Here is a 71129-nt window from a genome sequence, read left to right as displayed (position 1 = left end):
TGCTCAATAGAGGGCTTATGATCATCCTCCATAAGGATTTTGTGCATGCAAATAGAAGGACTAATCTCCTCAATATCCACTCTGGAGCATCCCTATGCTTTCTTGTATTCTCACAACACCCTTAATAACTTGTCTTCCTGTTCAGTCTCAAGAGATGCGGAAATAATAACTGGCAAAGTGGGCGATTCACCAAGAAAATCATATCTCAAATGATTAGGAAGATACTAGAGTTCTAGTAATAGCAGTTCTTAAATTCAAGGCTTCAAATGAGAACCTAACAATGACACTTCTAACAACTCAAACTCTAGCTTAGAATGAGTGAATTTTGGCATAGCATCAAAGTAGTTCACCAACTCTAAACACTCCAAATCTTCCTCATTGTATGCATTAAGGATTGCCAATTCCAGTTGGTCAGATGAGAGAGTTTCTTCATAGTCATATCTAACATATGTGTCCACTACATTAATTTTATAGCAGTCTTCAAGCTCTTCGGTGAGGAACTTCATAGCTTTAAACACATTAAACTTTACTTCTTGATCTTGAACTCTCATAGTAAGCTCTTCATTTTGCATATGAATAAGAGCTCTGCTTGTGGCTAAGAATGATCTACCAATGATGAGTTGAATATCCCAATCCTCTTCCATATCAAGAACAAATAAAAACTGCAAGGAATATGAATTTGTCAACCTTAACAAGCACAACTTCAATTACCCTCCTTGGATACTTCAATGATTTATCCACTAACTAGAGTGTCACGGTAGTAGGCCTCACTTCTCCCAATCCCAATTTTTGAAATATAGACAGTGGCATTAGATTAATACTAGCCCCCAAATCACACAAAGCTTTACCAAAGAATTGATTACTCATGGTGCATGGTATAGTGAAGCTCCCTGGATCCTTAAGCTTTGTTGGAAGTTTCCTTTGGATGATAGCATTGTATTTTTCAGTCAAGCCCACTATTTTGAATTCACTCAATCGCCTATTTTTAGTCAAGATATATTTCATAAACTTGACCTAATTTGGCATTTGCTCTAAAGCTTTAGCAAATGGGATATTAATATGCAACTTTTTGAAGACATTCAGAAACTTTGCAAACTGCTCGTCATATTTTTCGCTTCTTGAAACGTAGAGGAAATGGCAGTGGTGGGTTATAAAGAGTAATATTTCCCAACTTTTTGTGCTCCTGCATTGTAGCTTCTTTTTCTTGTTTACCCTACTTTTCAAAAACTGTATCTTCTGCCACTGAAACATCTGGTTCTTTTGTTTCTTTGATAACATCATTAAGTTCTTTTCCACTCTTCAATGTGATAGCCTTGTAGTGCTCTCCATCTTTCTTCGGATTAGTTTTTGTATTGTTAGGCAAGGTTCATTGAGGACGGTTGTTAATTGTTGAAGCAAGCTGACCCAATTGAATTTCTATATTCCAAATAGAAGCTACTTGACTCTAGAGTTGAGTTCTAGTCTTTATCATGAACTAATTAGTGTTGGTTCCCATCTGATGCACTAGATCTTTCAAAAAAGGCTTCTTTTTTTTTTGAAGAGGATGATAGCTCAGTAAAAACATGGGGTTTGCAAATGAAGAGGCTACAGCTTGATTGTTGTTACTAAGAGAAGTTCAGATGATTTTTCCAGCCCGATTTGTAATGGTTAGAGTATGAATTATTTTGCCTGCTACTAACAAAATTGAGAGACTCTGGATTATTAAGGCACATATCTCCTGAATGATTGTCTCCACAAATCTCGCATGTAACGATAGGAGTTTGAATGGCATGAACTCCAAATGAATCAAATTTCTCAGATAAGGATTACACTTAAGCAGTCAAAGTAGTAAGAACATCAATTTCATACACTCCTGTTGTTCTTCTTGGATTCATCCTCTCTATATGGTATTGAAAGTTGTTAGAGGCCATATTTTTCAATAAATTGTACCCACCTGCTGTAACATCAACACTCGTTCTAATAGATCCAACCAACCCATTGTAAAAAGTTTGGATGATCAACCAGTTCGGTAGAGCATGATGAGGACATCTCCGAAGTAGATCTTTATACCTTTCCCAAACTTCATAGAGAGACTTACTGTTTAACTGCATAAAAGTAGTGATATCATTCCTCAACTTTACAGTCTTTGATAGCGAAAAGTATTTAACAAGAAACTTTTTTACCAAGTCATCCCAAGTGATGATAGACTCCCTTGGCAATGAGTTTAGCCAATTCTTCACTATGTCCCTCAATGAGAATGGAAATTGCCGCACAACCGGATGGCATCATCATCAACACCGTTGTACTTAAAAATGGCATATATCTCTAGAAAATTAGCTAAATGTGCATTGGGGTCTTCGACATGTGAACCCCCAAACTAAGATGTTTATACCATCTGTATAGTCGTCGACTTGAGCTCAAAATTGTTAGCCTGTACAGCTAGACAATGAATACTAGTGTGAATCCCATCCACCAATAGAACAACATAGTCCCGCATAGACTTAGGACCCTAATTACCATTGTTTTGATCGGCCATTGTACGATGTTGAGAAACTTCTTGCTTATTTTTTCTATTTCTTCGACAAGTTTTCTCGATCTCAAGATCAAAAGGAACAAGCTCCGAATTTCCCGTACTACACATACATTAGCCAAACACCTACAAAACAAAGAAAAGTTTAGTCTAAAATTAAAAATGATTGAATTAATATTAACAAAAAGATTAATAAATTAGTCCCCAACAACGTCGCCAAAAACTTGTTGTTTAATTTATGTATGCAAGTATATGTATCGAAACAAGTAATAAAATGATGAGAAAATATCGTTCCTACGGAGACTAAATACCAATCTATTGCTCATTACCTATCTATCTCACTATAATTTTATCCAAATAAGATAATAAACAAGGAAAATAATGCAGATAATAAATTTGCAGATTTAAAATCAATGAGTGATAAAACCTAAGTTTATAATTTTTCCCAAACAATCCACTTGATTAAATTATTTTTCCTTCTATAATAAATGAATCTAATATGATTGTCACCTAAAGCATTAAATTCTTTACAAGCTTCTGTCAATTGTCATGTAAACATACCCTTCTAGGCTAACTCCCTACATGTCTATGAGAATTAAATCAAGAATAATTCATTACAAAAAAGCTCTCATAAAAAATGCACACGCAACGTGAGTATATGTCTATCTCAAATTAGCATATGTTATTCTATCTAGGTCATGAACACAAAATAACTCTATCGATATTATTAAGGTTCACCAATTCAACTCAATTAATGGCCAATTAATTAAATCGCATTAAACAAAGGAAAAAATAAATAATTACATGTAGAAATAATCATAGAAGAAAAAATAGAAAATTAATCAAACATCATAAATGGGTTCCATTATAACCCTATAATGAAAATTAGTTCATCATTGAAATTAAAACACAATCACAAAAGTATTCAGCCATTCTTAGAGATTACAAAAATCAAGAGAAAAGATAAAGTTTAAGAAAATAAAATTCAAAAGTCAATCTCTAGTTCTCGTCCTCCTTCTCAACCTTGTGCCTAAAAAAAACTCAAAAATTGCAAACCCTTTAAAAAGCTTAATCTTTCTTATTTATAGGTATGGAGTCATTAGGATTTAAGAGTCCCAAAATTCGTCTCTAATTCAATTCCAAAAATTAACGAATAATGTTGAAAATGCAAGCGGGCCATGGCCTCAAAACATGTCATGCCACGGCCTATATTTCATCTCCAGGCTATGCAATTCTTGAACTCGCGTTGTGGCCTCGTTTTCTATCAAGCTACAGTTTAAAGACTTTTTAGCTTGTAAGCATATCTTTCTTTTTCGAGAGTGAGCCAATTTGGAGCCAGAATTTCTTCTAAATGTTGACAATTATCCCAAGGTTCCATAATACTCTTGAGTTACAAAATAAGTATAAAAATCAAATAAAAACACATAATCACCCAAAAGTATAAAACAAACTAAACTTAAATATAACCAACTAAAAGACTTTAAAATTAACAAAATATTATACCTAAAAGTGATTAATTCGCAGGTATAAAACCCACTCATCACATAACTCTAAATAAAAATTCAAAGGATTAAAGGATGTTTAATGGAAGCTTAAAACACAAGAGTATTACCACACCAAAGTAGTGAATGAATTGCATCTTCTCTGACTCCATAGAGAAATAATTTCAGAATAGTATGAATTATATAATACATTTGAGAAAAATATAAATTATACATATAAATGTAAAAATGTAATTTATTAGATGGTTTATGATCCATTTATTGGGTCAATTATTGATCCAAGATATTAATCAATGAATGTCAGATCAACCTATGTAAATAATATATGCTAACCATCAAGAATTACTAGAAGGATCCATGAAACTATGCACATACATTGTCAGTTTGTAATGCATAACATAAGGTTTTGTTTTGCACACACTTATACAAAGATCTCAAAAATATTTAAAAAAAAACAATTGTATTCGCCTTAATGCCAAAATTAAACCTAATGGGGATCACAACTGCATATCTTTCGTATTGGTTTGAAGGTTACAATACTTCTTCTCTGATGTTGTGTTTAGGTTTTGAACTCGGGTATGGATTTGGGTATTGTGCAAATTTTGAGATGTCTACAAGTTCAATTTGAAGGTTTTGGGTGTTTGGGATGGTCAGAAAAAGACAATATTTTTGCCTTAGTTTTTCATGTTGAATTTTTTTATCACGAAAAGTTGACTGACTTTTTGACTTGGATTGATAGATAATAGCTATGGGGGGACAAGTCATATGTACACATCCTACACCTACATGTCCTCATCTAGGCTTTTATTTCTTACCCACAAGTCTTTAGGAATACTTTGTTATATATCATGGGCAGTAGGAGGCTTTTTTCTTTGATGTTGTGTTTGTGGTCATCTCATCAATAACGACAAAGCCCACTACCGCCTTAGTCTTTCATAAAGCAATTCTTCATCTTAAAAAGGTCTCAATGGGTAAGGTGTATAGCAATGATTTTTCACACACCTCTATAAACATTAGATGAAATTAGAAGCGTGTGCATATGCACACACACACACACGCAGATAATGTTTTTGTATTACAACGCATCAACGTACAAATTAGTTAGACATAAGTAAAAAAAACTATTGATACATCCCTAGTCCACCTACTAAATAATCTAGGATTAAGGTAAGACTTCACCAATTTAGTTACCATGAATTTTGATTTTGACATGCCCAAAAGCCTCGCAAGAGCTTTCTCTAAGATTAGATGACATGTATTGAAGGCTTAATAATGAATCCAAAAGCTCGAATTAATATCTATTATCCCATAGAAATCCTTCTGTTTTGGACATACAATTGCCAATCCAAAGTTGAATACATGGTGATTAGTATCCCAAAACCTCATCATAGCCCGTAGAAGAGTTCAATCAACATTGATACTAAAGAAAACGTGTTTTTCAGACTGTACATCCCAAAATTCCAATTTTTTACCTTGAATTTCCATCTGATTAGTGAAACCAAGATGTTCCATCTTATTACATTAAGCTGGTCCTTTTAATTGGCATACAAGATGTTTCTTTTATCTAAAGCCTTTGGCGACCAACCTCGCTTTAAACCTATCTATTGATCCATTTGATCTTTATTTCTTTTTAAATAACTATTTGCATCTAATAGGTTTGGTGTCTTTGGACGACTCTTCTAATTCTCAAGTATGGTTTAACATGATTAACTCTAATTCACTGTTAATGGCTTCTTTCTAAAAAATATTATCAGGAGATGTCACCATTTCTTGATAAGATAACAGATCATTATCCACTAAATAAGTATAGAAATCATCTCCTAGATTAGTTTATTTTCTAACTTTTTTACTCATTCTAGATTCTATTTCTTCTACTACCTCACTAAGATCCATTTCTTTAAGAAAATATTTGGCATTTCTTCTTCTTTCACCATTTGTTCTTTGTCATTAGAACTTATAAATCTTTAACATTCATTGGAAAATATCCTCAAAAAATTCAGCATCCCTAACTTCAATGATAACATTACTATCAACATTATCTTCATTAGATCTTAAGATTAAGAATCTATATGAAGTACTATTTTCAGAGTATCCTAAAAATGCATAATCAACTATTTTAGATCCTATCTTACATAAGCACCCCATACTTTTAGGTAACCTAAGTTGGATGCATAGACTTTCTAAAGCTCATAAGGAGTTTTGCCTAATTTCTTATAGGAAATCTTATTAGTAATGTGTCAGCAATCAAAATAGCATCTCCCCACATGTTGCTAGGCATTCCAAAGTTTATAAGTAATGTATTTAACATTTTTTTGAGAAATCTATTCTTCCTTTCTATTATTCCATTTGACTTAGGTGAGTATGGAGGCGTGACTTCATATATAATTCCATTTTGTTCTCAAAACTGACTAAGGAGGCTAGAATCATATTCTCCTCCTCTATCATATGTTAGTCTCTTAATCTTCTTATCTAATTGATTATTTACTTCATTTTTATATTTCAAAAGCATCTCTTACTTCATTTTTACTTCTAAGAAGATAGACTCTTGTAAATTTAGAATAATCATCTATAAAAGTAATGTAATACCTTACTTCCTCTAGACTCAAGATTTCTAGAATCTCCAAGATTATTATGAATAAGACTAAGAAGTTCTTGATATGCTATAGTGTCGCTTATGTGTAAATTTTGATTTTACACAAATCTCGCATTTATCTAATTTCGTAATTTCTAGATTGGGTAAAATACCTAAGCTTGTCGATTTCTTTAATTTTCCTATACTAGTATGGGCTAGTTTAGCATGTCATAAAGAAATTGACTCAACAAAATAAGTAAAAGACAATGCAATTTCATTCATAAAATTAAGTACAAACATTCCCCCATTACAATATCCTTTTCCCAAAAATACCTTATTTTTTGTCAATACTAGTTTGTTTGATTCAAATACAAGTTTTATTCTACCTTTGTTCAAAAGAGATCTAGATACAAGATTTATTCTAATGATAGGAATGTGTACAACATTTGCGAGTACTAACATTTTTCCAGAAGTCAACTTAATGATCACTCTGCATTTTCTAGCAACTTGAGATGTTCTTTAGTCTCCTAAATTGACCATTTCATCTCCCACAAGATTGTAGGAGGCAAACATCTTCCTATTTCCACATACATGCTTCATATCACCCATGTCAACAACTCACTTCTTAAGATTTTTCATAAAACTGACTTCGAAGAGAACTACAACAATCGTGTCATCATCTATTTCAGTTAGATTCATATGGTTCCATTTCGATTTTTCCTTGGTCTTCCTGAATTTGTACCCAGCTGCATAATGACCAGGTTTATCGCATACGAAACAACTACTATTTGGCTTCTTAAAGCCAACAATGTTCTTTGTCTTTGGTTCCTCTTTTTTTAATACCTTCTTAAGCTTGAACCTAGATGGTTGAGAGTATCCTTCTATGAAATTGACTTTGTTGACAAATTATTTAACCTTACCATTTTTCTCTTTTTGTCTACTAGTGTCTTTTATGTTGATGTGGACAATGAGGTATACAAGAGATTTATTTTTCTTTTCTACCTCAAATTAGTCTTGTATTGATTCTAGTTTTTGGGAAGTTTCTCCTTTAAAGATAACACTATGAACTATTCTGGAAATTTAATTCCTTCATAGGTCAATTCGTAAACGATGTTATGAAACTCCTTCACTTGGTCCATAATCGACTTCTCATCGTCAATTAAAAATTCTAGCAATGTTTTGATTATACAAGGTTTTCTGATGAGTTGGGCCCAAACACAATGGACTATAGTTCCATGGTGCATTGGGCCCCCATGTGCATGCGAGGCCTTGTTTTTTTGTCTCTCACACTCAAGCTATAGAGAGAGTAATCATTTATAAGTTGAAAACTATTATTGTATTTACCTGATATGGGACTAAAGATTTGAAGAGTTGTCTTTACAACTCTCATAACTAAGAAAGAAAAGATAATCTTTGACTTTCAACTTATACAAAAAAGGAAAAAAAAGAAAAAATTCTTTTAGTTTATGTTCCACCAAATAAATAAATCTTTACTCTTTACAAGTAACACTCAAGAGGTCTTGAGTTCAAATCTTATCCTCAAAATATATGAATAAACCTTATCCTCGAAATATATAAATAAAACTATAAATTTTACAATAAAAGAAAGATTGTTTATAAATCCTATATCTTAAATGGAAACAAATTGATTTAGACTTCAGAGATTATATATTGAATCATATTTCGTAGAACAACTAATTCCCACTCAAATTACAAAATCCTTTTGTAGAGGATAATAATGGTACGTTATCCAAACTGTACACTTGTCCATGCCGATTAAGTGGTACTTTGTGTAAGTCAATACATCCGGCCTTGCCTAATAGTAGGGTAGACCAAGGGAATGGTGTCTATCCTATTTGGTAGGGCAAAACAACATTAGTAGAGACCAGGCTTAATTTTGGTTTACGCATATCAAGTCCAGAGATTTCTGAAAATATCTCCCAAGAATCAAGTACTCAATCCCAAGGATCCCAATTCCGTTTAGAATCCTTCTAATTCGGTAATTCATCATGATCACATCTTAATTAAAAGACAAACCCTGATTCAAAGGGAGGATCTATAAGTAGAGACATCAACAGAGGCAAGAGGATCCTTTTGGCTAATCTGAGAGACAAAGAGATTTTCTTATTATTGCTTTTCTACAATTCTAACTTGAGTGTTAGAGGATGAAGGAGCAACATGGAGGATGAAGGAGGAATAATTGCAATTCTTTTGCAACTATTGTTACCACACCAATGCTAACAGAGAGGATGAAGGACCAACATTGGTTCAGTAGGACAGTGTCTATCGAGGTATCACTAGATTTCTCCCCTACACCTTTTATATTTTTTTCTTATTTCAATAGTTTAGGTGAGTTTTAAAACTCATCGACTCAACTTGAAAATTGGTTGTGCTGACTCGATTGGTGATGAAAAAACTCACTGAGTTAGGTTGCAAAATTTCATAGTCCCATCGGATGACTCATCATGGAGTGCACAAAGTCAAGTAAAAAATAAGTAGTTAACCTGAAATATTTTGTGGAGATAAAAAAAATGTAGATATATATATATATATATATATATATATTTAAATTTCTTTTGGATTTTTAAATTAAGTAAAATTTTATCTAACTTGAATGACACTCATGAGTGTTCAACTTGATTGGATTAACAGTCCGAGTTAAGTTTTTTATTCTATAGATATTAGTGAATGAAACAACAGAGCTAATAATATAAGATGCGGCGTACCTCTCAAAGATTTCAAATTTTGGATTTGCAACGCGTGGTCATGTTGGATACCAATCGCATATAATTGAAGTGATGCGAAACTATGACATCTACAGGTTTGGGGTAGTCCTATTGGAGTTGATTACTATCTATAGAAAAAATTGGTTCATGAGCAAGGAAAAATGGTTAATCCACCCTTTCAATCAATTTATTTTCCAAAACAAAGATTTGCTATGAAAAAAAAAAATTCATCTTTTAGGGACAATTTTTTAGAAAGTTTCTATTGGCACCCCAACTTTTACTATTGATACCCCAATTAAAAATAAAGAAACTAAGAGAATGGTTAATTATATTTTTTGGGTTTAGGATTTTATATGAGCCTAGTCATACTTGTAAACAACTACTGAAATTATTTGATCGAGAATTATAATATTGAGATAATAATTCAAGCCAAACCTTTGTAATGTTTAAATTGTGTGTTTTAATCTTTAATTGGAATGTGTGAAATAATTTAAGAAACTGGGGTGTGATAAGTAAAAGTTGGGGTGCCAATAACAACTATTTTTTTTGTTTATTTATTTTTATTTTTTTTATGAATTTTGGAATTTTTTAATTACACATAAAAATATTGTGTAATGATTTTGGAACTCTACTTGACAGGGTAACTCAAAAACTCAAGAGACATGTACCCTGGAAGAACCATAGATTTTCTCCTCGAGATACATAACTATACATCTTCATAAAACATGTGCAGTTGTGTATCCCGAGGGAAAAATCTACGATTCTTACACCTGCCATGTTTATGAGTTTTTGAGTTACCCTATTAGGTTGAGTTACAAAATCAATACTCTAAAATATTTTGGAGGTGACAAAGTTTCATTACAAAGTACATGACCGTTAATTTTTAAATGCTTAGATCAAACATAAAAATATTTTTTTTGTCCTTATATATATTCAAATCTGATCCAAATCATGATTAGTGCATGACTGATATGTTAGGTTTTATTTTTTTTACCATCACTTCTCCACTTTTAAAATGTTACTGTAGGAAAAGAACACCCCAAAGGATCCACAGTCTATCAACCGACCTCAAACTTTTTTTATGGGCACGGCATCATAATTGCTTTGCAAGGTGTCAAACCAACCGAACTATGGGTCAAAACCCTTTGTTCCCAAGTACACTTAACTGCGGAGTTCTAATGGGAACAGACATCAAACTTTTAGATTAAAGCTTTATTGATGATTAAGATGATGATGATTCAAATATGTTTTTTAGTATCATTACGAACTTCGTATATTATATGTGCCTCTTTAGATTTTTTTTAAACAAAAACCCTTGTAGTTGCTATCGAAAAGCTTTAAACATGAAATCTAAATATCTTGAGGGTAATGATGCACAATTTATTAATACAGGGAGGCATGTATAATATACAATACTATGAGGGATGCAAATCAGAAAACCTAAGAGTTAAGATGATAGAAATACAAATTATAGGTTAGCCCAGGAATCTTTTTAACTTTTTTGAAGGGAAAACGGAGGAAGACGGCCTTACTTATTGGCGTTGGAGGCTTTTTGTGTTCAATGCTGTCCGACACAATAACATCCAACTGACAGCGAAAGGGCAAAACTCGGAAGGACGTATCCGCTTGCGTCTTGAATCTTATATATATTGAAGAAGAAGAGCCTTATTGCGTACTAGAAATCATGCAAACTTAACCAATTCTGTCATCTTTGTTTCTAAATCATCACTCAAGGATTCAATCTTTGTTCTATATATATCTTGTTCGTCTTCAAGTACACATTGAATAAAAGAGTCGAAAACTCTTTGATAGAGAAAATGGAGTCGGGTCCAAGAAGAGAGATAAATGAGAGAGAGGAGGAACCCACTATGAATTCTACTAGTTCTTCTTCGGGTGATTTTTGTTTTTGTTTTTTTTAAATATTTTTATCATTATTATTATTTCTTGATTTCTTGATCTAATCAAGAAAGAGTATTTGTTTGTAATTCTGATTGATTGATTCGATAAGAGAGTTGATGTCCAAACTTTGTTGAATTTTCAATCTAAAATTTACTTAAAAATATCAAATATGTTGTCAAGAACCACTTTCTTTATTGTCTTGAATGAGATTTCCATGTGACACTAGAGGGAACATATTGTTTTGATCTTGAATGATGGAAATTAAGAATCTTTACTTGTCAAATAAAACAAATTTTTTGAATTATCACTAAATTAATTATATATCGTTTGTTTATCTTTGTGTAGTGGAACATGTAGAAGCTCAATCAAAAGGTACCACTAGTGAATCTTCGGTGCATAATTCCCCTAAGAAATTTACATTACGAGAGCTCACAGATGCAACAGATAATAGATTGCCTGAATCTTTCACGGATAGGCTCGATGCTTATATTTCCACTCAATTATTCTCCTTCAACGAGCTTTCCGATGCTACAAGTAGCTTCCACAAAGATTTCATCTTGGGGGTAGGTGGATTTGCTATTGTTTACAAAGGAAGACTCAAGAAAACGGATCAGGTAAAGTTTCTATTCTTTTGTTTGGTAACCCAAACATGGTGCATTAATCAAATGTTTTAAAATATATTCCTTCTTTAAAATATAATTAATGTTTTTTTTTTTTTTTTTTTTTTTTTTTTTTGGGATTTTTGCAAGTTGTGCAAAAAAAATTTTTGTAATCATATCTATGTACAAATTATTATAAGTTATAATACTTTATAGAATCTAAAGGGTATTTTAGTCATTAAATAAAGAAAATGGGAAACAGTATCTTTAAAGAACTTTATTTTGTTTTTAAAGAAAAACGAAGATTTTCAATAAATTCCCAAGTTTTTTTACCTAATGATGATTTGTGTACGTAAATTCTAATTTATCTCAGCTATATATATTTCTAAGAAATGTTTGATAATCTTCTAAATAGGTTGTGGCTGTTAAACGGATGGATAAAGGACAGGAAAACCATTTTATGACAGAACTTCTAATGCTCAACCTCCTTGGTCACCATAATGTTATTAATCTGATCGGTTATTGTGCTGAGGGCGAGGAACGTCTTCTTGTCTATGAACATATGCATTTCGGTTCATTGAAAGATTATCTCCGTGGTAAGGATGTTTAAATTTAAAAGCATTAGCTCCTCTTGCATTTTAATTTAATTTAATTTAATAGAGAAATTTATCAACTCATGGTCACGGACAAGAGAGATCACAAAATTATATTATTGTGAAAATACACGTCCCAAAATAGTTATCACGTCACATTTTTTTTTTTTTTTGGCTGTTTTGATAATTATTTTTAGAGTCGTGATTTTTTGAGACCCCCTCTGACACATGCCCCCTGACATGGCATGGGTCAGAATCATAGATTTTTCCCTATGGATACACAACTGTAAATCCCCATAAAATTGCATAATTGTGTATCCCGAGAAAAGGATCTATGATTATAGCACATGCCACATAAGGGGTGTGTGTTAGAGGGGGCGTCAAAAAATGATTATTCTTATTTTTAAATACTAAGATAATAGGGGGAAAATCATTATTTCACCAAAAGATATTTAGGAAATCGGAGCTTCTTTTTTCTCAAATTCTAATGGTCACTTTGATGGAGAGTTTTAATCATAGAAACATCCGTAACCCAAACCATTTAACATTTAATTAGAACCTATTAGTCTAAAATGATCCCGGTATTGGATTATTTAAGAGAAAATTGAATTTGATATTTAATATAATATTTCAATCTTTATAGTAAAAATTTTGACACTCATCATCAACCTTACAATTCTATCTGCTTGAGCCTACAAACTTCAAGGATGGATTTCAATGGTTTAATATAATGTTGAATTGAATCGAATGGGATAAGGCCTATGAATTTTAACGACTCCTTGATCCATCTTATATGGGCTTTTTTCACATGTTTGAAGAAGGGATGGAACATAAAATTGGTCAGGTAAATGATAATAATCATATATTGCTCATAACTTTGTGATTTATTTTGGATAGATAATAGAAAGCAATTGGACTGGACTACAAGGTTAAAGATAGCGGCAGGTGTAGCGAGAGGGGTGGAATACCTGCACAATACAGCGAATCCGCCAGTTTTTCATAGGGACCTAAAACTAGACAACATATTGTTAGACAATGAGTACCTCGCAAAAGTGTCAGATTTCGGATATGCAAAGCTTTGTGGAGTTGGATCTGAATCAAATATAACTATGGATTCTGATTACAGTTCTTCTGATGATTGGTTCTCAAGCGAAGAAACAATGCTAAAATCTGACATCCATGGATTTGGGTTAATCTTGTTGGAGCTGATTATAGGACCTGAGACAAGCATTCAATTTAATAGCCCAGAAGAACTGGTACAGTCCACACCCTTAATTAGTCGAAAAATATTGCGAATTTAAAAATTTAGAATAATTTTGCAGGAAATTAACATTATAACAAATTTTACATAATTTTGCAGGCACGCCACATGTTGAAAGTTGATAGGAAATTTCGTGTTGGGTTGGTGGACCAGCAGCTGAACCATGATTATTCAATTCAAGAACTATTAACGGCTCTTGATGTAGCATGCATGTGTATCCGCCAAGAAGATATTGTTATTAGTAATGTCGTGAATATGCTGACCAAGGGTTCAAGCTGATATCTTAATTACACTGCACTCAGTTTTTCAATATTGCTTAATTCATTTCATTGTAATCTTTGAATTATCATTTGATAAAGTTTCGATTTTTAACAAGATATCCAAAAGTTGCTTTTTTGAATAATTGACTTCTTAAAATATACAAGTGTGTACATAGACAATTTATTTGGTGGGATAAGGTTATCTTTACTATTATAATGACACTACAAAATTTTAGATTTTTAATGGGGGTCAAAAATTGTCGCAAATACCAAAATACTATTGCTATTATCAATAACGACGGCCAGGGGAAACACCACTATTCATCGTCTAGCTAAAAGTAATGTAGACCTCTATAGTGGCAGTCAAACATGATGCTAATTGATTTCTATTACTATAACTATAAATACAATTTGAGGTTGATAGTGACGATTATGGCCGCTGTTAATAAGAATTTTTTTTTTTTAATTTCTTCTATTTTAAATTATTTGTAATTAAATACCTACTTTTATACAACCTGTTGATTAAACACAATTACTTAATAAACGACGAATGATAATAACAAAATATGAGCAACATACCTATTCCATGTCTCACATAACAAAATAGTTAGTCAAATTAGTTAATAAACAAGTATAACAAAATAATAAGTCAATTGAGTTAAGAGTCAAGTCTTATAAATCCTTGTATGTTACTCAAAAAATAAAAACTATCTATCATGGCTATTGTTGTGAGCACTGATCACTGACGGGATGATTGTGATGTTTATCAACCTACAATTTGCATACATTAATCATATTGATCACTATTTATTTATTAACAAAATATTTTAAATATAACATATTCAATTATCAGTGAGAATTTACCTTTCTCATTAGGGAAATGACCAATTCCTTGAGTCCTTTCCCCTCAGCATCCCTCCCAATCTATTGTTGCTCCAGAGACTCCAGTTTCTCCTTCAACTTGTGTACTTTAGTAGAATCGTTAGAGAAATTTTTAGAAGATACAAACAATTTGTTAGGAATTGGGTCCAGGCAGGCACCACAAACACGACCATGTCTATTAAGACCAAAAAGCTAAGAGAATACATCATTTCGACATGTAATATCTTGAGTGTCTTTCGGTACCTTACTCAAAAGTTCATTTATCTTGTCCTGCAAAATATTTAAAAAATTCTTAATACCTTCAAATTTAGATATTACCATAAAATAAAATAAAAACATTTTGTTAGGGTACAAACAAACACAAATACAAATTTCTAAGTGATCCAAATTACAATAACAAAATCATGATTATGTGTCCACCAAATGATATGGTACATTAGGTAAATCTTCCTATACATGAAGCAGTAGAAATAAACAACAGGTTAGCTCTTATTTTTAATCATATCTATGACCTTATAAATTAATGTTCACGTAAAATGCTTGTATGACACATTTCATGAACCGTTCAAGTGTATTGTTTCTAGCCAACTTATTGATATTGCCGAAAAACCTTTGGAGGACAATGCTGAAGTTTGTTCAAAGGATGACGAAAAGCAAGTTGAGACCAAACAAAAGAAGGAACCCACCAGCTCTACTGTTAAATCAGTGTTAATTGATGCTTTTTTCGTGCATTCAGATAAAGTTCGTAAAAAGAAAAAAAATGTTGAGAAAGGTGAAGAAATTAATGTTGCCTCTTCAAAAGCAAAAGATGAAAATAGATAGGCGAGTGATCAGATGAAGAGTATGATCCAGAGGTGAATCTGAAAATAGTTGCACACAAAATCTTGTATACTTCCGTACTCCATCCATCCATAGAGCCATTGAGTTATTTTATGCAAGCATCATTTTGGAAGAAATGTTTCTAGAGGGATTTTTTCAAAGCATGAAAAAAATTGTGAGATGATATTTTATGATCCTTTTTAAATCATTGTAGGGGTTTCATAACGTTTCAGTTGTGGCCATAATCATTGTTGTTCCCTTGGCCAATCTAACCCATCTTAGTTGTCTTATATATAGTGTGGGGTTCCGTAGACAAATAAAGCTACTCATAAAGCTACAACATTTTTGTCTTATATGGTTAAAAAGATTCAGAATGCGCAGATTTTTTGTGAGGATGATCTCTGTGGTGAGGGGATTATCCTTGCAAAAGATCATTCCATTCCAAAACATCTAACCCCATCAAAAGTGATTTACAAAAATTGGACGGTCTAAAATTTTTCGACTTGTAAATATGTAGCTAGAAGTTTTATAATGGGCTGATTTTTGGCAAGGATGATCCACTACGTCATATTGCGGATTTGGCGACGCCCCATTTGCGCTAAAAACGACTGCTAAAGGCAGTCGTTAATTGCGACAGTTGTTAACCGTCGTTTAAGTGTCGTTTCAATGAAATAAGTAAAATTTGGGGTGCCAATAGCCACTCTAATAAACGTTTTTGTTTTTTTTTTTGTTTTCAGATCGTCTCTCCCGCTCGGTTCTCTCTCTCTTTGCTCTTATCTCACTCTCACTCTCACTCTCGCTCTCTCTGTCGATTCCGTCGCTCTTCTCACTCACTCTCTCTCTCTCTCTGTTATTCTGTCTCTCTCTGTCTCTCTCTCTCTCGAATCTATCTCTTTCTTACTCGACGCTATACCGATTTCAATAAGTTTGAAGTCGTCTTCTTCTAAGTTTCGATCTAGAAGGTAAATCGATCGGAGTTTGATCGAAAGACCTGCGCTCGATCTCTCACTACAGAATCTGTGATTTTGATCGAAGGTTTTAGTGATTTAGGGCAGAATCGATCGGAGTTTGATCGAAGGTTTTAGTGATTTGTTCGATCTCCCTCCATTTGCTTGGTTTGTGATCGAATCTTCAGGTATGTTAAAGTTTTTTATTGAATCTCTGATTTTCCTTAATTAATTTAGGGTTTCAAATGTTTTCTTCAATGTTAAAGCATGTTTTAGGGTTTGATTATGGAGTTTTATATCATGATCTAGCTGTTATATCTCTTTAATTTTAGTTTTGAACATGAGTTCTTGCCTTTCTTACCCTTCTTTAAGCTCAATTTTAGATCTGATTATCTTTCATATTCATCAATTTGAGTTCTGTTTGGGAATCGAAACTTTATTTTAGATCAATTTGTGGTGTTTGTGTGTTGGAGACATGTCATCTTTAATTTCTTATTGTGTGTTATTGAGTATAAGTACTAGTACTTGTACTGTGTTCTTTCTTGATGTTTCAGTCGATAAATCGAGTACTTTCAATTGGACATATTTCTGTTTATGCTTCTCTTTTAGTGTGTTTTGGGAATTTGTCAAAAAAAATTAAATTCACTAGACAATAGGATGTCTGGAAGAGATCAGGTATGTTGGATTAGAGTTTTGAATCAGCTTTAGTGCTTCAGATATCCTCTCGATTCAAGCTCCTCAAAGTCCCTCTAATATGATGGGCTCACAATGAAGTGAAAATGCTGAAATATGCAAGAAAATGATTCTGGATTAAGTGTGTTTTTAGGAAATTGAGGATTTTTTTCTTCTTCCCAGTTTAATGACAATGGGCTTTTGAGAAATGCTTGGGTGGGAAAATATTTTCACCTAGTTTGGAAAATCACTTTGGTTGAGAAAATAAATTCCAAGGAAAATGTATTATGATACACATGAAAAGAACATTTCCAGGGAAAATAATTTTTCCACTCATTTTCCATGCTCAATCATTCAGATCCTTAGGGAAAAGAGATTTCATAGATAAAATAGGAGCATTAGCAAAGTTATTCATAGAGACAAGTTTTGTTGATGTTTTGACCACTCTCACTTCTTGTAACTGGTTGTTGTCTTAATTACCATGTATTATTACATTTAGAGAGTTGCATGAATAGGAGAACATAAGAGAAGAGGGAGGGGGAACATAAAGACACTATTACATAAAAGTGAAACTGATATCAATTACATAGATAGGGATCCTAACTCTTTACTAAATTTATCATCTCAATTCATTTATTGTTAGTCGAAATTTTTAGCAAAACAAACATATCCATTTTCATTTTACAAAATATATTTCTGGTTTACACTTTTGCTTGCTTAGTGAAAAAAAATTATTGCCATCCAATTTGTTTTGGTAAAAAGTAAACTTGACAGACCAAAACAAATTTGACGGCAAAACCCTTAGAAAAATACTTTCACAATGAGAAGGAATTATTAACATTGTCAATACTACATCGAGGGAAAAAAACTTATCTCAAAGGCTTAGTCAATAATGTCACTAATACACTAGTCCTTAGAAGATGTAGTCATCTTTATATGATAATTATCTACTTCGTTCGGAAGTAGTGGAAATATAAAATAATCTATATTACACTAGTATGTATTTCTTACCTTACACAGTTTCCAACCATGTAGATGTGAGTTTGCAACATGGAAACTAACGATTCGTTGATCTAATCCACACATTGGTATCATCTACAGTGATCCAAGTATGATACACATGAAATGGCATAAACAATGAACCAAGCCTACCCAAAGACTTTGTTGGACTAATCTTCCTAATCAACCAACAACATCTCCAAGGTCTTAGGCATTTTCTAATACCAAAAAAATTGTAGAAGAGAAGAGGGGGAAGCATTACTACTACTATAAGTAGAAAGGGAAAGGAGGCTCTCAGTCACTCCAATGCTAAAACTGATTGAAGCATGAAGCATATATAGGCAAGTAGGGGATGTTTAGCATTCAATACTTCAATGCAAAAATATGAGTGGAATTAATGTGTGTAAATCTTCACAATTCATTTTGATTGGTTGACGATGAATTGTTTTGTATAAACAGTGGGTTGTTCCCCTTGTTTTAGCATTCAATACCACATTATATATATCTAACAAGGATTTTTTTGGGGTGATTTACATAGAATAAAATCTGTTGTAAATCTTCACAATTGATTTTTGATTGGTTGGAGTTGAGTTGTTTAGTCTAAACAGTGGGCCGTTCCCCTTCTTCTTTTTGAATAATGCTGAAGTGACCTCATTCCACAACATGACTCCGTTTTCTTTCAACTTAACCATCTATTGATGCCCGGCATTAATCCTATTTTATCATTCAATTTTAACTTGCCACATCTTTCATGTTTTCTTTCAACTTATGCTTCGTAATTTTCATACATCCATAAGATCCATAAGTATCATTCTTAGGATCCCCTTGTTCTTGCATGTGCCATGTTAATGAGTTTTTTAGTTAGTTTGTCAAACTAACCCAAAACAGTGCTGATTTTTTATTTTTATTTTTTACTTACTTAAAAGTAGACTTGTGTTTGATCTAAACACAATAATAACACACCCATGTATTTGTTATAATATACAGAATCATTTCTTCTATTTTTATAATTTAAATATCTTATTTGGGTAAGACAACCACAAACAATCACTCCCATATATTATGGTGTCAGCTCTTTGTGAGACCATAATGTCTTGGTTCTCTTTAAACCATGTGTTTATATTATGTGTTTGGATACCCTATCTGATGGACCCATCTAAGCTAAATATACTGTCACATGTGACTTTCTATTGTGTCTTAAAAAGCCAAAACTTCATTTGATATTTATGTGGGTTGTTTTCTTTAGAATAGTATTTGATATTTTTAATTGTTGACGTTTATTTTACTTTATTTTACCTTTATTTTAGTTTTTTATTCATTTTTTCACAATAATAAATTTATTTTTATTTCCATTCGTAGAAAATGTCTTCCTCGTCTACTCCCCCAAATAAAGAATGGATGACGGCACCAAGGCTATCTGTTGAATACTTAGAAGGAGTTAATTCGTTTTTTAGATTCATAAGAGATAATACCCATAAATTGGGGAGTGATGATTGGTATTGTTGTCCTTGTGTTAAATGTCGTAATCTTTTAGGAGGAAAGAAAACACTTAAGGATATTCATACACATTTAATATGTGATGGTATAGATACTTCCTACACGACATGGATCTATCACGGAGAAATTCCCATAAGTGATGTCAATATTGATATTGGTCCGTCTACTAGTAATCGTAATGAAGATGCATTCCCAAGAATGGTTGAAGTTAATGACGAAGAAGATGTTCAAGTTCATGATGATTCACCAGAGGATATTCAATATAAGAAATTGATAGAGGATTCGATGCAACCTTTATATCCGTCTTGTCGAATTGAGAATACAAAATTATCCGTGACAGTTGATTTGTTGAGCATGAAGGCTAGACATCAATGGTCTAATAAGAGTTTCTCAGAGTTGTTACAATTAATTAAAAAGATTTTACCCGATGAGAACACTTTGCCAGATAATACTTTCACTGCTAAGAAGATGGTCAAATCTTTGCGTATGAAGTGCGAGATTATCCATGCATGTCGTAACGATTGCATACTATACTGGAGAGAACATGAAAATAAGGATAATTGTCCTACGTGTGGTGAAAGTAGATGGAAACCGATAAACGATTTGAAATCGAGAAGCTCACGTTTACCGTGGAAAAAATTAAGATATTTTCCATTAACACCAAGACTTCAAAGAATGTACAATATACCGTGGATTGCAGAGAATATGACATGGCATGAAGATGTGGGTTCAGTACCGAATGAATTAAGCATGCGTCATCCAAGAGATTCTTCCTGTTGGCAACAAGTAAATCGTAAGTGGGACACATTTGCTGCTGAAGCACGTAATGTTCGATTAGGACTTGCAACAGATGGATTCAATCCTTTTGGGAACAATAATAATTCTTATAGTTGTTGGCCTGTTATGATTGTCCCGTACAATCTTCCTCCATCCTTATGCATGCGAAAGGAGTTTACAATGTTAACATTATTGATTCCTGGAAAAAAAGGTCCTGGGTACGATATTGATGTTTACTTACAGCCATTGATTGCAGAATTGAATGAATTGTGGTCTAGTGGAACAACAATATATGACTCTCATAAAAAGAATAATTTTACAATGAAAGCAATTTTGTTGTGGGCAATACATGATTTTCCTGCGTATGGTCATTTGTCGGGTTGTAGGACTGCAGGAAAGTATGGTTGTCCTGTTTGTAGCGAAGGGACAGAGGCATTGTGGCTAAAACATGGAAAAAAGTTTGCTTATATGGGACATAGAAGATTTCTAACAAATCCAAGACATATTTTCAGGAGTCAAAAATCACAATTTAATGGAAATGAAGAACATAGAAAACATCCTCGACGTTTGAGTGGTTTTGAGGTATTAAAAAATATGGAAAATATCCAAACAAAATTTGGAAAAGTACCAGGCAATAAGCGGAAAAGGCCTGTAGATGAAAATGAATCATCTGCATGGTCTAAGAGATCGATCTTTTTTGATTTACCATATTGGAAGGTATGTTATAACTTTTTTAAAATATTAATGATTTATACTATATAATGATGGTTGTAACTAACATATAGTATTTCATTCCTATAGGATCTACCTATTCGTCATAATTTGGATGTAATGCACGTGGAGAAAAATGTAACAGAAAATCTCTTTGCAACAATTATGAACACGAAGGATAAGACTAAGGATGGTCTTCAAGCTCGTCAAGATCTTAAGGATATGAGGATAAGAAAAAAATTGTGGCCAGTAGAAAAGAATGGCAAGTTGACATACCCGGAAGCTTCTTACGTACTATCTCGACGGGAAAAGAGTTAATTTGTATGACTTTGTATAATTTGAAGGTTCCTATGGGGTATAGTGCAAACTGGAAACATAACGTGAGCTTAGAGGATAACGAGTTAAAAAATTTGAAGTCTCATGATTATCACATTCTCATGCAACAGTTATTACCAGTGTTGCTGATGCATGCATTCAAGACACATAAAGCTTTGCGCGTTGCTATTCGACAGTTATCGGTATTCTTTAATGTCTTGTGTTCGAAGGAGATCATCCGTGAAGAACTTTCGAATATGAAAGAACGCATTGTTGAAACATTATGTGTGTTCGAAAAGTATTTTCCGCCGTCATTTTTTGTTTCTATGACACATCTTGTTGTGCATTTGGCAGAGGAAGCCCAAGTTTGTGGACCTGTTAGATATCGATGGATGTATCCCTTTGAAAGGTATGTAAAAAGTTTTATATTCTGTATATATTTCTATATTTGTATTAATAAGTTTAACGCCAAGTTCTAATATTCGACGACATATGTATATCAGGATGATGAAAACGTACAAACGATACGTACTAAATCATACATATCCAGAGGGGTCTATTACTGAGTGTTTCCTCATGGACGAGGCAATGATGTATGCCATGAATTACATGCCCAATGATAGAAAAGGATACCAAAAACAAGTATGTGAGAAAGTAATGGATGTTGGTAGTGAAGGACCTTATCCTATTGATAAAAAAGGGAAGGTTTGCATTCTTGAAAATGTTCAATACCAACAAGCACGTAAATGGGTACTTCGCCAATCGCCTGAAAATGCTGAGTGGGAAAGGTATATACAATTTGATTTTTTTATAAACTTGAACATTATGTTAAAGATTATATAACACATTCACGTTACTTTCGTGCATAGGAAGTATGCTACTTATATTCAGAGTCACACATTCGACAATCAAATTCGGAGAGGAAATTTACGACAAGAAAAGGCAATGGATTACATTCCTTGGCTTAGACAACAATTACAAAATGAACCAAATTGTCCTCTAAAAAGACTTGTTGATGGGCCGAAGTTTGAAGCCATTTCATATAGTGCATATTCAGTAAATGGATATATTTTTTGTACAGCAGATTCAGAAATGAATAAAACAACACAGAACAGCGGGGTCTCTATGAAAGCCATAACTAGTTTTAGGTCAAGTGTCAGGGATACGAATTTGGTGAATGAAGAAGTCACTTACTATGGCATTGTGAAACAGATTCTAGATCTTGATTATCATGACTTTAGAGTTACAGTATTCTATTGTGACTGGGTACGTATAGAAGACGCAAATGGATATGCAGTTGATCCAGAAACAAATTTGATTTATGTTAATTTTAAAAGATTGATGAAAAATACAAGAGAAACTGATGAGCCATTTATTCTTGCTTCTCAAGCAACTCAAATATTCTATTGCAAAGATCATAGTAGACCTATGGATGATTGGCATGTTGTCTTGGAAGTTCCGAAGAGATTGAATCGAGACATGGACTCTTATGAAGACCCTTTTGTATTTGAGGCAAGAATGAATGAAGATGTTTTAACAACAACATTACGAGATGATATCATAGAAGATGATAACATAGAAAATGATGATTGACAACGCTTGTAATCAATGGTTAGATATTTTGTTTATTTTTAACAAATCAATTTTATATGCATGTTAATCTTAATTATAAATGTATATAGTTTCTTATAATTGTTGTATTTATTTGACAGGTACTATGTCAAGCGATAGATCATCTGCATCTACTTCTCATGGGTTTACTTCTCAGAGTATGTTATTAATTGTTGTGTTTTGTATTTCTTATTAGATGTTTGATTTTGTAACTTATCAACTATTTGTAACAGGTGCACGTATTCCTGTGAAATTTAGTATAGATGGACAACCTATTGGGAAAAACTCAAACAAATTATCTACATCTATAGGGCGTGCTGTGAAGACTTATGTATCGCCGATTTATGTCAAATGGAGCAATGTGCCTAATGATTTTAAAACTCAAATGTGGGAAGTTATAAAGGTGTGTTCTTTTGTCTATTTGTTTTACATATTTGTTATTTTGTTTATTTGTTATGCATATTTTAACCGTTAATTTAAAATAATTTATCTTCCTTGCAGAATACATATGCTGTTTCAGATGAGAATAGAGAATGGGTCCTTAAAAAGGCCAATCTCTTATGGAAAGATTGGAAAAGTTACCTTCGTTGTGAGGTATATGATAAATATAATACGGATGCAGAAAGAAAAATTCATATACCTCCATACGTGAAGAAAGAAGATTGGGAAATTTTCGTTGACGAGTGTTCGAGACCCGAGGTGCAAACATTGAGGCATAATGGGAAAAAAGCTAGGAAAGCACAAAAGACTACACACACTTCAGGCCGAAAGGGACAAGCAAGGATTGCCGAAGAGTTGGTAAGTTTATACTATAAGTATAAATTAGTAAACATATTAATTGTTTTTAATGTATTTACTTATCTTATTTACAGAGAGAAAAAAATCCTAATGGGGAGATCACAAGGACAGATGTCTTTCTTGCGACCCATACTAAGAAGGATGGGCTTGATAAACAACAACTTGTAAGAATAATTAATTAATTTATTCATTTGATATTAATTGCACCAAGAAATTATTAAATTAAATATTATTTTTTATTTATTATTCAATTAATTTGTAGGAAGCGATTGACAGGATGATTGATACTGATCCCTCTAGTGTACATAGGGATTTGGACCATGATCCAGTTGCAACAGTATGTACATTATTTAAACTCTTAATTAGTCTATATAATGTCTCTTGAAAGTATTAACATTACTTATTTATTATTATTGTTTTTTGAATAGATTTATGGTCGTGATAATCGAGGTCTTGTGCGAGGCATGGGTCTCGGTGTTTCCAAAACCTCCATGCATTATACGACTCCATTAAAAAAAGCCTTAAAAGATCAACAAGCATCACATCAAACATTCGAGGCTAACTTGGAGGCTAAGTTTAATGCTAAGTTTGAAGAGTTGACAGAACGATTACAAGAGGAGTCTAGAGCACGCAAGTTATTAGAAGAGAAATTGTTTTTTTATGCCCAAACTGGAACATTGATGCAACCTTCCTTTAATATTGGAAGTTCTTCTAAAGTATAAATTTTAATTTAATTAAATAGTAGATTTCATTCATATTAAATGTTTGAATTTATAAAATATTTATATTGCATCTATTGTTTTGCAATTTTATAGGCAAGACACGATACAACACAACAGGATGCACAATCAGATCGATCAACTGCGCAAACAGCTAGAGGCCGTTGTAAGCTGCTCCGTATACGAAAGCCGTGTGATCCTATTGCCGTAGGGAGAGTGACATGTGTGTCTACTACTGATCCAGATTGTTACAATGTCATTATTGATGATATCCTTGTTGGGAGCGTGGAATTACAAAGTGGGGAAGGAACTTTTGAAGATTTGACAATCGGAGATATCACTGAATGGCCCAAATTCAGGACACAATTTTATTGATGAAGAAATGGAAAAAAGATAATTTAATTTCGTATATGCAGTTACATTATTCCTTATTAAAAAGATATACTTAAATGTTGTGTTGATACAAATGCAGATGCAGAAAGAGATCTAATGTCAGGTCGAGAGTTAGACTTTAATTTTTGGTACATTTAGTTTTTGGTACATTTAATTTCACTACATAGACTTTTTACTTACGTATGTTTTACGATTTCTTTTATAACTATTTTTGTTGTTGTTAATTAACCCCTTTTTAACTCCGCCAATGTAAAATTATATGTCTTACATTGCCGGTCCCAAGCCCGGATAAAGGAGGAGGGAAAAGGATGGTCCCAAGGAGGAGGTAAAATTATATGTTTTACATTTAAAATTATAAATGTTGTTTCTTGTTCCCAGTGCTCTTCAAACATTTCTGATCGTATATTACTTTCTTCAATCAGGGCCAAGATATTTACAAGTCGTGAATCTCGACATGATTATAAGAAGACAGTCATGGATTTAGCTTTGTTAATTTTTATATTGAATACTGAGGAGAATTGTGTGGAATCTTGACCCTGTATTCTTGAATCTTTTCAGGTGAAGGCAGATCTGTCTATGTGAGAAATTTACCGTCTACCGTTACAGATTCTGAAATTGAGCGGGAGTTCAATAACTTCGGTAGAATCAAGCCTGAAGGAGTGGCCATCAGGAACCGCCAGGTCCATTAACTTTGCTGCCTATATTTTTTACTAGTGTCCCAAAAACCTTACCAGACCTACCACGGCCCATTTAACAGATGAACTAGTTCCAAAACTGTCTGGATGAATGCTGGCACTGAATTTGTTCAGAAGCAACTCCCAACGTAAGGTCTTTTGAACCAGCACTTACTCCCCCAAATTTATCGTTTTGAAGTTTTTATTGTATTACAGGTATCCAAGATGGTGATAAACCAATCATCAACCTTAAGGTATGCCATTCTTAGAAATAATATTTGGTAACAGAGGAGGTTGACAGTTTACTTCTAAATCTCAAATTTCATAATTCCACCTATCCATGTTAGATGTTGCACACATTAAAACAGATTTTAACTTCATCAAGGCAATCTATTATCAATATAGCTAGATTGTTACTTGTTAGGACATTTGATCAGGGTATTTTTTTAAGCTTGCTAATCCAAGACATGGATCAATTGATCAATGTGACCAAGCCTCTAAAACGTGTGCCGTGTTTGAAACATGTAGGTGAGGAAGTAAGCGTTAGCTTTAGTATTTGAGCTGTTTTCATGTGTTGCATAGACAAACTGGAAGGAGAAGAGGAGATAAGGTTCTCTACCTTATGATTAATAGCTAAATCATTGTGTCCAAAATTGGTGCAGGGATATTTTCTTGGCAACCCTTCAACAGATACTAAGTTCAATCAAAACTCATTAATCTCATATGTTCATGATATGGCGCTTCTCTCTGATGAACTTTATGAGGTAAATCAATTTCTTATACTCTTATCTAACAATATATTATCAAGGTTGCTAGTGAACACAAATACAATTATAAGAAAAATTATTGTTTACATTGCTGTTTCTAGTCGACAAGGAACAATTGTGGAGAAGAGTATGTCAATGTAGATCCCAGCAATGCATTGTGTCTCAAGGATCTTCAAGCTGTCTCAGAGGTCAGGTGACCAATTTCAGTTCTAAGTATTACAATTCTCATGGTTCTGGCAGCTTTAAGCTGATATTTGTGGTATTGCATTTACAGTCTATTTCACAAGTTAATAAAGCGCACATTTTGGAGCCCAAGTGTGTGTGGTAATCCGCTCATCCCACATGTTAATGTCTTACCTTTGATGTTTTAAATATATATTTTTTTTTAATCATGCGCTGACTAAGAATCCTTGGGAGATCAGAAGGACAAGGAAAATATTCCCTTAAAACATAATTTTCAGTGTACACATCTCTTTTTTTTTCTCTCTCTCTTGTTTTTTTTGGCTTTGGTTTAGACATAGTTTGAGACTTGAGGGACCAAAGATAAATTTGTTAGGATGAACCATACGTCGATTCAATCAGGACCGTAGAATTGGGAACCTTTACTTTGAACTTAGCTCCTCAATTGGATCTTGGCTTGGTTCATGAACTAAAACTTAGTCGGACAAAAATATGTAGGAAATTATGAATCAATGGGTCTAATAATGAGTTTGTAGAATGATTTGGTGCATGGATGGGGATTGGACTTTGCGCTAAGAAGATGTGTTGAGGTTAGTGGATTTTGTTTTTTTGATTCATCTCTTTTACTATAAGCACATATACGCATGAAGCCTAAGCAGATGACCTGTATGTTCCAATCTTTTGCCTCGTTCGGATTCAGACAAGACCGGTGTGTTAAAGGTTGACTAATCAGATAACCCCTTGAGGCTTCCAATCATCTTCTGTTTTCAGCTAGTTTGTACATGTAGCAGTTAAAGACTGAATATGCTGAACTAGGTAATGAATTTAACCCCATAATCTTTTAAAGAGCCCAAAAGGTTGTGTTTGGTTTCCTAAATTTCTGAACCTACTGTTGGAATGATGGGCAAGAACTACTGATGCTTTATTTGATTATGTAAATTCTTTACCTTTGATGGAGACAAACTAGGTGATGAGATGCAGGGTGTGCTCTCACGTGGGGACTGTTTTTTTTTTAAATAGAAGGGATGGTAAAGGAGAGGAGGGACCACCCAAACCTTCTGCCAGTTTCTATGATAATATGCTAAGAGTTAATTGTCATACACGTTCTTCATCATGTCTTTCTACTCCCTCCTCACACATGAATTTGCCAATGTAAGCTGTCAGATTCTGCCCATTGCAATGCTTACCACTGTTTCTTTTGTGGTGTATGTTTCTGATGTTCACTATTTACCATAACATTTAGAATATGTATTGAAATAATATTTTGAGCCTTTCCTGCAATAATGCTATAAAGTTTCTGCCCATTGCAATGCTTCAATAAGGTTGACTGAACTCACATTCATTTTCAGTATTTGCTCTCATCTTCAATGGACAAAACAGTTCGGATGTGGCATATGGGTAGCAATTCTTGCTTGAAAATTTTCTCACACAGTGATTATGGTGAGTGTAATGTGTTCTCATAATGGAATTCTTTATGTTACTAATCCTTCATGTTCTAACTTTAGTCCTTGGCCTTGAAGCTTTCTATCTCTTCGAATTGTAATATCTGGAATGATCTACATGAGATGGTGACTGCTGCTTGCTATACACCCGATGGCCAGGTATAGTCATGTTTGATGACTTGTATTCACTTATGGTCATTCTAGAAACTTTTTTTAATGGTCTTCGGTGGCTCAAGGATTTCTATTTGTTGACTTGTGAAGGGTGCATTAGTTGGCTCATACAAGGGGAATTGCTGTCTATACGACACATCTGGTATTATCCAATGGTCAGATCAGCAAAGAGAGTCACCAAAATACAGTTAGTTCGATCGAAAGTTCAACCTATAACAACAACAGTAGAGAAAGAGATTGTTGGGTCAAACCCACAAATTCATTGTGCCATTAATTTGTTGTGACATTGTTGGGTCTTCAATTGGATCTCACACATTCTTTTTAATAAAAAAATTATTACATTGGTCTTCCATTTGCACTTTTTAGCTATTGATTTTTCTTTTTTAAATTTATAAATAAAATAAATAATAAAAAATAAAAAAAAAACGAGAGTTCTGACAGTCGTTTTACCTGTCGGCCTTTCCGACTGTCCAAAACAGTCGTTTTGTCCGACTGTTAAGTGACGTATTTCCCGACTGCCATAGACAGTCGTTTTGTCCGACTGTTAAGTGTCGTATTTTCCGACTGCCATAGACAGTCGTTTTTTTCCGACTGTCTGGGACAGTCGTTTTTTCCGACTGTTTTGGACAGTCGCAATTAAAAAACCACTCCTTTCAAAACGACCCCATTTGCGACTGAAGCGGCAGTCGTTTTTTTAAAAAACGACTGTCTTGGACAGTCGTTTTTGGCGCAATATGACGTAGTGATTTCCTCACCATAGAGATCATCCTCACAAAAAAGCAGCCCATTCCAAACATTTTTTCCCATATAAGACAAAACACGTTGTAGCTTTAGGAGTAGCTTTATGTGTATATGGATCCTAATATATATATATATATATATATGGGAAATGTTCAGCACCCTAAGTTTTACCACACACTTTAACAAACGTTTTTTGTCCTACATGGGTTAGAAGTTTTGGAATGGGCTGAGTTTTGGTGAGGATGATCTCTATGATTAGAATATCATCCTTCCCAAAAATCAGCCCATTCCGAAATGTTTAGCCCCATGTTTACAAGTTGAAAATCGTGAACCGTCCAGTTTTTGTAAATCATTTTTGATGGGGTTAGAAGTTTTGGAATGAGCTGATTTTTGGTGAGGATGATCTCCTCACCATAGAGATCATCCTCACCAAAAATCAGCCCATTCCGAAACTTCTAACCCATGTAGGACAAAACGCGTTTGTTAAAGTGTGTGGTAAAACTTAGGGTGCCGAACGGGACCCTATATATATATGGGAAATGTTCAACACCCTAAGCTTTACCCTACACTTTAACAAACGTGTTTTGTCCTACATGGGTTAGAAGTTTTGGAATGGGCTGATTTTTGGTGAGGATGATCTTTATGATTAGAAGATCATCCTCACCAAAAATCAGCCCATTCGAAATTTTTTAGCCCCATGTTTTCAAGTTGAAAAATCGTGGATCGTCCATTTTTTGTAAACTATTTTTTATGGGGTTATAAGTTTTGGAATGGGCTGATTTTTTGTGAGGATGATCTCCTTACCATAGAGATCACCCTCACCAAAAATCAGCTTATTCCAAAACTTCTAACCCATGTAGGACAAAACACGTTTGTTAAAGTGTAGGGTAAAGCTTAGGGTGGCGAACGGGACCATATATATATATATATATATGGGAAGCGTTCGGAGGCCCTAAAGAGAGCCAAACATTTTTCAAAATAGGGGTTAGAAGCTTTGGAATGGGCTGATTTTTTGTGAGGATGATCTCCATGGTGAGGAGATCATCTTCACCAAAAATCAAGTCATCCTGAAACTTCTAACATTAGTTTATAAGTTGAAGAATCGTGCACCATCCAATTTTTGTAAATCACTTTTGATGGCATTAAAAGTTTTGGAATGGGCTGATTTTGGTTAAGGATGATCTCCTCATCATAGAGACGATTCTCACAAAAAATCAGCCCATTTCAAAACTTTTAACCCCTATTTTGAAAAATGTTTTGCACAATGTTTAGCTCTCTTTAGGGCCTCCGAACGCCACCCTATATATATAGATGCTAAAATCTCGAAACATTATTTAATCATGAACATATGAAGTCTTAAAAGCTATTTATATTATTCAAAAAAGAGAATAATTAAATCGATCGTACTAACCTAGTTGTGTTTTCAAATTATAGGATTCTTATGAGTTCAATCTTAAAACAAAACAATGATGAGACTGATTCACATTTATAAATAGTATGGTACATCAAGTAAATCTTTTAACTTTAAAATACGAATCTAAAAGATCAGAAGAGCTGATATACCATTGTTGCGGATTTTTTCTTTGCTACAAAGTTTCTTAAAAAGTTAAAGGTGTCAATCTAATAGTAAGAGATGTAGGGATAGGGACAGTTTTGGACTATGTCAACCAAACATTTTCTTTGTATGAATTATATTAATGCTAATAGCAAAGGAATGTCATAAAAATTAAGTAGATCATGAGTTTTTAATAGGTTAAAAAAATGTTATTGCATTATAAAAAAAAACTAAGCCTACAATCTTCTCCGCCTTGGCCAAATCATTGGGCTTGTGTGTCATGAAAACTAAGGTTATTCGACTTGGCTCAATATTCTTTGAACGCTTCAATTTCTATGTGCATCACATTAAGACAATGACAACAAGATTAGTTTATAATACACATAATTGGACATGTAATTGATAGACAACATAATAAAATAATATACATACCTAATCATATCTCATACAAGCTATGTTTTTCATCCCAGCCGTATGGGTAATGGTCTATTGAGTACTGTTTTCATTATTTTTATGACTTCGAAACTATACATTAAGTAATTTGTGAGAAGTTAAATATTTGAGATATAGAGTACCTTATAATTTGTTTGCAACATTTCATAACTCATTATGTATAAATTTCAAACATATAATGTACCTGTCCCTCCTTTAAATTCCAAAAGGTCGTGATAGAATACCATTGAGCCTCCAAAACTTTGGATGGACGATTGACACATCGAATTGCATCATCTTTGTATTTATCAAAGAATTTGATTTTCAACTAGTATTTATGATCCCTCCACTTCTTTTCAATAAGTCAAATTCTTAAAGTCAAGTCAATCAAGTTAAGTCAAAACCCTAAATTCAAGTCAATCAAGTAAGACTTAAGTCAAAATCTTAAAGTCAAGTCAATCAAGTGAGACTTAAGTCAAAATCCTAATCAATCTAAGAAGACCAAAGTCAAAATCCTAATAGAATTCTAATTAAACTCTAAAACCCTAATAGAATTCTAATTAAACTCTAAAACTATCTAAAAGAAACCTAATTAAATTCTAAAACTATCTAATAGAATTCTAATTAAACACTAACTCTATCTAAAATAATTCTAATTAAACACTAACTCTATTTAAAAATAATTATAATTAAACACTAACTCTATCTAAAAAGCACTTTAAAAAAACTATAAATAAGGGTCCCTACAACCTATTTTTGTATCAAAAAATAAACCCTTAGAAAAATAAGTCAAAAAGCTTCCTTAGCCTCCCATAAATCCTAATTTTGAAGTCCTAACTTCTTACCTAACATTCATACCCCAACTTTAGCTCAAAAAATACTTTAAAACCCCTCAAAAACACCTATAAATCCATAAATAAATCAGAAATATTCAGATCTAATAATCAAATACTTCATCTTGGAGGTTTAAAGCGACTCTGGTGACAAAACAAAGCGAGGAATACTATATGAGGAGTTGTTCTATCATATCTGAGGGAACAAAATCATTGCGCTGCAAAGATAAATATTTTTTATTTATTTATTATTATTATTTAAGTCTTTTTAATAATATAATCATTTTTGGGAATTAATAGAGACCGACATTTGCCGGACAAGGTTGGTGCCTAACACCTTCCAACCCCGGAATGTGATCCCCGGAGTCAATATTTTTTAGTAGATTAGTTATTTGTTTATTCGTTTCAAATCAATGTTTGGTTCCTAGACCGTAATAACTAGGTGGCGGCTCCCAAACCTCAAAGTCAAAAACGGATAAGCGCACTCTGCGGATCGAGGACGCTTTCACTCTCAAAGCTCAAAATTCATTCATGACTACCAAGGAAACAAAGTAGGTTACGATTTAGTTTTCTTTTCAGTTGTACATTTTTCTTCTATTCCTCTCTTTTCTTTTTCTTAGAAGCCTTAGGATGTAATGGAGAACCCTCATTCATCCGAGTAGATTGAACCTCAACCTTGGACATGGAATGTTTGAGGCGGTTTGGTTGAAAGGATGGAGGTTGAAGCCCTTTTTAAACTCATAATTTCATGCATCATAATGTATACTATGCACACACACCACATATACTTGGTTATGATGGAGAATTGTATAACTCTCTTGATGGGATTAAAACACTAAGTTTCTAGCTAAGCATGCATGCATTAAGGTTATAGATCTAAAGGAAATCCCATTTATGGAACTTCTTTAAAATCCTAAACCAACATTCCAACTCACATAAAAATGTAATGACTTTATGGGATATCATCTTCTATACGATATTCATTATGTCTACACTAACATTAAATCATCTTTTAAAGAGGTATATACACATTATGTGCACCCACCCACTTTATGCATCTAATGCATTTTCCTTGTTATATTAATCTTTTAAAAAATGGTCAAATCTAAAGGTAATCACCATAGGTAGAGAGAATGGAATGCTTAACACCTTTCCCATTCTCTAACCTAATCCCCTTTCCTAGATCTTAAGTAAACTATACATTTTTCATGAATGAGAATCATTATAATTCCATAAAAACATAGTTTTCAAAAAATCGATTCAGGTGCCCATTCACATCTATTTCCAAAAAAGAATGGTGGCAACTCCAAACAATGTAGCATTGGAGTTCAAAGATGAATATTCTTGTGTCTACAATTTGTATAAAAATGAAAATGTATAGTGAGTACTGATGATTGATGTTATGTGAACTTTAAAACTGTTTAGTTGCTCATCTCTGACTATATGTACTAGTTAATCGTATTTTTATTTTGTAAAGCTTTGCATGTGTTAAAATGTTCAGTATGCTTACTTGATCATGTTTAGGAGAGCTTATTAGTAAGAATTGGTTGTGGATTTACTGGGTAACCATTGTTACTCACCATTTTCTTCCTATTTTTTTTATTTTAAAACTTATAGTTACCGATGCAGGCGTAGAGTCAGCAAGTAAGGAGTATCTGGTTGGTCAAATCGACGACCAGAGTCTATTGCATGGTGAGCACTAAGACTACACCCTTTAGTATGATCAGTTTCCTCCAAGATGTATATAGATTTTGGGGTCAAGTGTTAGGTTCATGTTAGAGTGAGGGTATATTTTTGTAATCCGATATATTACTAAATTTTCGCACTCTTATCTATTTACATGTTCGATGTATTTAGTCTTTCATTGTTATTTTTGTAATCGCATTTTATATATAGGATTTGTCGTATATTGGATTATCAAGTTTTCAAGTTTCATTGAGCATTAATATAAACAGAGAGAACCATGTCAAGATTCTTGAAGTGCCATCTAGTACTTCGAGATTTGACCTTGGGATTTGTGTTAGCATTTGTTAGGGCGCCACAAGTCGTATGGATGACTATAGTTTGACAAATATTATTGTGTATTCCTTCTAATTGGTACGACCATGCAAAAAAGATTTCTTGAGCAATCCTATTTCCAAGAGGCTTGTGACATTCCGCCAAACCCTAACACAAATCTCCATGTCAGATCTCGAGGTACTAGGTGGTACCTCAAAATTTCGGCATGGTCTCCTCGTTTATGTTAGTATATCAAGGTATTCAACCTGTACTTGATAAACAACATACAATCCTACATACATACATATAAAATATAATACTAGTAGAAGCCTACATACATATAATAACATAAAAAATATCAGAGTGCGAAAGAATAACTAGAATATAGGATTATACAAATATTTCTCACATTAACAAAAGTCCTAACGTTCAGAACAAAATCTATAATTCTTTTAGACAAATCAACACCACTAGGAGATATAGCCCCAATACTCACCAGGTAACAGACTCTGGTCGTTGGTTATACGTCACCTCGCCAACTGCAGGCTCTGAAGCTAAAAAAAATGGATAAGGAACGGGTGAGTAACAATGGTTATCCAATAAGGAAACAAACAATTTCTATTAATAACCACTCCTAACATGAACGAATAAACATACTGAATCATTTTAAAATATATAAAATTTTACAGAAGAAACTACGATTAACTAGTACATATAGCTAGGGATGAACAACTAAACATTTTAAAATTGACATTACATCAACCAACAATACTCACTATAACATTTTCTTTATATACAAATCTAATTGACCAAATAGAAACATTAAACATACATTTCATTTTATATATCAAAGTAAGGCAACTGATACATAATACACTATGGTAGAGTATTAGAATTAGAGAGTTGGTATTCACGACTGAATCGCTCCTAGTCGAAACATGATGTTACAATTCTTCTCTGGCTTTTAGTTTCTGATTTTCTGGTCGGTCGCTGCACTTACCACGCTTGGTTGACTATTTTTCCAGCTGAGACTGGCTGTTTGACGTGACCGTAAGCGATGGATCTCTTTTCGATTTGTCAAAACGTTCGACTACTATAGATTGTTAGTGATCATTGATTAATCATCTTCGTCATGCCTATTAGGCGTGCATGTGATTCCCAAATATACAAATCATTCATATACAACAACCTTTAAATTACAAGTTCACTGGTAAAAATAGAAAAGTATAACCTAGATTCCAGTTGTGACTTCACTCTCATACACGTCTCATACCACGTATGAGCTTAGTGATCCCTACTGTACATCCTAGGATAGTATACCACTCCAAATAATATGACGTACTATCCCTTTAGGCATTCACAGACTTTTTAACAGCTCACAAAATAGCTACATATATATTATTTTCATTTGAAAACAAAAGAGAATTAACAATACAAGGTTGAGAATGGATATCCAATTTCCTACCAAGCAACTATGGCCACCCGGCCTAAAATAAATAACTGAACGGAAAAGTAAACAGCGCCTCACGCTAACAGAAAGTAAATAAACATACAACCAGTAAAATTATCCTTGGATATCCGTTTACCAACCTACACACAACACAACAATGTAAAATGCAAATATCACCCCTCAGGTGTGACTCTGACATTTTACCATTTCATACCCTTTTTCCCTTTTTTCAATTTTTACATTTTTCAATCTCTCAAATAAAATATCCATTTTCTAATATTCATCAACTCAATATGAGTTCAATGAATATTAAATCATTTTTTCAATTATAAAATTTATTTTTATCAATAATATTGAAAAAGTACAAAATTATATATCAAAACGGGGTCCGAGCAGTACACAGGACCCAACTAATAGAAATAACCAATTGAAATATCCTACCCATATATAATCTGTTATAAATTACAATTAAACATATCAAATATGCAAGTTCTGGCTTGAATTTGAAATAATCAATTGAATTCTATATTTTTAGAAACTCACCACAATTTTTTAATAAAATTTTAAATGAAATTTTCACAATCTATGATTACTAATAGAAATTGAGAGTTCCTTACAATCTCTGTGCGAAATGATAGAAGCGCATGCGTGAAAATCGAGGCGAATGGCACCAAAATCGAGATAGATAGAACTTCGAGATAACTGATTTTTGGATCTGACATAGTGCTTTTGAAGATCTCGATGCTGTCGTCCTTTCTCCCTTCTGTGACAAAGGACGGTTTGATCCCGAAATGGACAAAATCCAAGGTCAAAGTTTCGAAATCCCTATATATAAATACGGCTGATTTTTGACAATACAGGGTGAAAGATAAAGTGAAATGAAAAGAGATTGGGTGGATTTTATAGAAAACACGACTACGAACATTTCTCCCTTTTGTGTCAGTTGACGACGGTGAGCCATTTGTAGTGAATCGAAAGTTGAAGTTTAAAAAAAAAAAATTTCCTTAAAAAATTTCATTGGTTATTTTGGATGGGTTGGGGAGAAGATGAAGAATAAAAAAAATATTAAAAATTTTATTTATATAAATTTTGGGACAAAATCGGTATTTCGCCTATTGTTTCGATCGATAATAACTTGATTGTTCGGACTCCAAAAATAACGAATGAGTACTCTATTTCATTTTATTTTTTTGTTCCAGATCTAATGGTGTGATCAATTTCTACAATTTCTATCTTTACCAAAAATTTACATTTTTGGCCTGAGGTGACCTCTAAAATTGACGTTATTTTCGTTTTTGACGATAATTCAACTTTTCGTGCTCCAAAAATGATAAATGAATAGTTCATGTTCAATAATTTTTCGTTATGAATCCAATGGTGTAATCGAATCTTAATAATTCTTACTCTAGCAAAAAGTTACTATTTTAACCTAGTCCGACTCGGTAATCGAGGAATTTGTAACTTTTCTATTCGAACTCGCACTTGAGCGTACTTACAGGTTAAAGTATATTTTTCAATCATTTTGAATTCAATGGTCAGTTCAGATTCCGTTAAAAATGATCAAAAATATCATAAAGTTTCACCCAAAAGTCTCACTTTCAAGATTTTTTCAAATTTTCATTATTTATTTTTCCTCGAGATACGAATCAAAAACTCGGTGTTTTACAAGGCTTTGACTTTGATTTTTCTTCTAGGAGTTATTTTCAACATTGGTTTGCAATTTCATTTTCTCATTTCTAATTTGAAAATTTGAAAGTGTCATTCAATAATAAAAAGAAGCTTCAGAAAGTTTAGAAAAAAAAACTCAAACCCTTACCAAGGGTGAGTGGCTCAAGTTAAGAGTTCGCACCATCCCATTTACAATTTTGCCTTCATGGACCAACGCACTTATAATCACAAAGCATACTCACTATTTTTTTTATCCTGAGGATCTCTATTGCAAGGAATTGCAAGGGATAAAAGGTGAGATGTATAAGGAACTCACTTTCAAACTTCTATGCAAGTCAGAGCAAGCTTCCTTGAGTCTCTGATGACTAAAAAACTTGAAGTTTTTGTTTGATTAAAGATTTCTAAACAATTAAAATACTCCTGGATTTTTAAAATTTTTTTTTTTATAGCCGAGTATCCCTATAGATAGTGGACTAGCCCCATATTTAGGCTTTGCTTAGTCCATAGACCATGGTCATGTCCAAGGGCTAGTCATGGGGCACGTGCAATGCTCGCACATCCTACACTCTGAGTAAGAGGGTGTGCCATCATGGGTGGCCCTTAAGGAATTAATGCCCATACTGGGTATCGAACTCAAGACCTACGCATTAACCGCTTATCAGTCTGAAATTTACATTAAGCCAGCTGCTCGAGGTTTCCTAGAGATTTTATTTATTAGCAATTTTTAGAATTTTACCTACAAAAGGTTTCTATAATTTGTTTGGCTCTATAAGCCTGAGCATCCACAACGTACACACTATAGGTACTTATTAGTGTTAGTAACTACATTATAGGGAGTAAAGAAATTCCAACAGACGTATTAAGGCACTAATTAAAGGTGCTAGTCATCAACTATATTGTTAACTGTGGCTCACCGTTTGGCTAGCCACATCATGTGTTAAAACGTTTTTACATTTAGCCACAACAACTATTTTTACAAGAAATGAGAATTTCAATTATTTTTTAAGTAAGTTAAATTTAAATAACAAATAACGATTGGAAATTTGACTATTTTTTCTCACATAGTTTACAGTATAAATTATATCAAATTTTCTACACTATCAAATTTTCTTCAAATTCATCAATTATTTGATTTCTCCATTCCCTATTCTCCCTTTATGGATCTATCACATCCATTCTTCAATCCATACAATCACTCTTAAACACCCTCACAATTTGATTCTCAATATGTGTTCAATCCACAAATGTTCTATCCATCTCAATTTTTTTTTTTTTTGATGAATCATAATTTCCATCTCATCAATCTTCTCAAACTAATGATACACAACCTCCCATAATAAATATAAAAAAAGAGTCAAACACAACATAAGAAAATGAATCCTAATTGGAGTAAGAAGGAAGACGAAATCTTATGTAAAGCCTGGTTGCATGTCTCAAAAGATGCAGCAAAGGTTACAAATTAAGCAAGAGGAAAATTATGGGATCGAATCTATGACGAGTTTAACAATATTTTGGGTTTACGACAAAGAAAATATTTTGGGTTTGTTGAATCGGTGGTCGAGCATCCAATCCCACCTCAACAAGTATTCTGGATATGTTCGCATGATAGAAAGATAGCCATCAAATGGAAACAATATTGAAGATTAGGTAAGTTAGTTAACACATTTTTCTCATATGATTGATTTAAATTTGGATTAATTTTAATTATTATTTTTTATTTGTAGATAGGGGCTATAAAACGATTATATTATGAAAAAGAGGGGCATCATTTTAATTGAGATGGTTGTTGGCTATTGCTCAAAGGCAGTCCAAAATGAATTACCTATACCAAAGATCATTAACAGAAAAAATAAAAGATTGCACAAGAAAAGAGAGGCAATATAATGTGGATGTTGATAAAACTAAAGATTCATCAAATTCTTCTACTTCGGCAATATTGGGTTCGACTATAGGATCCGTTAGCCTTGACGATGAAGATTCACCATTCAGTCATGGATCTCATGAGTTACCACGACCCCCTGAAAGAAAAGCAGTAAATAATATGTGTTGGAAAAAAAAATGTCGATGTTGTAAACTTATTCGTTGAAGAATTTAGCAACTTGAAAAATGACCAAAAGGAAATTGTTGAAAAAGAAATTACTATGGTACATGAACGAGATTGACTGAAGATTTAAGCAAAATAAGAACAAGAACAACTAAGGTTGGAAACTAAAGACGAACAAGAATAAATGAAGATTACGAACAAACATGAACAAGAAAGAATGAGGTGCGAGAATGATATCATAATGATAGATCCAAATTTAATTCCCACTAAAGAAGTGAAAGCTTAGATAATTGCACAACAAAAGAAAATTTTGGCACAAATGCGAGAGGACTTCGGAGATGGCTTAAGTGGTAATAGAGTTTAACTTAATATATGTAATATGAAGTATTTTTAATTCCATAAATGTACTATGTAATACTTTATTTTAATATATGTAATAGGTAGTATTTTAATTCTATATATATGTAACAAATAGTACTTTAATTCAATAATGGAATTTGAATTTAAATTAAAAGTTCTCAATTACTTAAATAAATTTACACTCTTTAAGAACAACAACAACACACGATTGAAAAATCACAAAAAACAACAATAGTTTGAAATACCAAATAAATTTCTAAATGGAATAACATTTTAAACAACTTGATCATTGCACTAGGTCCACAAATGTTCAATAAGATCAAACGTCAATGGTGTGTTTGTCCCTTTGTTATGAATCTTACTAAAATGAGATGATATGTGTGCCACAAAAAATGTTGGATTTCGACAGTATTCTAAAAGGAAGATAGTCTACTCTAGTGTAGGTGTCCATCTTTCGACGTTTATGCCACACTAGTCTTCTACGATCATGTTGTGTAGTATGATAAAAATATCATCTTTATTCCAATAATGCACCCGTCTTACATTATAACCCACTTGATCTGCAAACCACCAAATGCTTTTTTAACATTTTTTCTTAGTCTCATGTTTTTTAACAAATAATTTCTCTTTTTTCGTTATTGGGTGCACAATCGTTTCCATCAGAGTTGCCCATTGAGAGTATATGCCATCAGTTATATAATACCCCAGTATATGTTGACACCCATTTATATCGCAATTAACATAAGGCATTTTACTATGGATGAGATTGTCGAATAGTAGGGAATGATCTATAACATTCACGTCATTGTGTGAACCTGACATACCGAAGAAATCATGCTAAATCCATAAATCTTAAGATGCAATTGCTTCAAATATGAGGGTATGCTTATGATGATGGCCTTTGTGCTTGTCATGCCACGCAATGGGATAGTTCTTCCACTCTCAATACATACAATTTAAAGAGCCAAGCATGCCTGGGAAATCTCTTTCCTCTCCTTGAAGCAAACGTGTCACATTTTTTTCATTCGGTGAACATATGCATTGTGCATCGTGCAATGCAATTATAGCACCACAAAAGTGCTTCAAGCTCTGGATCGCAGTGGTCTCACAAATCTTTAGGTACTCATCACAATGATATGTTGATAATTCATAAGCAAATATACATATTGAAGCTATCATCTTTTGTATGGAAGAGCACCCCAAATGACCACAACAATCTTTCTTTTGGATGCGATACTCGTCATACGTTTCAACATCCTTTAAAATATGAAAAAAGAGTTATCATTACATTCAGTAATGTCGGCAAAATTAGTCAACTGGATTTGTAGAATTTTCGGTGAAATAATCTCTTCATATTTGTAAATGGGTTCCCTCTCAGTCACACTTAATAAATCATTTGTTCCCAACTGGTTCTAGGAGTGTTGCTAGCATTTGAACCGGCAACAAATTAATTGTCCTTTGCACTCATTTTTTATAATGCTTATTAAACATCTCTTGATCCTCAAAGGATGAACTCTCGTTGCTTGAAGGACTTAAAGATGTAGAAGAGTTAGATTCAATCATAAGAATAAATCGGGATGATGAAGTCATTTGTTTTACTTTAAATTTAAGATAGATGAATACAAGGAGGTAAAATAGACAAGTTATAAAGAAAAAAATAAATTATTAATAAAAATAATCATTGGAATAGAGCCATTGGTGTGAGTAAAAGTGTAAGAAGTGATAAAGGTAAAGTGGGTAACATATACACTAACAAGTGAGTTAACGTGTCCATTGGAATATGTAAGTCACTCACTAAAATTTCACTGTTAAAATGCACTAACAAGTGAAAAAGTGCATACGTGGCACATTTAACAAGTGAAACTTTAGCATTCCATTGGAGATGCCCTAAAATAAGTAAATAATGGACGACTTTTTTAGATCTTTTATTTCTAAAAGAGAGAAATTGTAGGGAATTTTGAAGAATATGTTCTTCTAAACCAATGATCTGAATGGATCCACCATCAATTAAAAGAATCCAATGGTTCTAAATAAAATATCGGTGCATTGAGAATCAAATCTTCTTTTTATAGATATCTTGGTTGGACCGTCAACCCAATTCTATTTTTAAAACATTGCTATAAGTATTCCTGATTTTTTTTAATAACAAAAAAAGATTTAGACATGAAAATTCTTTCATAGTTGTGACGAATTTGGATCGATCATCTCATTTCATGATTTTGAACTTTTACTTCACAATGAACAACACCCATCATTTAGATATAATCTTTTACCCTCATTATCGATCTTACAAATCTTCTATTTAACTTTCAAACCACAAGAGCAAGATAGAATGCGGGAGAAGTAAAAAAAAATAATGGATTTCTTATCAAGTTTTACCTTAATTTTTCAATTTTAAAATTCTCTATCCTTCAACTGGTAAATCTCAAGAGCAAAAAAAGCCTTTTGAGTAGAAAAACAAATATGATGAATTGAAAACGAGGCTGTTGTTTAGTTTAAAATAATTTATCCGAGAGATTGAAGAAATTGAGAATTATTGATATTTTGGTAAAAAATTTTCAAGATTTTTTACTAAAAGTCAAAGATTATGACATTTAGGTTATAGTATGAAAGTCATTAAATGAGACCAAGGTCAATGGAGCATGTCATCAAATATTAACAAGACATGGCAAAATATAGTCGAAAAGACTGACAAATTTGACCCACCATCGTATCTTCGAATCTCTACATACCCTTCCACATAAATGTGACTATGACTACTTAAATGCCGTAATACGTGCGAGAGTGTTGGATTCTCACCAACCATGGGCTTAAAATATAAAAAAATGAGTCGTGCTAGGGTGACATAGGATTTATTGTGATTCTCACAATTCTAACATGGAGATGCATACATAACCGTAGATGAGTTTTAATCACTTCACGAGGAAACACATCTATGATTACGTGCAAATGCCACGTCAGACTTGTGAGAATCGCAGTAAAGGCCGTGTCATTCTAGCATTTTCCTAAAAAAAATTGACCCCATAAATAGCTTGGAATAAAGGCCTAAAATCCTCGAGACAAGAATCTTACAACTTTTAAAAGGGTAGAACCGTAAAACACAAAGAACAAAATAGGATAGCTCTCTCTCATTCAGATTGTACAGAGTCATCAATTCTCTCTCTCTCAAAACTATAAAAGCAAGAGTACAGAATTTCAGAAAGAAAAGCATGATTCTGATTTCTGAGGCCGAACTGGAGAAAAGTGTGAGAGATTATCTCAGTTTTTTATATTTTTTTTCTCCTCCAGATTCATTGTTCTAAGATGCAATTGCTATATAATGTTGAATTTTAGAGCTTATTTGTTTCTAGGGTTCTTGGTTTATATATACATCTGCGATTAACATCAACAGAAAGGTGGGTGGGTATTTATTTTATTTTTTCAATTTTCTGTAGTTGTGGTTTTACTGATTCATGATGTGTCTTTTTTTTCGGTTGAAATTTTTAGAAAATGTAGATAGGTTCTCTCATTTTTCATATTTTAGTCTTTAAGTTGTCTAGTATATTAGATAGCAACAGAAAGAAGGTTTTTTTGCTGGCATTCAGAAAGAATATTCAGCTTTTGTGCAACTAATTTAGGTAACAATTAACCCTAATCATAGAACATGTTTCAAATTATGAAAGTTCCTAGAATGATTGAAGTAGGAGTGTCACCATTAACAGAAAAAAAAAAAAAAAAAAAACAAAGAGGGGGGGGGGGGGGGGAATTTTCTGAAATTGACACCTTTTTTTTCCCAATCTCTGATTTGTATTTGGTTTCTAAGTTGTTAGAGCTAATTACAATGTAGTGTGAAATGGGTCTGATTTATTTTTCCAATTTAATTTGAAAATTTTCAGATCAACATGGATTTGGAAAGAGAATGTTTGATAAAGAAGCAAAATGAGTAATGGGATACTTTGAATTTTTTGAATTTTGGGTTTTGGAGAAGTGGTGTTTGAATTCAAAGAAGAGATAAATCACGAAAAGTTGGAAGCGCTTTGAACCAAGGAAATTGCAAAAAAAAGATGATAAATAGTGAAGATTACATGGGTGCTAGGGACAAATTACTCGAAGCACGAGACTGAATTTCAGAAACAAAATCATGATTCTGAAACCGAACTTGAGAAAAGTGAGATTATCTCTGTTTTTTTTCTCCTCCAGATTCCTTGTTCTAAGCCTGCATTTGCTTTATAATATTGAAACTCTAAGCAACTCCCACCGGTCTCTAAAACTCTAAATTTAGTGATAGAGACGTCCAAACCTAACTCCAACTAGGGCTGCAACCTGGGTGGGTTGGAGGGTAAACCCAGGCTCAACCCAAGTAGCAGAACCCCCAACCCGAGCTCTACTCAACTCGACCATTGGGCCTAAGTTCACTAACCAGAGCTTGATCCTCTAAAATCAGGTTGAGTTTAGGTTAGCCTGAGTGAGGTAATTTTGGGCAGTGTGGTCAGGTTGGACTCGTTGAATAGCCCTAATTTCATTTTGATTAGCAAATAAATTTATATTTTTAAAAAAGACATACAGCATCGAAAACAAAATTACTGGTAAATAAAATCGTATACAAACCTTCAAATCCATCATTGAGAGAACATTTAGATAAACCATACTAAACCAAAGTTGCACATTAATAATAACCAAATGTCCACAAGTTATAATAAGATGGAAAAAAAAAGTTAAATAAAAAATCTATAATTAATATTAAAATATTTATATATTAGTAAATAGCATCGGGTTCGGGCTTAGATATTCTGACCCAGGCTCAACTCATCTTCTACATAAATCGGTCCAAGCTTGCCCATCAATTAGGTTGAGTTTGGGCCAACCGCCCTGGTTGCAGTCCTAACTCCAACCTCTATTTTAGAGAAACCCCTCTAAATCACTGTTTACATCTCCAAATATAGAGATCTCGAGAAATCTTAAAGGGTCTCTCTAAATCTTTTTTAAATACCTATTTGTCCCCCTCTTTCTATAAATGTTATCTTTTACCTTCTCTTTTCATAGAACATGTTTTAAATACCATTTTTATCCCCTTCACTTTTCAACTTTTTCAAGTTAATGAACAGTGTTCTAGAGAAGGGGTCGGTTGGAGTTCAAGTTGGTTCAGAGGTGAACATCTTATTTAAATTTAGGGAAGATATCAAATTGGACGGGAAATTTAGAGATGTGGGTTGGAGTTGCTCTTAGAGATTATTTTTTACTAGGGTTCTTGGTTTATTTAAATCTGTGATTGACAGAAACAGACAGGTGAGTGGGGATTTTTTTTTTCTTTCTTGTTTTCAATTATTATGTAGTTATGGTTTTACTGATTCATGGTGGTTTTGTTTATATGGTTGAAATTTTGAGAAAATGTAGAAAGATTCTCTTGCATTTCATCTCCTTTTTTTTTTTTTTTTTTTTATTTAATATTTTAGCCTTTAAGTTGTCCAAGATTTTAGATAGCAAAAGAAAAAAGTTTTTTTTTTTTTTTCTGCTGGCAGTCACAAACAATAGTCAGCTTTTGTGCAACTGATTTAGGTTACGATTAACCTTAATCATAGAAGATGTTTCACATTTTGAAAGTGCATAGATTGATTGAAGTAAGAATGTCACCATTAACAGAAAAGGGGGAATCTTCTGAAATTGAAGTTCTACTTGTTTTTCTCCGAACTCTCATTTGTGTTTGGTTTCTGACTTGTTAGTGGTAATAGCAATGTAGTGTTTAATAGGTCTGATATATTTTTCCAATTTAATTTGAAAATTTTCAGATCAACATGGATTTGAAAAGAGAATGTTTGATCAAGAAAGCAATGTGACTAGTTGGGTACTTCAAATTTTTAGAATTTTGGGTTTTGGAGAATTGGTGTTTGAATTCAAAGGAGAGATGAATCACGAGAAGTTGGAAGCTCTTCGTGCCAAGGCAACTGCGGAAAAGTTGGTAAATAGTGAAGATTACATGGGTGCTAGGGACAAATTACTAGAAGCAAAAAAGCTTTTTCCGTCACTTAATAACATCAATTTGATGCTAACTGTCTGCGACATTCTATGTGCTGCCAACATGAAGTTTCCAGGGTATGGTATGGACTATTATTGGGTACTTCAACTCCTTCCTTCAGCCAATGATTTTGACATAAAATCCCGATATCAGAAGCTTGTCACTCTGTTGCAACCCAACAAGAGTAAGTTCCCTGGAACAACATTAGCTCTGAAATTCACACGTGATGCATTCTCCGTGCTTTCAGATAGAGAAAAGCGTTCTGCATTTGATTCGAAGAGGGGTGAGAGTTGGGCAAACTGTGGGAATTTGTATCCGAAGATAACGAATTTGGGAGCCAATCTACTAGCTAACCATAACATTGATGAACAAACGGAGAAAATTGGTCCCCAAGAAGCCATTTTGGATTCTTCTTGTATGATATCTGAGGAAAAGGGAGAATTAGATAGTGCTGAAGACGGTATGAATTCTCCTACTCAGACAATTTCTACAAGTTTGAAGAGGAACACACCCCAATCACCAAAATCTGTGGCTGAAAAAAAGCTTAAACCATGCTTTCACAACTTTGAGAATAACAAACACCATGAGGTTTTTGAAGTTGGACAAATTTGGGCTGCTCAACTTAAAGCAAATTTTCCTCGTAGATATGCTCGGATCAATAGTAAGTCAGAGTTTGATTTGAGTGTTACATGGTTGAAACCAGTCCCATTAACTGAAGATGAGAGCAGATGGTGTGACGCAGGTTTGCCAGTTGTTTGTGGGTCCTTTGATCTGGATTCGGAGATGAGCGAAGAGAAGCTAAATGGGACCAAGGTATTTTCCCATATTTGCTCTTGGGTTCATGGTGCAACAGAGGAGGAGTTTGAGATTTATCCTAAGAAAGGCGAGGTTTGGGCAATGTACAAGGATTGGGACCTATTTGAGTGGTCCTATGATCCTGAAACAATTAAAAAATGTAAATTTGAGATTGTAGAAATTGTCAGCGATGATTTTAAGTACTTGGGTATACTTGCCACACGTTTGGTGAAAGTCGAGGGATTCAAGAGCATCTTCCGAAGAGACGTAGATGAAGAAAATAAATCCACTTTTCGGATCTCCCCTAATAATTTGTACATGTTCTCTCATAATATTCCAGTATTTCAGTTTACGGGCGGAGAGATGGATAAAGTTGAAGATGGGATGTTTGAGCTTGATCCATTGGCCTTGCCCAATAATAAAGCCAACCTCAAGTCCCGAAACCTTCCACCAATCGAGAACCCTGCTTTGAAGCTCAATTGGTCTAGAAATGATTTTTCAATTGGTCAGATATGGGCTATATATAGTGGTAATGATGCCATGCCTCGACGATACGTCCTAATAAACAATGTACTTTCAGCCAGCCAAGTGTGTGTGACGTTTTTGGAACCAAATTCTATTCTTGACTACGAGATTCACTGGGAGAAAGAAAACCTACCCATCATGTGCGGAATATTTAAAGTCGGTAAAACTGTACTCAATCTTGAAACTTCTTGGTTCTCATACTCGGTGAAGTACCAACAAAGTTCGAATAAGTTGTTCTACAAGATTTATCCAAGAAAAGGTGAGATTTGGGCTATGTACAAGAATTGGAATGTGAAGTGGAAACAGTCCGACTATAAAAATTACCAATGTCATATCGTTGAGATCCTTTCAGATTTCTCTGAAGAGGATGGTATTAGTGTAGCGAGGATGGTTGAGGTGAAAGGTTGTATGACTTTCTTTCAAAGACATCGGTACGATGGGTTTGGGTTGATGTGTGGAGTATTAAAAACAGAGATGCTTAGCTTTTCTCACCGCATTCCAGCATTCACGGTTCCAGGAATCGGACGCTATGGCATCCCAGAAGACTCTTGGCATCTGGAACCTGACGCATTACCTCTTAGGCGGCTTAAGAGCTAATTTGCCGTTCCAGATTTTGAGGTGTATTTATAATTATGTTGGTACGAAGGTATTTTCTCTCTATATCTGCAGGTGCTACTGTACTTGATTACCATTTTTGTACGTTAGAATTTCTCTGTTGTCCATCTACGAAGTCCTGTTTATTTTTTTTTTGTCCGAAGTTCACTACTGAGACCGTGTGAAGGGTACAGTATGAAGTACATGAAATCATTCCACTAACTTAGTTACCAATTCTCCGGGGTAATTCATGAAATGTTGATACTTTGTAATACTTTTTTCTTTTAGTTCTCTGCAGTGATTTTCTACAGTGTTGAATGGTCTTTGAAAATAAAAAAACACCCAAATCCTTTGGATTTTGGAGCATAGATCAGATTAAAAAGAAAAGAAAAAAAAAATCTACAAAAAGAAATATTTAAAATCATGATCAAAGCTTTTGAAAACAAATGGCGACTGAATCTTCAATTTAAATGGTATGGATTTATTTATTTTTTTTTTTTTTTTTACGGATTGATATCTCTATTGTCCAAGACTATTGCAGGGAATTGCCTGAAAAAAGAACTACAGAGGACCTGGCCCCCAATTTTTTAAGAGTGATTTAGACATTCCCCACTTTATGGAGTAGATGCCACTCGTTGGCTCTAGTCTTCTTTGAGGGACTAACCAAAATGATCTAAATGTCCTCATCCTTAACCTTTTGCCAAATCTACTAGAATTTTTCTTCTCAAAATTAGTAATCTCCAAACTTTTGGGTAAATATATTTACTCTTGTTTTTGACCATTTTACATCCTTCAACCTAACCACTAGAACAAAATAGGGATAGGTTTTTTGGGAAAATTGAAGAGATAAAATGTTGGATTAAAAATTGAGGTTTTTTTTCCCCCCTTTTTAACAAAAGGTTAAGATGATGTTGACAAGATTGGATTGAAGACAAGGTTTAGTACATTTAAAATATTTTGTTATAGAGGTTGAATAGTGTGGAGGGATAAAATCGTCTTCCATCCGGATCATTCATTCGCACCTTTAATAGGCATCCCAAGGTAAGCACGTGGCATCATTTGAAGATGACTCTATCTTATTAAGGAAGAATCTCATTTTAAGATGATTTTTTCTCTTTTATATAATTACTAATTTAGATAAGGGGTAATTGGGTCAATAATAATTTAATTAAAATTATGATTATTTTAAAGATTTTTTCTATTTAAAGGCATGGAGGCCATTGTAAAGAGAGAGAAAGAAATTGAGAGGAGAGAGGAGATCGAGATGAGGAGGTCATGTAACCGTAAGATTTTATAGTGAAAAGGTTCCCAGAGCCCATGGATGTAGGCACGTTTGCCGAACCATGTAAAAAACCCTTATGTTCTTTCTTTTTCATGTTTTTTATTTTATTTTATGGATTTAATCATGAAATTATGATCGAAGCCGATTTATCACAAAATTGACCTCTACAATTGGTGTCATCCATAAGAAACAAAACAAATGACAACGTACACATGATGAGGACAATGGTAAGAACGAATCAAGGAACTCCGTGAAGGAATGGTCGGATTTCAAATAAAGAATCGAGGGCTACCCCAAAATCAATCCTTCAAAAGGTTAGGGTTTTGCTACTTAAGTTTGAATGGAGCATGGGTTTGAATAAAACATGCTCAGACAGTCGTAGATCTTCAGTGGAACGATCGAGGTTTATTTCGATTCGGTTTAGTTGTTGGTCCTACTAAAAGAACTAACATACAATGGTAGATTTATCCAAGCCAATGCGGTTTTCAAATCCAAAATCTAATTGCACAGGTGAAAAGTGTAAGATCTAGTGTGGAAACAAAATTAATGTTAGTTGTGGAGGTATAAATTCTTTGATCGATGAGATAATGCCACGTGTCAATCAGAAGCAGGGAAGTTCATTATTCTCTTTCTTTTGACCGTGTCTGAGCAGTCGCTTAGAATTGCTACGAGTATATATTGCTCGGGAGAATGGAATTATGTGAATAAAGAGGGATCTAATCCTTGAGATCTTGGGATTTGGACGACAAAATTAAAATGGATTCCTAGAGAAAAGATCCTATACGATTCCAATCCCATGAAAAAAAAGGAAATGAGGTTGGAAACATGTAAATAAAGAATTCTTTCTCTATAAATAAGGATGAATCCCCATATCAAAGGTACGCAAAATTTTCTACAAAAACTTTATTATAAAGAATTTGATAGAATTTAACTTAGGTATCGGAGGCTCTATGGAACAAGTAACAAAGAAGTTTTTTGGAAGTATTATACATCACATGAAGCAAAAGCAATCTCGAGGTAATCACAAAATCAACCTTTACAATTAGCGCCGTCTGTGAGAATGAAAACATCAATCACGACATACACATGACAAATACAAGGAACAATAATAGGTGAGGAGTACCAGGAGTTGGAACAAAATCGACGGGAGGAGCGACAGTGGGGTCAGTCGTGGAGAACCAAGCACCTACAGCACAAGAAACATAGGGGAATCAGAATCCTGCAGAAGATTTTCGAGCTCTATTGGCATAGGTCAGGACATAGTTCTAGCAAAATATCGATCAGCAATCCAATTAGATTAAAGCTCCTATGAGGCAAAACGAGCAGTTGTGGTGGTAGAAAATAAAAGGGTCAGAGAATAGAGGAGGCAATGTTGATTCCATGCGTCAAACTAGGAATCATGACCCAAAAGTATGGTCAAAACCGAATCAGATCAGCAAGAGGCACAACTTACCACCGAATCCTCTAACTCTTAGGGAGGTGGAAGATTTGCTAAGATGGGGAGAAGACGATATGACAGGGGAGGGCAGATGGGACGACTCACTTGTTCGATAGTTAAGTGGATTGAAAACATCACCATTGACACAAGTGATCCAGAATGCTGAACTACTGAGGAAGTTATACATACTAAAGTTTGATTCTTTCGATGAGATCAAGGATCCTATTGAACATATCATGCATTACAAGAACCTAACAATCCTTTATCAGGGGAATGATGCGCTCACCTGCAAGATGTTCTATTTCACGTTAAGGCCGAAAACAATTACTTGGTTCCAAGGCTTACCGCAAGGCTCGGTCGAGAACTTCCAATAGTTGGAGGAGTTGTTTGTGTCTCAGTATATCCATAACAGACGCAGGAAAGTCAAAGCCAATGTCCAATTTTATCTAAGACAAGAAGAGAAGGAGAGTATTCACTTGTTCATGACCATTTTCGTACACTATTAATGGTAGAGAACCCCGAGGATGGTGTAGACACCCGATTTTTGCATTCGCCTAATTAATCAACTCAACTTGATTGCGACGATTCCTAATGATGGATGAATACTCCAATGTTTTTTTTTTTTTTGTTATTAGATGTGTTTCCAAAATTCAAATGAGATATTTCAAACGAGCAAACTTTAGAAACTACGTTACGCTAGGAAAATATGACCCAAAATATAGAAATCATCATTTTCAGATAAAAAGAAGCTTTACAAAAAAAATCATTAAAAAATTACAAAATTATCAAAATACCCTAATATCAAAACATCCCTAGAGCCTACATTACGCTTAAGAAAACTCTTTTGAACACATAAAATAACAAATTAAAATAAAATAAGCTATTTTGTCGACTTTCATAAAATTTGACTAAATTAAGAAAATGCCCATCATAGAGTCCACAATCATTTCACGCAAAAAACCTGTAAGTTACACAAACCAATACTTCATTGAATTTCATACAAAAAACTGATTTCAAAGCATCCCAAAATATTGAAAAACAACATCTCAACACAAAAATCCTCTTTGAGGGCAAAACAATAATTTTTCAAACCCTAAAAATCAAAAATCTGAAACTAATAATTAAAACATTAATTAACGTAAATTAAAAAATCTTAATAAATTAAATTAAAATTTTTGAATAAATAAAATCAATTAATCAAATTCATAGGTAAAATTTTAAGTGGTGGCCCATCTATTTAAGTGGGGCCTACATGATATTTTATAAAGAACCCTCGATCCATCGGTGTCCCGAAGAATTAAAAATATAATTTAATTGGGGGGGTTCTTTAAACACTTAAAAAATCTTCATTCTACGTAAGTCAAAATTTAAAATTCAAAATTCAAATAAAACCTAAGTAAACTCTAATTGAAATAACTTAATCTTATCTTTAAGTGAGCTAATCTCCAATCCTAATCTCCCAAAAGCTCTTTAAAAAGGGATATCTACCTCCTAAATTCGCAAGTCAAAAAAAATCTTAGGAAAGAGAGGCTAAAAACTCTCGCAAGACTTCCCAAAACCTTAAATATAAAGTCCCAAGTCCATACATAACACCCAAACTTTATTTTTTTTCACCTAAAATTTCTTAAAACACCTCAAAAAAGTTAGAAAATATTCAGATCTATGAGAAGAAAATCTCATCTAGAAGAACGGAAGTAAATCTAGCGACGAAGACAAAAACGGGAATATTCATATAAGGAGTGTTTTTCGCCAGTTTCTGAAGGAATCGACCGTCACAATCACCCAGGTAAAGAAGGTAATCTTTTTATTTTTAATTTTTAGGTTTCTTGCAATGTAAAATTTTTAGGAAAAGTAAAGATCGACGTTCGTCGGACAAGATTGGTGCCAAACACCTTCCAATCCTATAACGTGATCCTCGGACCCATTTTTTGTAGTTCAGTACTTTTTATCGGTTTAGAGTCATGTTTCGATTCCTAGACTTTAAAACTAGGTGGTGACTCTTAAAAATAAAAAGTAAATCTGCACCCGTAAATCGACGGCCCTTTCAGATGGCATGGCGATTCAGGCTTACGTCAACATAGTTATACTAGGGACCAGGTCACACAAAGAATTAATTACCAATCTGCCAGAAAGGTTGGAACATCTGCATAGAGCAGTTGAAAAATACATTACCCTAGAGTAAACACTGAGGAGTAGGTCTCGGGAAGTGGAACCGATTGTAATTGTTGTTACCCCGACCAAGGTAAAAGTTGAAAACAAGAGGAAATGTGAAGAAAAGGTTGCCGATAGAAAGATGACGAGAGAAGTTACAAATCAAAGTTTGTGATACTCAAGAAGAGTCTTGACGCCATTAACTAAGATGCCCTCTAAAATCTTGAAGCACATCAGGAGAAATCCTAGCTTCATGCCACCTCCTCCAAATTACCAATGGAGGCTAGGAAAGTCATACTATGAATACCACAGAGCATAAGATCATCTGACTGATGATTGATGGAGGTTGAATCATATAATCCAAAACATGGTTGATTAGGGAAAACTTAGGTGGTACGTAGTAATAGCAAAAAAAGAGCCTAGGAGGTGAGATACCCCACCTCTACCTCTAAGGAGACCACCACCAACATAAGAATATAAAGATTAGAGAGTACTCAACACCATCTTTAGAGAATTTGGGTCTGATAAGGTAATTGAAATCTCACATCAGATTAAGGTTAGGAAGTTATAACATGATAAAGAGGTCCACCAAATCTCAAAGAAAGCAGTCATGGCGCGAGTACTTGAAATAGTCTAGGGAAATAAGGCAACAACATTACTGAGAAGGAGTTGGAAGGGGTGAAAATTCCACACAACGATGCCCTAGTCGTTACATTGGTAGTTGGAATGGTGGACCTAAAATGAATCCCTATCAATGTTGGAAGTACGATAGACATTCTCTTTTAATCAACAGCTGAGGGTTAGAACACGTTGAAGTTAAGGTGTATGGATTCAAAGGAAATCTAGTATTGCTTGTTGGGGAAGTCACCCTACCCGTAGCAGTAGGGCCTGAGGTGGTGATAACTAGATTTGTGGTAATTGAGGCCAATTCATCCTACAATGCCATACTAGAGAAGAGGTAAATACATGAAATGAAGGTTGTACCCTCAACTTATCATCAGGTCATGCGTTTCTTGACTAGAAAAAGGCTTATGGAGATAAGAGAAGACTAGGTGGCAATCTAAAACTATTTTGCCAATGCGATAAAAGAAGGAAGGAATAGATAGCATAAAGATCGAATTGAAGGAGCAAAACCCAACCCATTCAAGGGTCAAGATCAATAATAATTATAAAAGGAACCATTGATAGAGAAGGTATCAATGATAGAAAGGTTGGTCAATTTAGGGGAAGAAGGTGTACATCTGACCTTTGTAAGGTCAAGATTGTGTGATAAAGAAAGGTGGAAAATGACCCAGTTCTTGAGGAAAAATCGGATGGTTTTGCGTGATCTTTGAGAGGCATGCCAGGTATAGATCCACAAGTCACAGTTCATCATTTGCACTTGGACTATGGATTATGGCCTGTATAGTAGAGACCTCGAAGGTTAGCCCCAAGACCGAGGCAAGTTGTCAATGAGGATGTAATTAGGTTATTGGAAGCTGGATTCATTCGAGAGGTACAATTTTTGACTTGGATTGCGAACATAGTTGCGATACCTAAAAAAGATGGTCAAGTAAGGGTATGCATTGACTTCACTAATCTCAAAAAGGCTTATCCAAAAAATGGATTTCCTCTCTCGAGGATAGATAAGTTGGTAGATTCTACAATTGGACATGAAAGACTTTCATTCATGAACGGGTATTTAGGGTACAACCGGATACAACTTGCTCCCAAAGACCAAGAAAAGATGGCATTTATTACAGAGCAATGCCTCTTTTGATACAAGGTAATGTCATTCAGCATAAAGAATGCTGGAGCGACATACCAAAAACTAGTGACTAAGATGTTCGAGGACAAGATCGAAAGAACAATGAAGGTGTACATAGATGATATGCTTGCCAAGAGCAAACAATTTGAAGATCATATGGAACACCTAGTAAAAACGTTCACTCAGTTGAGAGAATACGGAATGTGCCTCAATCTGATGAAATGCACATTCGTAGTTTTGTCAGGAAAATTCCTCAACTATATGGTGACAAAGAGGGGAATAAAAGCTAAACCAGATTAGATAATGGCATTAGCGAAGATGCCTTCTCCAACTTGCATGAAGAAAGTACAGAAGCTAGCCTGACGAGTTTTCGCGCTCTGTAGATTCGTTTCGAGGTCTTTAGATAAGTTTCGACCACTCTTTGTACTTCAAGAAAGGGACAAGGTTTGAATGGACAGTGCAATGCAAAAAGGCCTTCCTTGATTTGAAAACTTATCTCGGGACACCTCTAGCCCTGAGCAAACCAATGGACGAGGAGATTTTAGGCATTTATATATTGGCTACTCTGGTGATGATAAACTAAGTTCTATATAGTACGGAGGACAAAAAGGAATCACCGATCTACTTTATAAGCAAAATGTTGGGTGAGTCCAAAGTTAAGTACAACATTACTGAGAAGATTGGACTAACACTAGTATATTCAGCGTAGAAATTAAGGCCCTATTTCCAAGCCCACAAAGTCAAGGTCATTACGGACTACCCGCTCAAGGAAGTCCTCTATAGGTTAGAGTAATCTAGACGAATTGCTAAATTGGTGATTAACTTAGGGGAATTCGATTTAACTTTTGAACCAAGAAGAGCTCAGAAGGGATAGGTAGTAATAGATTTCCTAGCTAACTTTATAGTAAAGGATCCATATTGGGTAGAGGAAGAAGATGTGGAACCACTTGAAGATGATAGACCCAACCCTATGAGCCCAAAAACCTGATGGGGGTTATTCATTGATGAGGCAGCTAATTTTTTAGGATTGGGCATTGGAATGGTATTAGTTACTCCGAGCAACGACAAGTTAGAAAATTTGGTAAAAGTTGGATTTAGAGCTTCCAACAATGAAATAGAGTATGAAGAGATACTCAAAGGGTTAAAGATGGCTCGAAATCTAAAAAATCCAAGCATTTCAACTCTATATCAATTCTTAGCTGGTGGTGGAGCAATGTAAAGGGGAATACCAAACGAGGGATAAAAAGATGGCCAAATATGTGAACCTCATCCAGGAATCGATTTAGCAGTTTAAAAATGTCAAAATAGTATGAATATCTATAGATGACAATAGGCACGCCGATTTACTGGCATATATTGCATCAATGCTTGGGAAAATGGAAGTTCGAACCATACCAGTCGAATTTCATAACAGACCAAGCACTAAGATCGAAAGGGTAAAATACTTCATGAAGATAGAAAAAAGACCGAGCTAGAAAGATGATATAGTAAAATACCTAAGGTCGGGAGTTCTTCCAGAAAATCCCAAGTAGGCTTGGAAGTTAAGAAGGAAAGGGGGTCTGTACATCATGATAGACGGAGAATTCTATAGGATGTCATACGGTGGCCCACACTTAAGATGCTTAGATACATAAGAAGCAAGGCTAGTATTGGACAAGATACACGAAAGGGTGTACGGGCACCATGCGAAAGGAAGGTCATTGACTCACAAAGCAATAACCCAGAGGTATTACTGGTTGTACATGCAAGAAGATGCAAAGTTCACTCAGAAGTGCAATTAAGTGTCATAAGCATGCTCGGATTATTCATCAATCATAAGAGGCATTGCATTCAATCGATAGTCCATGGCATTTCATTATCCCCTTTGGACATCATAGGACCTTTTCTCCGAGTCATCGCTAAAAGGGATTCCTGCTCGTCGAAACTGATTACTTCACCAATGTATAGAGATTGTGCCATTAACTCAGATCAAGGAAAAAGATGTGGTCAAGTTCTTGTGGGAACAAATCATAACTAGGTTTGGGATACCGTACGTCGTGGTGATCGACGACAAGAAGCAATTCAAAAGAAGCCTTATAATGGCTTATTATTGGAATATGAAGGAGGTTGAATTCCACACCAAGGTACCCACAGGGAAACTAATAGGCCAAGGCATCGAACAAAACAAATTCTGGATAGCTTGAAGAAGTTAAACGAGTGAAAATGAAGGTGAGTAAACAAGCTACATATCATTTTATGGGCTTATCGAACTATGGCACTTATCACCGTTCCCTCTAGCATATGGGAAGGATGTAGTAATTCCAATAGAAATATAGGTTCCCGACTTAGTAGAACTAGTATGGCTAGAGACATCGTCAACGATGAGTTTATATCTTGGAACCTCGATTGGATGAATGAGATGAGAGAAAGGGTGCAGGAGCGACTCGGGCTATAGCATCAGGAGTTGAAAAGTCTTATGATCGAAAGATGCGCAAAATCAAGAGACTTGATGCTGAGGAAAGTTTTCCAAAACACACGAGTTCCAAAAAATGAAAAACTTAGGAAAGGCCTTACATTATCGATAAGCTCGATAAAGTTGGGGCATCCATCTAAAGATAATGGTTGGAGATTCAATCGAATCACCGTGGGATGCTTTTAATCTGAAAATGTATTATCAGTAGGAAATAATAAGTTAGGTATTTCTTTTATTTCACTTTCAGTCAAAGTAAAATAGTCTGTGGGATATTTTATTACTTTCTTTTAATTCAGTTGTTAAAAATTTACAAGGATTCTTTAGGGGAAGGTCCCAAGTTAAGTTAATTTATATATATCCTTTTGTTCTCTCTTGAACTACTGAATTTCCATTGAGTCTGATTTCCTATTTTGTGAATGCACAAAGAATCTCATAAGGCAAGAAGGTTGATTCTATGTGAACCGAGTTTCACTCTATGAGGTGAGTAAAGAAAAAAAGTTCATAAGGCAAGAAAGACAGCTCAATGTGAACCAAGCTTCACTCTATGAGGTGAATAAAGCAAAACATTTCACAAGGCAAGAAAGTCAGTTCTATGTGAACCGAGATTCACTCAATGAGGTGAGTGAAGCAAAGAATTTCATATGGCAAGAAGGTGGGTTCTATGTGAACCGAGCTTCACTCTATGAGGTGAGTGAAGCAAAAAAAAAATTATAAGGCAAAAAGATTAGTTTGATGTGAACTGAGCTTCACTCTATGAGGTTAGTGAAGCAAAAAATTTCATAAGGCAAGAAGGTCGGTTCGATGTGAACCGAGCTTCACTCTATGAGACGAGTGAAACAAAAAATTTCATTAGGCAAGAAGGTCGGTTCTATATGAGTCGAGCTACACTCTATGAGATGAGTGAAGAAAAAAATTTCATACAGAAGAAAGATCGATTCTATGTGAACTGAGCTTCACTCTATGAGGTGAGTAAAACAAAAAAATTTGTTAGGGTCGATTCTATGAGAATCAAGCTTTACTCTATTTCATAAGGTAAGAAAGGTCAGTTCTATGTGAACCAAACCTTACTCTATGAAGAAAAAATAGTCAGGATTAAAAAATTTATTAATAGAATTTTGTAAAATGACATAAGGAGGAATGCAAAAAAATGGGAAACATATTCATTGATATGAAAAAAAGTTACATTAAAAGAAAATTTTATAAAAGTACCCTAGACCTCCACATGGTCAACAAGCATGACTTTAGAGGTAAAAGGGTCGGACACGAAGGAGACTGGAACAATGTCGGAAGGCATCAGGGGATGAGAATTGAAACTAGTGTGGGATACGATCAAGGGAGGAGCCTTCTAGAGTTCGAGGATGGTGGCTTTGAGCCTAGCTAGGAGCTTCCACTCCTCTTATAGGGCTTCATCCCAGTCCTTCACATTCTCAGCAACTTTCTACTCCTCGAGAACCTTAGTTTTCAACTCCTCCTTCTCTTCCAGTTCCTTCATCATCTAGTCCAACTGGCCCTCAAAGGACAAGTAGCTCTGAGTCAGTTGGTCCTACAAGGTCTTGAGCTTCTCTTGCAACCCTCCAACCTGACCTTAAGGTTAGATATCTCCTTGTCCTTCGCCTAAAGAGAGGAATAGGAAGAATAGACACTTTGGAGATCATTTGATCCTCCTATAGCAAGGGCAAACAACCCATGCTAAGCCTGAAAGAACATCATCAATTTAAACATCAATAAAGGCAAAACATAAAGTTCTAAGAAAGGAAAAGGGAAGAAGGAAAGAGTAACTTGGCCAGGTGGCCACAAAGATTGTCCATGAAAGATACTAGATCCTTTACAAAAAAAGTTGGTGGTCACTTTCTTGAGGCTTCCCTCTATCAACCCCTGGCCAACTTTGGGGTTAACCAATGCCGAAGCCCCTGGGGGGATCCTCGTTGTGAGGATCTTCTCCTTGGGAGGGACTGCCTAAGGAAGGATCCCTTGGTTCCGCAGTCCTTTTCAGCAAGGACTAGGGGAACATCTTAATCCCCCCAAAAAAAAAGCATTATTTAGCCTTCTGTTGATCAGAGCTCAATCGGGTAGCCTAGTCAACCTAGTTACTACTCCCCAATTAGGAGCTCATTCGAGATGGAGGGATGTGGGAAGAAGGATCGGTCAAAGGCAAGACGAAAAGAGGAATAGCAGTGGCTTCGGTAAGAGGGCACTTAGGGATGTGGGAAGAAGGATTGATAGAAGGCAAGACAAAGAAGGGAGCTTTGATAAGAAGGCGCTTACATGTGGAGGTCGGTGGCTAATGAGTTGGGAGGACATTTCCTCATCGAACTCGGAATTAGAAAGTCCAAGGTTGAATGAAGAAAAGTGGTAGAAGAAAGAATGGTGGTTTGGGAAGGACGAAAAAAGCCTTCTCCCAGATGAAGAAAGGTGGTGAGGGGAAGAGTTGGTGAGAGGGTAGTGAGCTTCTTCCTAAACTTCTTTTCCTTGAAAATGAACTCAAGGATAGGAAAGGGAGGTGGACTCTTATCCTTCACACCTGCAGAAGCTAAAGAAAAACGAGTAGATTAATAAAAAAATGGATAATGTCAAAATAAAAGAAATAAAGAATATACATATTTCCTACTTGTCCAATTGAAATAATAATTTTTTAGGGAAAGTATGGATTGTCCCTCTGCATACTCTCAAGAACCCGTAAGCCTGGCCGAGTTGAGGAACCATTCTTTATCAGTCTCGGGTACTTGAAGCAACACCTCCCCACCCTGTCTCTTCAGTAGGTAGAAGAATTCAAGCCGCTTGGGATTATTGGAGAGCATGCATTGGGCCCAAATATAAATAAGACCGAGGTTTTGACCTTTACGGAGATAGGAGTTCATCAGCTCAATCACGAAGATGAGACCGAAAAGTTTTTCGTCATCTGCCCAGGAATCTTATGGTAGAAACTCAACACCTCGCGGATCAGTGAGGAAAAAAGAACTTTGAGGCCAACCTTGAACTGACCCCAGAACGCAATGGTTGAATCCCTCTCCCAAGTTTCTTCAGGGGTCGGAGTATTGCACCATTCTATGGACACCCTAGAACTGAAAACATGGCTCAAAAGTTCTCAATAGAAGGCTTCACAAGAACATAAGGTTTTTTACTCATGATTTTTTAGGATTTTTTACAAGAGAAAAATTCACCTAGAATGGTGAAATAGAGAAGAAAAAAGGAAAAGATAAGAAGGGATACTTGAAGCAAGAAAGGGAGGAGAGGGAAAAAAACAAAGCTTTGGCCAGAAAATTCAAACGAAGATGGAGCTCAAGAGGAGAAATTGGCATTACTTCAGCAAGGAAAATGGAAAAAAGTGAAAATGAGGGAGAAAAGAAAGGTATTTATAGGAAAAATAACCTCGAGATGCGTTACTCATCCTACAGTCAGGTAACCGAATGCCATGCGCCCCGAGTCCAACCAATAGGGAAGTGCCATGTGGAAAAATTCAATTGTTGGGGAAGTCGAACAAGAGCAATAAAGGCATCCTCATAAAGAAGCGACGGCTCAAGGTTGTAGACCAACCAGGGCAAGACATGTATGACAGCTAATTAATGCATGCATTGGGAACCAAAGTTGAGAACTTGTGCCATTTTAAGAGATATAGGTCGAAAAAGTTGATCACTCAATGGTAAGATATTTATAAGATAACGCCGCGCCATTCAGAAAAAAGGGAAGTTCATTATTCTCTTTCTTCCAAATGCGTTTGAGCATTTGCTCGGAGTTTCTATGAGAATGTATTACTCAAGAGAACGGAACTACGTGAACAAACACAATGCGAAAAAAGCTCAAATTTGATAGCCTTGGGCTGTCAAATTTCATAAAATTCGACTAACAAAGGGGTCGAATTTTTCATTGTCAATTTTTTTTTTTTTTCGATGGGTTAAAACTGTCAAATTAATGAAGGATGGGAGAAATTCAACAATTCTAAGCCATTAAATCTGGGGATTTCGACAGTTCTAAACTGTCAAAATTCAGTTTCTAAAATTCATGGACCTTGTCCCATCAATTTTTTCTGTCAAATTTTCCAGTTTTCATGTAATGAAAGAGGGATCTAATCCCTGGGATTTCAAGATTTGGACGACAAAATTAAAAGGGATTCTTAGAGAGAAGATCCTATATGATTCCAATCCCATGAAAAAAAGGAGATAAGGTTGGAAACGTATAAAAAAAGAATCATTTCTCTATAAATAAGGATGAATCCCCGTATCAAAGGTATGCAAAATTTTCTGCAAAAACTTTATTCTAAAGAATTTGATAGAATCTAATTTAGGCATTGGATGCTCTGTGAAACAGTTAATAGGGAAATTTTTTTGGAAGTGTTGTGCATCACACAGAACAAAAGCAATCTCGAGGTAATCACAAAATTGACCTGTACATAAGTCATTGATAAGTAGGGTTGATAAAAGAAAAAAAATGAATTGAGGGAAGGTGCAAAGAAGCCATTAATGGCGGTGCTTGATGTTTGGGTATTTTTATGAAGGCATCGTACAAAAGTGTTAAGGAAACAGCGCAGAACGAGGAAGTGAGACTCGTGGAGGAAAAACGAGAGGGCAGTCAAGCAGCAGAGGGAAGTAAAGAAAGAACGATAACGAAAAGAGGGTTGCAGTGAGTTTGTTGTGCAGGTGGCGTGTGAGTGGAAACGTGTTTAGGAAGGTTAAATAGCATTGTGATGGACGCATGTAACGCACCTACAAGGTTGCTGTGTGGAGATTTACACGTGCATGCCACGACGTAACATAGTTTCCAAAAGAAAGGAACAACGTCTGCAATAATAACTGCTGATGAATAAGGTTCAGAATAAAAGGTTTGATAGTTCCAGGTCAATATAAATGAAAGATAGTCATGTATTATAAGGAAAAGAATACTAAAATATATATATATATATATATGGGTGGGGTTTACCCCCATTACGACTCATATTGTGACACATCGTTTTATCTTATATGGGCAAAAATCTTTGGAATTGACTGATTTTTTGTGAGGATAATCTCTATGGTGAGGAGATCATCCTTGCCAAAAATCAGCTCATTATGAAACTTCTAGCCCCATGTTTACAAGTTGAAAATTTTTAGACCGTCCAATTTTTGTAAATCAATTTTGATGGGGTTAGAAGTTTTGGAATGGGATGATTTTTTGCCAGGATGATCCCCTCATCACAGAGATCATTCTCACAAAAAATCAGCCCATTCCAAACATTTTTGCCCATATAAGACAAACGGTGTGTCGCAATGTGAGTCGTAATGGGGGTCGTAAGAACCCCACCCTATATATATATATATATGTAGATGCACGAAATTGCTCTACACTTTTTCCTCTCTTAGCTCGGGGGGACCTGCAAATCAGCCCACTCCGACGATCAAGTTAGACAAATTGGTCAGTTTAGTTTTTAAGAGAAGAAGATTTCGAACCTCTTTTACTCATAGTTTTCCTCCTTATATAGGCGTTAAACTTAATCGTTTTCTGTGCCACCCTCTTAGGTAACCTAGGGTAGTTAGCTCACCCCTGACATGTCAGCTGCAGGAGTTGTTGCAACTGCCCTATCACTTCTGAGAAAATCAGAGTTGATCTGACATGATGTGGGTTGTCAGGACTGACTGTCTATCATTGGCACATCTGTCAGATTTGTCCTACCGACCTACACTGCAGTTGCCCGGACCACTTCATCGGCTGATGGCTTAGTTCCTAGCCTCGAATCCGTGCATCCGTCGAGGTTAATAAACAGAGCAAAAGTCGTAGTTCGTCCGACCTTAAAATCATTAATTCTGACCCTTATTTGAGCCACGTGTCCGTGCTCAAGAATTTCCCCCACAATACCCCCTCTTGAGGGCTCGGGCAGAATGATCGGGTACTCGAGAATATTAATAAGAAATTAGAAAACTGACACGTGGCTACCTCTCATTGGGTCTCAGCTAAGATTAATGATTTCTTTATGGTGAATCGTTACCCAGCCTTTCCGTTTTTCGAGGGCGACAGTCGGTTGGGTTGTTATCGTAGTGTGCGTCCTATCTGTTGGTTTAAACGGCGCAATTATTGCATAGAGTACACGTGGCGCCCGGGGAATGGCTCGATTCGCGTGTAAAGGGGCGAACGGTCATATTGGATTTCTCAGCGTTTAATGCCTCACTATTGACCTGAGAAACCCTGTCCGTTTATCCCAAGTGCATATCTCGAGGCCCTTCTCGTCTATAAATGTCCCCCTCATCTCCTATTTTCATTTTCACTCTTGCTCTCCTTGCTGTTACGCTGCCCATTTGCCCCCTCGCGTGTCTTCCCTGCCCTCTCTCGTGCACCTGCTCCTGCCTTCGCCGCGCCGCTGCACGACCGGTGACCAGAAGCATCCAGCCTTTTCGCAAGGGAAAAAGTCAGAGAGGAATAAAAAAAGGTACAACGGCCAGGGCCCCCTCCCCTCTCCTCCTAACCTCCTTCACCCCCCTTTTTTTCTTCCAAATGGTCGGGGGGAAATCTCAGTGCCCCGCTCGCCCTCCATTAGAGGTGGTTAGGGACTCGTTTGGTGTCCCTAACTGCGTAACTATGTCCTACGTGGACGAGACCACACTGCTCAGGGAAGGTGCCCCTGGAACCACAGTGGTACACTGGGGGCAACTTAGGGCAGGCCTCAGAGTTCCCCTAAGTGGGTTGACTCGGGAGGTTTTAAATTTTTATAGGAGGGCTCCTGGCCAAATGAGCGGAAATTTCTTCCGACTCATCAGTGCTTTCGAGCACATGAACAGTAGGTTGGAGGACGGCCTCCAGCTTGGGCTCTGGGACATCAGGGGCCAATTTGTCCTGAAGAAGTGCCCGAACAGGCCGGGCTTCTTCTATTTATCAAAAAGGAGAGGGAAGCCGTCCTTGGTCGAGCTTCCTGACTCGGACAAGGAGTGGTTTTTGTACCAGATCCGACTGTCCGGTCAGTGGGAAAGTAATCCAGGCGATGAGCTTCCCCCCTTGGCTCGCTCCTCCTTCAACCCCCAAGGTGAGCCTTTACTTAGAGATCCTTCTCCTCGTTTTCTCAATTCTTCTTTTTCGTGACTGACTCCTTCTGCTTTTGAATCTTGCAGACCCGAACAAGGACAGGTTTCCGGGTGAGTCGGTGGTGATTACCCACCTCTTGTCGAACCCCGACCTCTACAACCACGCAGCAGCCTTCCTTCCCCCCACCATCCGACCTTCGAGCATGGCACTTCAATCCAAGCGCCCCCCTCTAGTTCTGGGCTCCGACTCCGAGGATGAAGTAGCGGAAGTCGCGCCCACCCCAGCTACTGGGGCCCCAATGGTGGGGGGCTCTGCCATCGAACAAGAAGAAGAAGAAGACCACCAGCCTCTGCTCAAGAGGCTGAGGAGGGGGCCTCACCCTTCTAAAGCCCCAGCGGCAGTGCTGCAGCTGCCCCCTCCTCCTGCTGCCGACAAAGCAAGCCAACCAGCGGAGCCCTCACACACATCCTCGGCTGGTTCGGCTCGTAGGGGAAATCTGCCCCTTCCTTCCCCCTGGCTGGTACAGCCATCAGTCAGGGAAAGGCCGGTGTCGGATAAGGACTCCGCCTTATCCGATCCGGCCGTAGCTAGGGCAATTTTCGACGCGTCCGCGCTTCCGCGGGATGTGGAGAAAGTGCGCCGAAGTTTTGTTGGTGATTCGGCAAAATTTTCGAATGAAGCGTTCCGAGCTTTGGCTATGGTAAGTCTCTTACTTTTTGTTTTTGATTTGATACTATTTTCCTGCGTTTGTGCCTTTCTAATGCTTTTCTCTTTCTTCCTACTAGGCCCAGCATGCCATGGCCAAACTCGTTGAGGCTAGCGATACCTCGGCGCGAGACCTCAAATCCGTGGAGGGTCGTATTCTTCAGCTCCAGGCTGAGAGGGATATGGCTGCGGCCAGCTCCCAAAAGCTCCAAAAAAGCTTGGATAGCGCACTATCCGAGCTGGAGCAAAATAAAAACCGCTTGACTTTGGCAGAGGGAAAAATCTCGTCGTTGGAGGAGTTGGTGAAGGCGAAAGAAGTGGAGCAAGAGAGAGCTCTTCAGGACCAACTCAACTCCCTCCAAGCCCAGCTCGATTCCTCGGAGGAAGCTTGGGAAACGACCTACAACAAACTAAAGGCAAAGCTGAGGAAAGCCGAGGCGGCTGCAAAGAAGCCGGAGGTGATTCCAGAAGTGGTAACAGCCACTGTTCCTGACCTTCCTGCCGAAGATCCAGCTGCTCCTGTCGAAAATCAGGCCCCCGATGAAGCCGAAGTCACGCCTGAAGCGGATGCATAGTTTTTCTTCTTTTTTTTGTAGCACAATTTTGTAACTTCATATGTAATCCCAATGGAGATATATAAATATATATATTTTTTGTCGACTCTTGTGCCTCCCATTTTTTTTTTTGCTTTCTTTTTTCTGCTTTTATGTTAAAGCCTATTGCTTAAGAAACCCCGAGATAATTAACTCTACGTAACTCCTTAGGCTCGTCATTTGTTCAAGATAGAGATCTTGTCTTGATCTTAACATTTTAGCATGGACTTGATGCCAGTGAAGAAACCGGGGATCTGACTCTGAATCAGGCTCCTTAGTTGAGCTTGGGTCCCGAGGATGGGCCAGGTCATTAGTATCGAACGAATTCCTCAGCTAGGCTCGACTACTATTGAGGGGCCGGCGCTGTATCCTTAGCCAGCTCCACAGTCGGGCTTGGCTCCGGTTGAGGGGCCAAGGCTTTTACTATGAACCAACTCCTCAGTTGGGCTCGGCTCCTGTTGAGGAGCCGAGGATTTCCCTTAGTCCAACTCCTCAGTTGAGCTTGGTCCCCGTGGTGGGACCAAGGCTTTTCCCTTTAGACCAACTCCTCAGTTGGGCTCGGCTCCTATGGAGGGGCAGAGGCTTTCCCTTAGTCCAACTACTTAGTTGGGCTTGGTCCCCGTGGTGGGACCAAGGCTTTTTCCATCAGACCAACTCCTCAGTTGGGCTCGGCTCCTATGGAGGGGCCGAGGCTTTCCCTTAGTCCAACTCCTCAGTTGGGCTTGGTCCCCGTGATGGGTCCAAGGCTTTTCCCATCAAACCAACTCCTTAGTTAGGCTCGGCTCCTATGGAGGGGCCGAGGCTTTCCCTTAGTCCAACCCCTCGGTTGGGCTTGGTCCCCGTGGTGGGACCAAGGCTTTTTCCATCAGACCAACTCCTCAGTTGGGCTCGGCTCCTATGGAGGGGCCGAGGCTTTCCCTTAGTCCAACTCCTTAGTTGGGCTTGGTCCCCATGATGGGTCCAAGGCTTTTCCCATCAGACCAACTCCTCAGTTGGGCTCGACTCCTATGGAGGGACCGAGGCTTTCCCTTTGGTAGCAGGCATAGGCGCAAAGATGACTTTATTGATAATATTTCTTTAAATTGAATACATTCCATGGTGATTGAATTACGTCCCCCGCCGATGTCTCCAAGTAGTACACGCCTGTTTCCCCGACTTTGCACACAATGTATGGTCCTTCCCAGTTACAGCCGAGCTTTCCACTATTGACTTCCTTGGTGTTGGAAAATACCTTTCGTAACACCATATCGCCGACTTTGAACTCCCTATGACGTACCTTCCGATCATAAGACCTCTTCAACACCTGTTGGTACCGTGCCAATCTCTCTATGACCCTTTCCCGTGTCTCATCCAACCAATCTAAATTCCGAGCCACCATTTCATCATTGAACTCTGTCTCAGCCACTTGCGTCCTCGTAGTAGGAACCTGTATCTCGGTTGGAATAACAGCCTCCGTTCCATAGGCTAGTGCGAACGGAGTGTAACTTGTTGCCTTTCTTACCGTAGTCCGGTATGCCCATAGGACGCTGTGTAGCTCGTCTACCCATCTTCCCTTATGTTCCGCCAACTTCTTCTTCAAGTTCCCGAGGATTGTTTTGTTGGATGCTTCAGCTTGGCCATTTCCTTGTGGATATCTTGGTGAAGACTGCAGTGATCGGATTCCGTATTCCTTGAAGTACGATTGCACGCGATTGCCCTTGAACTGCGTTCCGTTATCGGAGATCAGCGCATAAGGGATTCCAAAGCGCGTTATGATGTGCTCCCAAGTGTATTTGATGACTTCCTCTTCCCTAATCCGCGTGAGGGGGACAGTTTCCACCCATTTAGTAAAATAGTCTGTAGCTACAATGATGAATAGCTTACCCCCCTTTCCCCGAGGTAGAGGACCAACGATGTCCATCCCCCATATCGAGAACGGCCAGGGTGATTTCATAGGATGGAGTTCGCTGGCCAGTTGCAAATGCATAGGGGCATGTTTTTGGCATTGATTGCAGGTCCTTACATACTTCTTACAGTCTTCCTGCATCCTGGGCCAAAAGTAGCCCTGACTGATAACCTTATTGGCGAGCGACCGTCCTCCCGAATGATTGCCGCAGATTCCCTTGTGGATTTCCGCCATTATGAGCTCGGATTCTTCCTTAGTAAGGCATTTAAGAAGTGGTCCCCCGAAGGACATCCTATACAGCTCATCCCCAACGATAGTATATTTGCGGACCTGCCGAAGCAATTTTCTGGCTTCCCCCTTGTCTGCTGGCAGAACTTTTGAATGGAGATATTGCGTGAAGTCTTCTATCCATCCCGAGGTTCTTTCTGCCTGTGCGCATTCCTTTTCCTCGTGTTCGATGCTTGCTTTAGGCAGGTATTCCACCGGTAAAGACCGTCCTTCCGTTTCTCCTAGCATTGAGGCAATGTATGCCAATGAATCCGCATGCCTGTTCTCATCCCTTGGTATCTGGCATATCTCCACTTGGTCGAACTTCTTAATCTCCCGCTTGACTGAGACTAGATATTTCGCCATGCGTTCGTCCTTTGCTTCAAATTTCCCATTGCATTGATTTGCTATAAGTTGATAATCGGTACATAGCTTTACCCAGCCGATTCTCAACTCGCTTGCCATTCTCAGTCCGTGGATGACTGCCTCGTACTCGGCTTCATTATTTGACGCCCCATACCCAAGCTTGATTATCTTTTCCAGTCTGTCGTTGCTTGGCGTTACAAGTACTATTCCCATCCCCGAGCCTGAGTAATTCGATGAACCATCGACAAAAATTCTCCAGCCTGCCTGCTTGTCCCACAACTCCACTTCTTCCGCCCCTTCGTCTTCGTTCTCCAACTCTTCCCAGTTCGAATCTTCAACCGGGAAATCAGCGAGGAAGTCTGCCAATACCTGTCCTTTTAATGTTGTCCGTGACTCGAATTGTAAGTCGTACTCGCCGAGGATCACAGCCCATCTCGCCATTCTCCTTGACTTCTCGGATCTGTGCATCATCTCTTTCAATGGGCTGTCCATCACAACTCGGACATGGTGTGAAAGGAAGTAAGGTCTGAGCTTGTGTGCTGAGTAGACGAGCGACAACCCCACCTTCTCCGTCCTGGTGTACTTCATCTCCGACAGGCCCAACGTTTTACTGACATAGTAAATAGGGTATTCCCGTCCCATATCGACTTTAAAGATAACCGAGCTTACTGACGATGAACTTGTTGCCAGGTAAACTCCCAACTCCTCTCCTTCTTCCAGAGAGCTAAGGATCGGTGGCTACCCCAAATACTTCTTTAGGTCGCTAAACGCTACTTCGCACTCCACCCCCCAGGTGAAATTCTTTTGTTTTCCCAACAACGTGAAGAGCGGACGACATCGATCGGATACCCTGGAGATAAACCTGTTCAGCGCAGCTATTCTCCCTGCCAATTTCTGCACTTGCTTTTGGTTAGTGGGGCTCGACATCTCTACTAAAGCCCAGATTTGGTCTGGGTTGGCCTCAATGCCTCTCCTGGTGATAATGTGCCCGAGGAATTTCCCAGAGGAGACCGTGAAAACATACTTCTTCGGATTCAACTTCATTTCGAAGCTCCTCAACCGATCAAAAGTTTGCTTGAGGTCTATAAGATGGTCCCCTGCTCACTTGCTTTTTACCAATAAATCGTCGATATATACCTCCACGATCTTCCCGATCAATCCTTTGAACATCTTTGTCACGAGTCTCTGGTAAGTGGCCCCGGCATTTCTCAAGCCGAACGGCATAACCTTAAAACAAAACAACCCTTGCTCGGTGATAAATGATGTTCGTTCCTGGTCCTCCACTGCCAGGGGGATCTGGTTATACCCCGAGTATCCGTCCATAAATGACATTCTCTCATGACCAGCAGTGGCATCGACCAACCTATCGATCTTTGGCAGCGGAAAGCTATCCTTTGGGCACGTCTTATTTAGGTTCGTGAAGTCAATGCACACTCTCACCCTCCCATCCTTCTTCGGTACTGCCACTATATTCGGTATCCATTCTGGGTACTCTACCTCCCTGATAAACCCGGCCTTTAAAAGCTTCTCGATTTCCTCATTTACCCCCTGCCTAAGGCGCGGAGATAGCCTCCTCGGCTTCTGTCTAACAGGTCGGAAGCTTTCATCCACATTTAATCTATGACACGCCACCGAATGGTCTATTCCAGGCATGTCCTCCAATGACCATGCGAACACGTCCTTGTTTGCCCTCAGAAGTTGGAGCAGTGCTGCCTTCTCCTCCTACAACATCGTGGTACCAATACTAACTAGCTGTCCTCCATCATCGTCGAGGTCCACGGCTTCGACTTCTTCAACTGTTACCCGCTGCTCCCACTGCAGCTGCTTCTGTAATCGCTATGAAGCTTCATTCCCAGTTGGGGGTACCTTTCTCTTCTTCTGAGGAATGGCCTCGGGGCCTCGGTCTTGCTTCAAGGCCAGGTGAAAACACCTCTGCGCCATCTCCTGGTCACCCCTGATCTCCATTATCCCTTCCTTACCCGGGAAACGAATAACTTGATGATAGGTTGACGGGACTGCTCTCATCTCGTGTATCCACCTTCGTCCCAGGATCGCGTTATAGGCTGAATCCGCATCTATTACCACGAATCTTGTCATTACCACTTTTGGCCCTGTAATGACCGGGAGTGTGATTTCCCCTACCGAACTGCTCGGAGCACCATTGAACCCATAGACGAGGGTCGGTGTTGGTTCCAGGCTCCCTGAAACTCCCATCCTCTTTGTCGCGCTTAGGAAGAGAATGTCCACCGCGCTTCCCGAATCCACCAGTATTCTACGGAGCTCGACGTTTCCCACTGGGAACGCGATTACTAATGCGTCCTGATGGGGCCTGGCTGTTCCCCTCAGGTCATCCTCTATGAACACAATTGCCCGGGAATCAGCTCCGTTGTTCGTCGTTCCTACTGTCCGTACTCCTGATGCCACACTGTTAACCCCGACCATATGTCCGATCTTTTTTACTCTTTCCCGCATCACCTGCCTAGATGGCATTTCGGCCCCCAGCACCCCCATGATGGTGTGAACTATTCTGCGTTTTTCCGTCTCTCTACGGCCTCCTTTAGTCGGCCATCTTTGTTCGGGCTTCCGCTCGGCTCTCTAGGCAGTTTCCCCTCTTATTCCTCTTTCCGCCGAGACATAACCTTTGAGTTTCCCTGCTTCAATCATATCCTGGATGATATGGCGCAGCCTGTAACAGTCCTCAGTAGGATGATCCTCAGCCTCATGGTACTCGCAATACGGTTTTCTCGGTTTCCCCTTATACCCCCGTGGTGGTTGAACGAAATCGGGTTCTCCCTTTATGTGCCTCAGTATCACGGATAGTTTTTCATTGAGCGGGGTATATACCCAGCCTCTCTTCCACCACGACTGCTCGTTCGAATCTCTCCGCCTTTTCTTGCTTCCTTCCCCTCCGAGGTGGGCCGGTATCTTTGTAGTATCCATTCCCCCTTCGTTGTTGGCCACTGTCTGAGCGCTTCGTCTCCTACCCTTCATGGATTCTTCCACCAGGATGTACTTTTCCACCTTTGCATACAAATCTTCCAGACGAGTAGGGTCAGACTTGATCAAGGACTCATGCAACCGTGTTCCCGGGATGACCGCAGCGATATACGCGGCGCAGGCTGTTGCCTCGTCCATGCCTTCTACATCCAGGGCTTTTGTTTGAAAACGAGTTACGAACGACCTGATACTCTCCCCAGGCTCCTGTCGAAGGTTAAATAGAGTGTTAACTCCGACCTTCTTCCTTCGCAGGTGCACAAACTGCCCAACAAACATTTCCTCTAGCTCGGAAAAATTCGTAATGGTCCCAATTGGTAAGGCCTGGAACCACATCATGGCCCCGAGCCTCAAGGTTGACGGAAATAGCTTGCAGAGTAATGGATCATCATTCTAGTACAACACCATTTGACTTCTGTAATGCAGTATATGGTCCATAGGATCTCGTGTTCCGTCATAAGTTTCAAACTTCGGCATGTGGAACGATCTGGGTGGCTCTGACTTCATTATCATCGACGAGAATGGTGTCCCTTTGAGTTCCCGAATTGAGCTCTGTACCTTTTGTGCGAGATCCTTCCCTCGTGCGAATTCCTCATCCCTTCTCCTGAGCATTTCCTCCACTTCCTTCCTTGTCATTGTTTCTTTAACTTCAGAGCTTCCTTGCTGTGTTTTGACTGCTGCTGAATCTTTGGTCCAGTCTGCCTCCGTCCTTACTGCTCGGACAATATGATCGATACTTCGCTCTGCACCTGGGCCTTCTTCGGTCTCCGCACGCTCACCTAACCTTTGCCTGAGCTCCTCGTTTTCCCTCCTTATGGTCATTATCTCATCATTTTGTTTCTCTAACCCCCTGCGCATTTCCTCTCTCATTTTCGTGAGTAAATTGTACATTGCAAGCATTGGGTTTTGCGCGTTTGGAGGCGATTCTGCTGGTAGCGGGTTTGATGGCTCTCCACGATTTTTGCCTCTAGCTCTTCCCATCT

The 71129-nt window shown here is 36.5% G+C and overlaps 6 protein-coding genes and 1 non-coding gene across 17 annotated transcripts; 6 read left to right on the top strand and 1 right to left on the bottom strand.

Moving 5' to 3' along the window:
• Positions 1–2010: 2010 nt before the first annotated feature.
• LOC147398356 (small nucleolar RNA R71) lies at positions 2011–2117 on the top strand. The gene has a single exon (XR_015180218.1). It is a non-coding gene; the product is annotated as a small nucleolar RNA R71 (small nucleolar RNA).
• An 8884-nt stretch (positions 2118–11001) lies between these two features.
• Positions 11002–13940, top strand: LOC147398355 (serine/threonine-protein kinase PBL27-like). Its single transcript, XM_086446707.1, has 5 exons — positions 11002–11202; positions 11554–11822; positions 12223–12403; positions 13298–13656; positions 13761–13940. Exons 1-5 carry the CDS (start codon positions 11127–11129, stop codon positions 13938–13940), a joined length of 1065 nt encoding a protein of 354 aa, XP_086302833.1. The 5' UTR covers positions 11002–11126.
• Positions 13941–16352: 2412 nt separating this feature from the next.
• Positions 16353–28663, top strand: LOC147398352 (serine carboxypeptidase-like 17). 2 transcript variants are annotated; one of them, XM_086447522.1, is made up of 9 exons: positions 16353–16757; positions 25620–25884; positions 25952–25989; positions 26398–26499; positions 26604–26690; positions 26777–26826; positions 28032–28080; positions 28203–28283; positions 28386–28663. In XM_086447522.1, the coding sequence occupies exons 2-9, from the start codon at positions 25848–25850 to the stop codon at positions 28485–28487; spliced, it is 546 nt and encodes a 181-aa protein (XP_086303648.1). In that variant the 5' UTR covers positions 16353–16757; positions 25620–25847; the 3' UTR covers positions 28488–28663. The 2 variants fall into 2 exon arrangements, 1 of the variants encoding a protein (XP_086303648.1); XR_015179833.1 differs by having other exon boundaries at positions 16355–16757; positions 28032–28122; positions 28386–28445.
• LOC147398354 (uncharacterized) lies at positions 19639–21543 on the top strand. Its single transcript, XM_086446706.1, has 2 exons — positions 19639–21231; positions 21316–21543. The coding sequence occupies exons 1-2, from the start codon at positions 19639–19641 to the stop codon at positions 21541–21543; spliced, it is 1821 nt and encodes a 606-aa protein (XP_086302832.1).
• Positions 21539–25082, top strand: LOC147398353 (uncharacterized). Of its 4 annotated transcripts, none has more exons than XM_086447519.1 (9): positions 21539–21949; positions 22044–22328; positions 23253–23309; positions 23385–23554; positions 23653–23949; positions 24024–24113; positions 24212–24286; positions 24378–24665; positions 24765–25082. In XM_086447519.1, the coding sequence occupies exons 2-9, from the start codon at positions 22202–22204 to the stop codon at positions 25041–25043; spliced, it is 1383 nt and encodes a 460-aa protein (XP_086303645.1). In that variant the 5' UTR covers positions 21539–21949; positions 22044–22201; the 3' UTR covers positions 25044–25082. The 4 variants fall into 4 exon arrangements, with proteins under 4 accessions (XP_086303645.1, XP_086303647.1, XP_086303644.1 ...); XM_086447520.1 differs by lacking the exon at positions 21539–21949 and adding an exon at positions 22410–23151 and having other exon boundaries at positions 22195–22328; positions 24765–25081; XM_086447521.1 differs by lacking the exon at positions 22044–22328 and having other exon boundaries at positions 24765–25081.
• A 13804-nt stretch (positions 28664–42467) lies between the features above and the next one.
• On the top strand, positions 42468–47496 carry LOC147398351 (uncharacterized). 7 transcript variants are annotated; one of them, XM_086447514.1, is made up of 3 exons: positions 42477–42771; positions 43252–43523; positions 45142–47496. In XM_086447514.1, the coding sequence occupies exon 3, from the start codon at positions 45165–45167 to the stop codon at positions 47283–47285; it is 2121 nt and encodes a 706-aa protein (XP_086303640.1). In that variant the 5' UTR covers positions 42477–42771; positions 43252–43523; positions 45142–45164; the 3' UTR covers positions 47286–47496. The 7 variants fall into 7 exon arrangements, with proteins under 7 accessions (XP_086303641.1, XP_086303638.1, XP_086303642.1 ...); XM_086447510.1 differs by having other exon boundaries at positions 44461–47496; XM_086447517.1 differs by lacking the exon at positions 43252–43523 and having other exon boundaries at positions 42479–42621; positions 42727–42771.
• A 22251-nt stretch (positions 47497–69747) lies between these two features.
• Positions 69748–70485, bottom strand: LOC147398350 (uncharacterized). The gene has a single exon (XM_086446705.1). It carries the CDS (start codon positions 70483–70485, stop codon positions 69748–69750), a length of 738 nt encoding a protein of 245 aa, XP_086302831.1.
• Positions 70486–71129: the final 644 nt, after the last annotated feature.

Source organism: Akebia trifoliata, chromosome 7, assembly GCF_017979445.1.
Source record: "Akebia trifoliata isolate Shusen 1 chromosome 7, ASM1797944v1, whole genome shotgun sequence".
Taxonomy (NCBI): Eukaryota; Viridiplantae; Streptophyta; class Magnoliopsida; order Ranunculales; family Lardizabalaceae; genus Akebia; species Akebia trifoliata.
This window is presented reverse-complemented; position numbering and strand designations above follow the sequence as displayed.

What these genes read in the sequence shown, in the direction of transcription:
- LOC147398352 (XM_086447522.1), top strand. Translation starts at nt 25,848, where the DNA reads ATGCTGGCACTGAATTTGTTCAGAAGCAACTCCCAAC. An exon ending in TCTCTGATGAACTTTATGAG is followed by an intron (nt 26,500 to 26,603) that starts GTAAATCAATTT and finishes TGCTGTTTCTAG; the next exon opens with TCGACAAGGAACAATTGTGG. An exon ending in AGTTCGGATGTGGCATATGG is followed by an intron (nt 28,081 to 28,202) that starts GTAGCAATTCTT and finishes TTGGCCTTGAAG; the next exon opens with CTTTCTATCTCTTCGAATTG.
- LOC147398353 (XM_086447518.1), top strand. Translation starts at nt 21,549, where the DNA reads ATGACTTTGTATAATTTGAAGGTTCCTATGGGGTATAGTGCAAACTGG. An exon ending in TGGATGTATCCCTTTGAAAG is followed by an intron (nt 21,950 to 22,043) that starts GTATGTAAAAAG and finishes TATGTATATCAG; the next exon opens with GATGATGAAAACGTACAAAC. An exon ending in GAAAATGCTGAGTGGGAAAG is followed by an intron (nt 22,329 to 22,409) that starts GTATATACAATT and finishes TTTCGTGCATAG; the next exon opens with GAAGTATGCTACTTATATTC.
- LOC147398355 (XM_086446707.1), top strand. Translation starts at nt 11,127, where the DNA reads ATGGAGTCGGGTCCAAGAAGAGAGATAAATGAGAGAGAGGAGGAACCC. An exon ending in TTCTACTAGTTCTTCTTCGG is followed by an intron (nt 11,203 to 11,553) that starts GTGATTTTTGTT and finishes ATCTTTGTGTAG; the next exon opens with TGGAACATGTAGAAGCTCAA. An exon ending in TTAATAGCCCAGAAGAACTG is followed by an intron (nt 13,657 to 13,760) that starts GTACAGTCCACA and finishes ATAATTTTGCAG; the next exon opens with GCACGCCACATGTTGAAAGT.
- LOC147398350 (XM_086446705.1), bottom strand. Translation starts at nt 70,485, where the DNA reads ATGATGTGGTTCCAGGCCTTACCAATTGGGACCATTACGAATTTTTCC.
- LOC147398354 (XM_086446706.1), top strand. Translation starts at nt 19,639, where the DNA reads ATGACGGCACCAAGGCTATCTGTTGAATACTTAGAAGGAGTTAATTCG. An exon ending in TTGATTTACCATATTGGAAG is followed by an intron (nt 21,232 to 21,315) that starts GTATGTTATAAC and finishes TCATTCCTATAG; the next exon opens with GATCTACCTATTCGTCATAA.
- LOC147398351 (XM_086447515.1), top strand. Translation starts at nt 45,165, where the DNA reads ATGTTTGATCAAGAAAGCAATGTGACTAGTTGGGTACTTCAAATTTTT.